Genomic DNA, 71777 nt, shown 5'->3' on the forward strand with positions numbered 1-71777 from the left:
ATCAGCCTCCCTGTGGGGGGCAACAAAGACAAGGAAAACACCGGAGTCCTTCATGCCTTTCCACCCTGTGAGTTCTCCCAGCAGTTCCTGGATTCCCCTGCCAAGGCACTGGCCAAATCTGAAGAAGATTACCTGGTCATGATCATTGTCCGTGGTGCGTCTTAAAGTCCATGTGTAACTTGTATTTAGTACTTTGACATGGTTCCTGTTTTGTGATGTGTAATGGGATACAGCATCGGATGAAATTTTCTTTTTAATTAGTTGTTTAGTTTTAGGTTTTTTCTTTTTTATATTTTTATAAACCTCTTTAAAAAATAGAAGTCAGGAGAGTTTAGCTATTATTTTAAGTGAAAGGACTCCCCTAAAGGTAGCAGGCAAGTGGTTTACTTTAGTTAGGAGTTTCCACTCTTACGTGTAACGGTTTTCCTCTTTTTCTGCGAATTTTTTTTCTTTTTTAATCTTGAACTTAAAAAAAATCCTCAAAGTTACAAAACCAGAAATTTGAAAAGTTAGAATTTGAAAAACAAAGAGCCCACTAGCTGTAAAAAGATAATACACACCTAAAAATGACTTTGGTAGGTCGGTAAATAATTCCTGTACCAGAAATATTATTTGTGTGGCTGAAATTTGAGCAGGGATCTCAGGAGTATAAGCTGGTAAAGCATACATAAAACGTTGCAATTACTTTAATCAGGTATTTGAGTATTTTTCTTAAATGGTGTGTTCCCAAGAGCTTGCTTTAACATATATGTTTTTACCATTAGTTTTTGAGTTCTGTATCCCATATATGCACTTTTGGTTTGTAGCTGTTCAGTAAAAATAGAGGAGTGTGTTACAAACCACGTTGTCTTTTGCTTACACTAGTATGCAGGAAGTGAGTAGGTGCTTTTAAAATCACAATTCTTTGGTCAGTTATTGGTGTGTGGTGGTGTTTTCACTGACTTTCAGAGGGGTATAGCAGGTACAGTTCTAATTGTTGCAAATTTCAAAACTTGTGTTTTTCATCAGAGGTGAGTTTTTTATTTTTGTATTCACCCAAATTTCTGACTTCAGTAATAGAAAGAAGAGTTGTCTGCAGGCTCATAAGTCATCCTTTTATTTCAGTGGGCATTAATCACCCATATCTGGATTGCAGAATTTTTTTTAAGTCATTGTGAAATACTTTTGACATACTCTAAAAATTTTGCTTGGATTTTTATTTTCATATTTAAACAGTGATGACTTCACATTATTGAAAGTATTTTGAGTATCTTTGAAATTTTGTGTTTATATTTTCGCTGGTGTCCAGCCACAGAGAATTGAAATAATCAGTTTAGGAAAACCGTTTTTTAGTGGTTTATTTTCTCAGAGACCTGAAATTAGTATAAAATAATTTAGCCCACCTCCACATTTTTTTCCAAAACTGAAGATTATCAATTTCTGATTCTTAACAAGAGCTTTTGCTGCTTAACATTAATTCATAGTTTCCTTGTCTTTTTAATTTTCCTCCTCCACCCCCAACCCCTAGTTTCTCACGTCATTTGTAAGTATATTTTCCCCTGTGGTTTAAATGTTGAGGACTTTAGCTAAAGCCCTTGATATTTAATTATGATTAGAAACTTGAGGACCTTTGGATCATGGTCATGTTTCTATGCTATGTAAGTGACTTACTGAAAGCCTGGCAGAACTCAACTGTTTTCTTTCTGTTATCAAAGCTGATAGTTTTAAAATAGCACCAATAATAACCCAAGAAAACGTCATGTAATTTTTAATTGTCCGTTATGACAGGTGTCTAATGCATGTTAGCATGAAAGCCTCATCACTGCTGTGTCATCCTTTTTAGTTTTCACTATGCATTTGTAAGTTTTCTTTGTAAGTTTGGAGACTTTTGTGTTTTTTGTTTTTAAACTGGAAAAACTAGCCATTTTGAGAGAAGGAAGATAATAGGCTATGAGCACAGAGGTCCTTGGTATGCCTGTAGGGAAAATACCTGAAGTCCTACAATGAACACTTTTGGTCCTTTTGCTTTTAAAAACTGCTTGACACGCTAATATGGAATAGACACCTGTTCAGAAACTTATGTCAGTGTGCAGTCTATGCATAAATAAATGGGGTCAAAGTACAATTTGTGGCTAGATACATTTTTTCCAGTTTAAATAGTCTCACTAACCATTAACTTTTGAATACCTTTTGATAAGATGGCTGGACAAATGATTTTACTCTTTTAGAGAGTGAAGTCCTTGATACCTAATTTTACTCTAATCCAAAGTGTATGTGGCTTTCTTTTTTTCTTTTTTAAGTTGATATGCCAGCTTATCGAAGAGTAGAGTACTGTGGGTTTTGCTCCATGTTTGTTTGATTCTTTATCTGACATCGTGGCTTTTGTTAGATCTGGGCAATTTGTGCTTCAGTGTTTTTGAAACAATGGCTTGATACCATTTCTAAATGTATGTATTATAACAAAATTATGTTTAGTTTGGTGCTTACCTACAGAGTGCCATCATTTGGATGAATCTTATTTGTGTTGCTCATTCTATTGTTCAGGTTTATAACATTGGTAAACTATCTACCTAAACTTAAGAGTGGAATGAAAGCATTTGTCTAAAACAATCTGGTTCTAATTCTCACTAGCCAGAATTTGTAATCTCAACATTGGATGTTCTTTGTGACAGCCAGTTGTTTCTTTTGCTTTTATTTTTTTTTTAATGTATTTGTTTAATTGATTTTTCTGGAACTCAAGTTCAAATGAATGGAATTTCTTAAGTATATCATTAAATGACTCATTAAGTATTACTGGTAAAAAAAGAACCATCAAGCTAATTTAGATTTTTAATCACAGTTTCAAAGTTTATGAAAAATTAACCATTCAGCTCCTAGCCAATTTATTTTTAGTGTTATTTTGTTGGTTGTTACTGGAATTCCTATAAAGAGTTTTCCATGAAAAAATTTAAATTCCTGGTTTGAGATGTCTGTTTTGACTGACCCGAGAGTAAGCAGAGTTTTCCCTTTAAGGATTACATCTTAAAACGTCCGTCCTTTGGCTGATATAAGCTTTTGTCACATTTTGAAGGTAATATGTTCTGGCCCTTAGCTCAGTTAGACCACTTGAGGTACAATAGCAAAAGTAAGGGGTGTGTTGCTTTCAGAGTCTAACACTTGTTTAGTTTATTTAAAAACTGTTTTATGAGCAGATGTTCACTGACAGTTTTGTTGTTGTTGTTTTGTCTTTTTTAATTTTTTTTTAATAGTTTCTTCAGACAGTGAAATTGCTCATTTCGCAGGTACAGCTTAAACTGCAGTTTGGGTCCATATAGGAACCATTCACCAAAAACTCTGTGGTAACAGAACTAGGAAATCCTCTTGAGAAGAGGGCCTTAATGACCTTTTTGTGAAAAAGTTTTTGGAGAGAATTTCGGGACATTTTTTTTCTATCTCTGCCACAGTATTTGGTTTGGAGATAGGAGTTAGGTATGAGAACAGGAAGAGAAATGGAGCTGACCCTGTTAACATTCTGGTTATAGTGATGTGCCTAAAGGGAGAAAATGATTTCAGGTGACCACAGTAAACTGTCTAGCTTAATGAAGTTTTATATGTATGATTTAAACAGTTGGAAAGTTAAAGTTCCACAGTGTTCTTTGGCTGTTTAGCGATTGTATGAGTGTTTTAAAGAAAATAACAGCTACTGTCTTTGGTAACATAAATGAAGGTGGATTTTTAAAAGGTTTTGTATCTTGACCCCTTTCTACAATAATGGAGTAGGTCTGTATTACTCCATATAAATTACAGAATGAAAATAGAGGGGGTATAAGTTTGACTAAACTCCACCTTTTTATAATTTCATTTTTTTTAACTTATATAGAATATATTGATTGTAAATTGATTATAAATTTGATTTTCTCTGAAATTTTTTTGACATGTTTTACTCAGTTACATGAGTACAAAAGGATATTTTCAGTCCTATAATCCTTAATTGCAGTCTTTAAAAAAAGAATTCACCCTATTGTTCTACTTGTTGTCTGTTCACAGTAAGTTCATTTCAAGGCTTGTGCCAGTGGGTATTATTGGTGCTTTTTGAAGTCAAGGTGGATTGTCCAGGAAGGTCTTGTTAATGTTATGTTCATCTATAATGGCATAGGGGAAATATATATATTTTTAATATTGTAAACATTTGTACTGAATAACCTTTTTTTCCCCCCCCCCGCAAGCAAAACTGGTGAACAACGGATGAAGACATGGAATTCAAAGCTCTAATGGACCTTTTTGAAGAGAAGTTGTGGCTTATGTGAAGTTTACATGGGCCTCTTGATGGAAGAAAGCTAATCTGTTTAGTATTTGTGCATTTTACTAAAATGGCAGCTTAAAGTTGTGTATCTGCTATTGTGATGCCAATGCCGGTGTTTTAAGTGGAAAAAAAAATGACCTTGCTTTGTGCTGTGTACACAAGATTTCTGGAAAAGAAAAACCCTTTTTATGGCTCACACAGCTTAAAAGTAGCTGTCACTCAAACGTGCGCTCACAGTTGAGCTGCTTTTGTTTTATTCTAAATAAATTGTTTCTTTTGAGGAAAATGTTTTTCTGCCTGGAAGTGAATTGACGGCAAACCTTTGACCCCTTTGTTTGCAGCTGAGGGGGTACTTGCTGCTGCTCAGATCTTGTATGTCTTGAGCAAGAAGCAGGGAGACCATCATTTTGACTATCACAGTGTGTCAATTCTGAAGGATCACTAGTGTTACTGTGACCCCCTTTGTTTGCAGTGAAGGGGATCATTTGCTTCTCAGTCCTCAACTTGATGAGGAAATGGTGCTGTTTGCTGGCACGCAAGAAGCCGGGGCAAGCACCGTAAGCCTCACCACAGTGCACAAGTCGGGGGCTTTGCTGGTTTGAAGAGCCGGAGTTGCTGAATTTTAAGTTTTGATTTATTTTGTCCACCCATCACGTTTGGCCTTAGTTTCATTTTTAATTTGAAGAAAAGTTTGAAATTGCTTTATCTTGCACTTAACATTTGCACCAAATTGCCAAAAGAAGGAGAAATGCTCCGCTTGCTTTTTAAATGTTAATGATGATGTTAATAAAGCCTTTCCTGACACACTTGAGGAGCTCCTCCATCTTCAGGGGCTTCTTACCAGAGTTATGCAGTGATGGGTTTAGTTCTGAATGGATGAAGAGTTCCTGAGAGCTAGCGTTTGTAATTAGAACCATTACTTGGTATCTGTGCCTTATTTCACCTGTGGTTCCACATGCCTTGGATGTGCATGCACCGTGACGGTTTCATAGGTACGAACGCACACTCAGGCCCAGTCACTTCGGTTGGTAGTACAGATTGTGAGGAAAAAATGGAGGCATCCTTAAGGAGGAAAAAGTGTTTGCCTTTAGTTCCTGCATTATCCTGTACAGGGGCTCCTGATGTTTGGAAGCTGTTTCCAGTACAGGAGAACAACTCCCCTGTTTGCCGCAGGAGACTTCGGTGCACAGTGACAACGCTGGAATTCAAGAGGAAGCCAGCAGTGCTGCACCATTGGCTTCAGACACCACTGTTGTTTGCCAGTTTTAAACTTAATAGTTGCAGACGAAGACCACCTTGAAATGCAGGCTTGTTGGGCTTGTTTTGAATTTTAACCTCGGATGGAAGAGCCCTAGTGCTGTCTGTCTCCATGCGGGATGATGATTACTTAGGCAACAGGTGATTATCAACAAAGGATGCCACGCTTATACTCTGCAAGGTGGTGTTCCAGTGGCAAACAGCTGTATAAACTCTTATGAACAGGTAAGAGGGTTTTTAGAGGTCAAAAGCATTATGATTTAACAGGGTGAGGGCTTTTAATGTTTGGGGATATATTTCTCTGATTTAGGCACTCTGCTGCTGTTACTAGCTTCCTCCCCTCCCCAAAGTGTTACATTAACAAAGTTGTAGACCAGAACTTTTGTTCTTGGTGTTTTGATATTTTTAAGTTTTAAAGTTTATCTTAACATTTGAAAAAATTCTTTTAAATGTGGGAGCCAAAGTGTTAAAATTCTGGTGATGAATTTGGACCTGTAAAAATCTGACGTTTTCTGTTAACTGTAGCCTTCACTGTTAATGGTGATTCAGTGGTGCTGGAAGAACTCAACTGGTGTAAAAATGTTGCTTATTACAAACACTGATCTCTAAACCTCCAATTTAAGAATATTTTAGTATATGTAGCAAGAAAGCGTATTATTGGACTGTGAGTGATAGATAATTTAGCCAAAATGGTTAATTTTTTTCTTTTTCCACCGGGAGATTTAATTATAACATTAGGTAGCTGCAGTAAACTTAGGAAGGTGAATGGGCAGTGTTGAGTAAAATCTCTTAACCATTTTCATTGTCCATTTAGTGCTACTAACCTGAGCCCTTCCAGCCCCTTCCTCTGTTATTAATCAAATGTGAGGCTTTGGCAGCTGAACACAAGCACAGCTTTTTAAATGTATAATATAATTTAGGTTTTCTTTGCTGTATTTTAAATGGGATCAAAAATTTTGAAGAGGATTTTTCTGTTTCATTAGATTCTTGTTTTTCATCTCTTTCCAAATGGGGAAAGTGAAGTACAGCAGTTTTCAGGTTCTCAGTATGTTGTTTTCAAGAATTTGTAAAACATCTGCTTATGAATTGACTGCCATTTAAAGCTTTGCTAAATGATCTGTCATGTACATTTCTTTAAGCTGTTTATTCCTGTTGGAAATGTTAATTTCCGGTGTATTTTCTTTCTCTGACTAGTCCATACTGAAAGCTCATTAAGTAGTTTTTCTAATTAGTTTAAAAAAAAAAGAAAATCACTGTGGCAATTTGAGGAAAATTTTATTATACTCGAAACATATTTCTACATGTTTGGTATCTCTTAAGATCTCAGGCTTTATCTCAAGAAGAAAAAATATTGCAGACAGGGCATTTGTTTGGCATTTGTTTATTGTATATGTGATGCAAAATGGAAAGGTACACTTTTTAAAAATATAAATTTATTTTAATTGGAGGTTAATTACTTTACAATATTGTATTGTTTTTGCCATACATCAACATGAATCCACCACAGGGTACACTGTTTTTTGAAACCACTCAATGAAATCATATTATTTCTACTTACACCATGAAGAAAAAAATATTAATTGGGTTGAGTGTTAGATCTAGAGTCCTTGTTTTATAAATTGGAAACTGCCCTTTTGGATTATATCTGTGGTTTCCCAGTGTCTTTTGTAGGATCTTGATTTAGGGTTCTGCTATAAAAGAAATAGTTCCAAGAACATCTCTGAGTTCATTTTGAAGGATCTAGTTGTATTAAAATTGAAAATGGGGATTACCCTGACTAGTAAAACAGCCTAGATTTTATAACTTGCCACTTCAGTAGCTTAAGTCACATTGTTGTTTACAAGTTGTTTATCTGAGGCAATAAATTTAATACTTATGGTTTGTACAGCATTTATTCTTTTTGCAGTAGGATATATGATTATGGCTTATCTGACCATCACCTCTATCTTCCATTCCACTTTGCTATTTTTAAGCTTTCCTGGTTAAGAGCCTTTTACTTAAAAACTTGAATTATAACCTAGTTACAAGTTTTAAACAGAGTTGACTAATTTTATAAATTTAAGCAGAGTAAACAAAATTTTTTCAAACCTCAGACAAGCTTGTTGCTGAGAAGCAACCAAGATTTTAATCTTGAGGTAAAATTATTTAACATGCTTCTGTTCCCAAATGCTATGTTATTAAGCATTCAGGTAGGATTCCTGTATAAATTAAATTCTGGCTGTATGTTAAGTAAGATTGACCATAGAGAAGAATGTATCAAATAGTCTCTACTCCTGTGATTGGAGAAACTAGATAGAAACAGGGAAATAGTTAAATATTGGGGCAAGTTCATTGTTGAAGACAACCATGGGAGAGATGTCACAGGCCAATATTTGATTAATTGACTTCTTACTGGCAATATGGGTATATGATTGAGTATGTGAACTTTTAAGCTGGGCTGATCATGAAAGAGTTTAAAAAATAATTTGTTAGAACCTAGAATGGTGGAGGGAGGTTGGAATTGAGATGTCAGTCTATCAAGCATGATTAATAATAATAGAGCAGCTTGTTGATATATGGGAAAGATTCAGGCTAAGTCTAGAAAACCAGTAATATGGTTGGGTCAGCAACAATAGGGAGTCCTGAAAGGCTGGTTTTAGGCAGGTGGGGAGTGAGGATGGATAGTTAGTTGAGGGATATGGATATAAAGCAGCAGTACTAATAGTCATTTTTATTAGATACTTGAGACCAAGCATTCTGCCAAGTCCTTGACAAACATTGTCTCATCTACTTTTCACCACAGACCATACTCTCACAGTGATACAGCAGGGTTCTAGCCAGGCTTTTGTTCTAGCTAGGGCTTTTGGTCACTGTACTGTCATAATTCACTATTTTCAGGAGACTGGGATGGGATTAAAGCTGCAAACCTGAGAAAATGTTTGGGTGGTGGATTTTATGAAGTTCTTGGGAAACATACAGGCCCTTTCTCCAACCCCAGAAATTGTGGGATTTGTTAGGACCAGCATGCATGGCCCAGGAGTCTTTGTTCTTTACAAGCTCTCCAGGTAATTCTGATGTAGTAGTCTGTTCAGTGGTCGTGGGTTGAGCAGCATTGGTTAGAGAGTAAGAGTGTTGAAGTGTAAACTTGGGGTAGTGTCACATTAAGGCATGAGAAAAGAAGATGATGCCAGAAAAGAGTCTCAGGTAGGAGAACGAGAATAGTATTCAGATTGTGAAGCTGAGAGGAGCTTCCAGAAGATAAGTTCAGAACTATTGAAAGGACAAGCAGAAGGAAGCAGCAGATGCCATGGAACTGAGCACTTAACATTGTCACAAGTAGTAGTTTTATTGTCATGTAATTATTTCCCCAAGATATTCAGTCTTAAGTGTTTAATTTTACCTTATAACTGTCTGTGAAGAAGGGCTGCTGTTTAGATTATGAAATGCTAAAGAGATACCAGGAAAGTTTTGTGGCTTAGCTAAGGGGTATATTGTCAGGAATTGATTGAGATATCCTTAAGTTTTCCGTTAATCTAAAAAATAATGTGATTGTAGTCTGTCTTAAAATTGAAAGTGATTTTGAGTGTGTATGTACACATGTAAGTAATTTCTGTGAATGAACCATTACTTTTGTCTACTAACTTCTGACTAGGTTACTGATAGGCTTGAGTGAGGTACAGTGGACTTATAGGTAAAATTGAGTGTATCTTTGGCTTGTAAATTGTTGAAAGATTTCCCATTTTGAATTATTGTTACTGGGTTTATCTTCAGTTGGTGTAGCTAATTATTTAATACTCCAAATATTCAGGTACTTATGCATCAAGCAGTATTCTAGATCTTGGGATTATATTGGTGAGGTCTTTATTTCTCATGGAGCTTATAACCAAAGAAAGTGAAGTGAAAGTCGCTCAGTCCTGTTAGACTCTTTGTGATCCCATGGACTGTACAGTTCATGGAATTCTCTAGGCCAGAATACTGGAGTGGGTAGCCTTACCCTTCTCCAAGGGATCTTCCCAACCCAGGGATCCAACCCAGGGATCCAACCCAGGTCTCCCGCATTACAGGCAGATGCTTTACCAGCTGAGCCACAAGGGAAGCCCAAGAATATAGAATATCCCTCCTCCAGCTGATCTTCCTGACCCAGGAATCCAACCGGGGTCTCCTGCGTTGCAGGTGGATTCTTTACCAAGTGAGCTATCAGGGAAGGGAGGTCATAAACTAAGTTGGAGCCTTATTGCCAAGGACCAAGGGTTTCGATTGTGTTCTAAAGCTGAATGCAGAGGTTTTAAGCAAGGGGGTCAAGTGATTTGGTCAAGATTTGGCTACATATCTCAGGAAAGGAACAAATGTCTTTCAGATTTCTTTCAGTTATTCCCAAGATCTAGAACAGTGCCTGGTATATAGTAGATACTAAACTATTTGAAGAATTAGTTAATTAGCTATACAAATTGAAGACAAAGGCAGTATAAGTAGTTCAAAATGGGAAATCTTTCAACCATTAACACATCAAAGATAATATTTCCTTCAAAGATAGATTAGCATTTCAAATTCTCTGCAAGACTGTGAATATATTCTTGCTTAGAGATAAGCATTGTTCTTTTATTTAAATATTATAATAGAGATTTTATTTCTTCAGTCTCACAATTGTTGGCCATCCTGAGGTCTTCCTCATATAACCTCATTTTCTCAGCATGTCAGTTTTCTTTCTGCTTTCAGCAAGTTGTCATGACAGTTTACACTGTAGTCACATATAATTTCTGCTGTAACTCCAAAAAAGAGGCTAAATGAAAAACCCATACATAACCTTTTATTGCATTAACGTTCAGAGTAGAACTATTATTACAGGTAAAATGAACACTCGAGGCACATATACATATATATTTTATTTCATGTTTTTAAGGAATTTTGGGAAAATTGTTCCATAAAATTTTTATTTTAGCATATAGAAACTGACTCTCAGTTTTGCCTTGCTCCCAAGATAATTGTATAGTTTATGTATATTCTTTTATAGAGAAACACTTCAATAAACTGCATTCTTTAGAATTCTTTTGTAGCAGAGGTCTCACACCTGGCAATGCATTAAAATCATGTGAAGAATTTTAATACCAGTAGCCAGGAGACTAGGTCCAGTGGGGTTCTGCCAAGGTGCTAGTGTTAAGTGCTCACCTGATTCTAATGTGTAGCCAAGGTTGAGAATCACTGCTTGAGAGTCAAATCATAAACATACTGACCAACACATGCACAATCAGCCTCTTAAAAATTGTTCAGACATCAAAACCAAAAACTTTCAGAGTGAATTTGGATTCAGTGCAGTGTGTATATTGTTTAGCCTTGTAGAATTTCTGCTGTTGAAAGTGCGATCCTCAGACCAGCAGTAATAGTATCACACAGAAGCTTGTTAAGAAATGTAGAACTGGAAGCCCTCACACAAACCTATTGAATGAACTCAGATTCCCCAAGTGATTCCTCTACTGGAAAGTTTGATAGGTACTTACTAATATGTAGATATATAAATGTTTAGGGTAGTAAAAGTTGGTGATTAGCATCTTATCCCTCATGCATAAGATTGTCAGATTCATGCTAAAGTAAAGGACATTTACTTTAAGGGTTAAAAAAATACATATTTTCATTAAAGTAGGTGCAAGTGTTCATAGATAGTGAACTCTAGTGACCAGAAAATTACCAGAGGTCTCTGTCACCAAGACATGGGAGGGTTATCTGTTGTCTATCCTAGTTGGTTTGCTTGCTGAGTCACTTCAGTTGTGTCCGACTCGGTGCGACCCTTTGGACTGCCGCCTGACTCTGTCCCTGGGATTCTCCAGGCAAGAATACTGGAGTGGGTTGCCCTGCCCTCCTCCAGGGGATCTTCTTGACCCAGGGATTGAACCCATGTCTCTTGCATTGGCACGTGGGGTTCTTTACCAGTAGTACCACCTGGGAAGCCCATCCTACTTAGTTGGGTCTTGCTTATTTTGTTACATTTAAATATGTTTTTTCTCACCCTCCCATTCTGTTCTAGTCCACTCTTTTCATTGTAAGATAGAGCATGTTCTTTTTTGATAGATACAGGTGAGAATATTTGAGACTGTACTGATAGGTGCCCCATAATTTAGGAGATTTGGTAGAGATGGATTCAGAGCTTTCTATGGAGAGCATAGATATGGACAGGATTGAGGAGTGGTTCCTGATTGCTTTTGTTGTTTAGTCATAGTACAAAAGTAACTTCATTAAGAAACTGATTTTCCACACATAGCAATAAGAGTCTAATTATGTTAAAGCTCACAGTGACAAGTAATAAAGATATATATTGAAGAGAATGGACCAATGTGAATGTTCAGAAAATACTGTGAATTGCATGGTATCAGTTTATTACAGAAATGCTTTTTTAATGCCTAAGTTTTTAAGGTAAAAGATTCTAAAGTACATTAACCAAGCAGCCATGTTGATACCGAATGAGAAATTGCAGCCAGATTATTCTCATGTCTCACAGTTTTTCAATTGGCATGTATGTTTTAGAGGGATTTTTCATCAAGCACAGCAATGTCAGCATCTTTAGAAAACTTCTTTAGGGTTCATTTATGATTTATAGGTTCCTCCTGAGACATGAGAATTGTTTATTTTACAATGGAAATTTACCTGTATCCTTTATTTCTCCCAACAAATTTTACTTATGAAGTTTACCCTCTGCAGTGTTAAAAATCTTACTGAAAATTCATTCCCCAAAAAGGATGAAATTCATCTGAACTTTAAGGTTTGGTGGTTGAAAATACTTTATGTGTGATACATGAGTGTTCTTTAATACATTAGCTTAAAGGTATTGTGAACCTTCAGAGACACCTTTTCTTTTATTTGCTGCTTTTTAAGTGTAGAAGTGTCTGAAGCCCTAATTTAAAAAAAAATTTAACACGTGGTGTTAGATCTACCCTCCTCTATTTTCTTTTAATAGCCAAGTTTAAAGGAGGGAGCATTTCAAGTATAGTAATTGGTTAAATGTCTTTTTTTCCTCCTGGGTTTCTTTTTAGGAACTACTGACAATCAAAAACCTATAGCCGACTTTGGGATATGGCTTTATTATTCAGCAACTAAAAGATGAGTACTAATTGGCAGACTTCTGGCATTGGCACTTGTCCTTCTGTTTCTATAGAAACTGGGTTGGAAGTCAGAGCTGCACAAAGGGAAAGGGTAAGTTTCTTTTAAACTCCATATTTATAAACCCATATCTTATTAACTGTGGCATGGTATCAGTTTTCACATAAGGATATATACGTTCATGAACTAGAACTCAAATATGAATTACTGATTTTTACTTGAGTGGAAACTGACATCAAGTCATTAAATGTAATAGGAGGGTTTAAATATGGATTTAATATTCTCATGACTCTGACTTCACATATCTTGAAGCAATGAACTCAGTATGATAATTCTCACATTTCAGCTATATCTAATTTCGGGGTGATAAAGTTGGTTTTTATCCTCTTAGATCACTCTGTTGTACTTTTCTGGTAAGTGAAAATTGGGGTATAATGCATACAGAGGACATTTTAAAAGTCTGCATGAATTACAAGTCTCTGGGACAGAGTCTGATTCTTTCCATTATAAAGCAGGTACTGTACTACTGACCAGTTTTTTTAGCCTGTCTCTTCTCTTAGCCAAACAGGATGAGATCGTCTGTTGGGCACATACATATGTTCTCATCCAGGCAGACACCCATTAATCGTAGAACCTAAGACACCTGCCACTTGGTGAGTCATCTTATTACTATGGCTTCAGAGGACTGTGCTGCATAGCTGGGGCATTTAGGCTTGAAATGGCTTAATCAAGTGTAGTCAAGTCCTCTGTTCTAGAGGTTGGTATATGTAAATAATTTATACTGAACTCTGACTAGCTTTGAGATATTGAAGGAAGGTTATGTTAGCTCTAACTCTTTAAAACTTATCTGTCATTTCCTTGGTCCTGAAATACTACTCTTAAAGGATAGATTTCTCTTTTCCTTGCTAAAAGAATGTTTATGTGTTGACACCAACCAAAGAAAGGAACATCTTGGCTTTATTTTGGCCCAGTTAGTCAGTTTTGTAAAAATAGTGTGAAAGTGAAAATTGGAATTTTTGGGGGTGTGTGTGTTTGTTTATGTCGTGTCTGACTCTTGCGACCCATGGACTATAGCCTGCCAGCCTTCTCTGTCCATGGGATTCTCCAAGCAAGAATACTGGGATGGCTTGCCATTCACTTCTCCAGGAGATCTTCCCAACCTAGGGATTGAACCCAGGTCTCCTGCATTGCAGGCAGACGCTTTACCATCTGAGCCACCAGGAAAGTTAATTCAGTTTTTGAAATTTCACTTCACAAGTCATTGATCAGTTAATGCCTGAAAGTGGATTTTCATTAAAAAGTGTATGCCTCTATTCCTTAAGTATTGCTGTGTATCCTATTTGTTTCTCTTTGCTTACTAGCCCTTGAATGATATAAAAGAAATTGAATTTGTGATTCTTGGTAAATGTGGCTTGAAGTATCCAGACATCCACGTGTGTTATTACTCCTTGGTAAGAGTGGCCAACTTGTCCTAGTTTTAAAACTGATAGTTTCGTCCCAGGAACTCCCTGATTTCCAGGCAAGCCAGACAGTTGGCTCTGTCTGGAGCCCCGTCTTATCCTCTGCATCTCTGAAACAGCCTCACTAGGTTGTTACTGATCATTGTTTTGGATAAAAGTAGATTTTTATGATGTGTTAGTCAGAATGTACAAGACAGTAAGTTCTTTTTAGGAAATGATTGTTTTTATTTGTCTCAGTGATCCTGGGTAAACAATGCCAGCTTCCCTCTCATAAAAATAAAACATGAATTTTAATCTGATTTATTTAAAAGATGATTCCAAGGCCTTTTTTTGTTTTTCATTTGTTTGTATATATGAAGACTATGGATAATAAACATGAGACATTTAGGTAGATGCTTGTGGTGCATGAGTAGCCAAATGAGGCAAATATATGGACATAAAGCCTCATACAAGCTTTTTCTGTCTTAAGCGAATCACTCAAGGTTTTTAAAAAGTATTAGGCTTTGGTTTTAAATTTAGGTCCTCAGGTTTGGAGTCTGTTTCTTTTAAAAATTACATCTAAATTCAAATATTAATACACTGTGCTTTTTTTTTTCCTCCTCATGGAAAAAGCTAATTTTACAATTAGGCAAGTTTATGTACTAAGGAGCTGAGTTTTTGCAGATAAACAGATAGCATCACATATGTTAATGTCCCTAGATTATTTGAAAAATACCACAGATTATTTCAGTCCATTTAAATATAATTATTTCTTTTATTAAGTTTTAAACTTATCATCAAAGAAGAAAAGCCAGGGGCTATGATCTAATCAACATTGTTAATTAGTATTCACAATTGGCTCCCTTAGGATTAGCTTTGTAACTTTAGACAAATAACTTGGTCTTAATTTGCTTTTGTTCCTTAGGTATAAGATAGGAATATTAATAATTATCCATCTTCCTCACAGGATTGACATGATGCTGATGAAGTAATAGGTGGGAAAGAACGTTTAAAACTTAAAAGTACTATAAGGTAGAGTTTTAGTACCAGAAACAGTATTTCATGAACAGCGTATATAGACAATTCCTTTTACATTAATGGTATGGCATTTCTTAGAGTTAGAACCGCTGGAAACGGTTATCTTAATAGTTTTAAATAATTCAGTAAGTGTAAAGAAAGTATTGAAATTTTGTGTTGAAAAGTTCCAACTGAACTTTTACATTCAGATTATCATGGCTCTACTAAATAAATATATATGTATTTATAGGTAATTCTTAAACTTTATAAACATTTCAACTAAAATTTTGTATTAAGGAATTATAAGTGGCCCATACTTAAGCATTACCTTCTTTGGTCAGGGTTGGTGAATATTGGAAGATTTTAAAATGTTCATTATTTTTTAATAACTACATTTTTCCTGTATTGTAACAGATGTTTTGTGGCTTTGTTTTGATTCTTAGATATTTTCCTCTTTTTCATTTCAACCTAGATATTAAAATGATGCCAATTTGAGTTAGAACAAATTTATTACAAGATAACTGCTTGCAATTAAATTAACTCCATAATCTTATATACTGCCAAGAAGCCAAGATTGTCTAAAGGAAAGTATAGGGTTTTCTGTTAGTTTGTGTTTGAGTTAGGACTCTACATACTGGGTGTTTAATTTCTTTGACCTTAGTTTTATTTATTTGTAAAATGGTCATCATAGTATTTTCTTCTAAGGGTTCTGAAGATTAAATATAAAATGTATCTGCCTCAGTGACTGGTATGTACTAGATGTTGATATAAGGTTATTCACCAGCCTACTTCTGCAAACACATGCGAAGTCTATTGTTTGTTTCCTCTTTGTCCCATGGGATATCTTTTTTTTTTCTTTTGGCTGCACCCCATAGCATGTGGGATCTTAGTTCCCAGATCAGAGATCAAATCTGTGCCTCCTGCATTGGAAGGCAGAGTTGTAACCACTGGACCACCAGGGACCCTACACCCAACCCCCCTCCCACTTGGGATATCTTGAGAAAGGTGTACTCTTTTGCTTTTCTTGAAACCCTGTATGTGTCTGAGATAATATTTCTAGATTATGGTTACTTAAAAATGTATTGACATCTTATAATATTGTTGTGTTCAAGGGCAGAAGTAAATAGGAACATTTTAAGTTAATTGTTAGTACAATGAGTACATTAGTTATGAAGTCTTTAGCTTTCTGTGGTCTGGGGATTCACCCTTTCTTGATCCACACCACCCAGATTTAGAGGGGCCTATTACCACTGAGTAGGATGAAGAACTGCTCAGTTGTGTTTGAGTCATGAAGCCTGGGTAAATCAGAATTCAACTTGAAGTTCGTTAGTTGGTTCTACTTTTACTGTTTTGTTATGTTTTTTGTTTTTGGCTGCACAGTGTACAGGATCTCAGTTCTCCAACCTGGGATTAAACCCAGGCCATGGTGATGAAAGCCCAGAATCCTAACCACTAGTTCACCAGGGAACTCTGTTTAGTTGGTTCTACTTACAATGTATAGTTTGCTTTCATTGGAGAAAAGAATCTAGTTGTCCTAGGTAGTCAGTCTTTTAGAGAACTATTTTTGCTCAAAAGGGAATCTGGGGCAGATTAGAGTGGTTCCTAGTAAGTCACTGATTTTTTAAATCTTGTGTTTTGATGTAGAAAGAAGAAAGGAAATTGGTGGCTACTCTTTCTGAAGAGTTTTTTGCTTGGTACAAGTATATTTTCATTTAATCCTCATAGTGAGGTAGGTTGGTGGTATCCTCATATTACAGAGGAGGAAATTGGGACTCAAGAGCAGTTGAGTCCCTAATTTTCATGAAGTTGCATAGTAACAAGTAGCAGAGCTTGGATTTATTATTATTCCTGTTTGTGTGAGGGGGTACTGTTTCTGACTATTTATATTGTCTTACATCTAAAATGTAAAAAGAATATTAGACATTAACATCTGTGTGTAAAACCTGTACATTTCAAACATGACCAACTACAGTTTTTAAGATAACCTAGACTTGAACTCAGATAAATTTGGTTCCAAAATTGGTTCTGGGCCTGTTAATCTTGCAGACTGATGCAGATTGACATATCGGCTCATACAGTGCTCTGTTAAAAGTCAGATGAGATTCCAGAGGAGAGAATGATTTCATGCTGTGAGAGGTTTTCCAGAAGCCTTTGGTGAGTTAGATTGTGAAGGATAAGTGAGACTATCCGGTGGACAATGGCAAGCCATTGGGGTTGCAACTGGTGGCACAAAGGTACATATAGAGAGTGGGAGAGTGCCACATTTTGGAGCTAAAACCAGGCTTTCATTTTGGATTTTTCTCTGTAGGGAATTAATATACTTTAAAGCAGAGAGGAGTGGAAAGATGGAATAATGATAGTAATAACAGAAGCTGAAGGAGATTCTAGAGAGACTGGTATTGCAGAGAACACTAGGATGGTTTTTAAGAAAACATCTTAGTTTGTCTCTCATTAAGAGCCACCTATTCAACTTTCATACAAAACTTGTTCTAAAGTTGTGTCTACATAGTGAGCTTGATCATTTCAGATAATTAAATATAGTGAAAAAGTAACATTGGATGGATAGAAATAGTATTCAGAGACAATCTTGAAATAAAGTTTTCTTGTTTGGGTTTTTAGCAGTTCTTATTTATGTCTTACTGCACAGCAAAACATGTTTATTATAGAAAATTTAAGAAACAAAATAATGAAAAGAAAACAAAGGTTATCTCTAGTTAAGAAGCAAACTGTTAAGTTGCTATTACTCTTTTCTTACCACCAGTTAGACGTTTTTCAGAATGCTAAAGCAAAAAAGGAATCTTAAAAAACTACGTGATTCACCTTCTCATTCTATAAATGAGGGTACTTCTCTTCTGTGCTTTTTCTTCCAGTGACTTTTAGTTTAGATTTTCTTTTAGGCTCTCACTTGACTGCAGTCTTCTCTCTTTGTCGTCACACTGTTTTTCCATCTTTCAGCCAATGGTACGAAGAAAAGGGAAACTGAAGAGAGGAGATAGCATGCTCCCGAGAAGTAGTAGGAGCCGGTGTATGTCTGGGTGTAATCATATAACCAGCCTATAAGGAAGGAAGGATTTCTATTAATGATGTGAATCGTGCCATTAGTAGTTCTCAGCCATGAACCATTGAAGGAAGGAGCCTCCTGTAATTAGTCTGTATTGTGACCCGTTAGAAAGTTAGTCAAGCTGCTTACCTGTCTTATTTTCTGTTGAAGCTGAATCAGTTCCATCTGAGTTAGTGGTTTAAACCTTGGCGAAAAAGTAATTGTGGACCCAGAGCCCATCTCCAGGGTTACAATGAAAGTTGGAGAAATTGGGAACACACACCATTTCATTTTACAATTATTCTTACAAAGAAAAAAAAAACTGAACTATTTTCCAAGGGAAAAAGTGAGAACTGATTATTATCTTTTTTTCTTCACTGAACAAACATTTGAGTTCTTTCTATGTTCCCAGCAATGTGCTAGGTGTTGATACCATAATGAGCCAAACTAGACATGGCCCCTGCACTCATAGTTTAGTGGGGCTTTAGGTATTACACCTGTAATAAGGGCTATGCAGGGATGGTTCAGGTGAGAACAAGTGAAAAGGAACTGACTTGGCCAAATGGGTTAAACAATGACAGTATTTCTCCCTGAAATCAAAGTGTTCTTTTAAAACAAGAATTGAAGGGTTCTCAGAATCATTTGGTTGATGGCACATACTCGAATCACCCTGGTAGCTCAGATGATAAAGAATCCACCTGCAATGCAGGAGACCCAGGTTTGATCCTTGGGTTAGGAAGATCTGGAGAAGGGCATGGCAACCCACTCCAGTATTCTTGCCAGGAGAATTCCCTGGACAGAGAGGCCTGGCGGGCTACAGTCCATTGGATCACAGAGTCAGAAACAACTGAGCGAAAAAGACTTTCACACGCTAGAACTTTAAGTGAAATGCCTTTTTTTTTTTTTAAGTGAGTTTGGGGGCAAGGAATGTTAGTACAAGGCACCAATATTTATACATTATTGCAAAAGTCATTCCTATGAAAAAGGCATAAGTCTCAAAATTATTATGAAAGGGCTTCCCAGGTGGTGCTAGTGATAAAGTACCTGGCTGCCAATGCTAGAGACACAAGAGATGCAGGTTCAATCCCTGAGGATCAGGAAGATCCCCTGGAGAAGAAAATGGCAACACATTCCAGTATTCTTGCCTGGAGAATCCCATGGACAGAGGATCCTGGTGGGCTACTGTCCATAGGGCCGCAAAGAGTCGGACATGACTGAAGTGACTTAACACATTGTTAGGAAAATAATTTTGACCTCAGATTCCCTAAAAAGGGCTTAGGACCTCTAGGGTTTCACAATCTTTTCTAGATTATTGTATGCATATTATGTTTGTAGATGCAAACTTATAATAATATGAGTTTTATAAGTATTTATATTTAAAATCCTAAAAAAACCTTAAGGCTATTCTGATCATTTATTCAAAAAATTTTGGCACCATATGCAAGCACAGTTCTGGGTACTAAGACTATATCTGGATAAAAATGGATGAAAATATCTGCCTGCATGGAGCTGACGTCATGTCTTTTGATTTTCACTTATATCTTGGAACGTGATTTCTCACTGGCTGGGTCTGATTAAAATAAAATTTTTATCTGATTGTGTATTTCTTTATCTCCTATCCTGTCCTCTGTTCTCTTAGTTGGCTCTGATAAATACTTTTAATTTTTGTTTCTTTGCATTATTAGCTTTTTGTTTCCTTTTCTAATTGTAATGAATAAATGGGATGTTTTATTTAAATTCAGCTAACTTTAAGTTGCTTCTACTTACTAACTCCTTGCTTGATCAGTGACCTCAATTAAATATTTCTTGGAGATAAGCATAATAGTGAAACCTACTCACATGTTTTTGTATTATGTTGATTGACCTTTAGATATCTAAGAAACAGGTGACCATTCTAATTAACTTTTCTAGAAATGCCTATAAAGGAGAAGCTAGATATCAGCAGCACCCCCTTTTATCCTTTGTCACCCCTCCCTTAGTCCTTTAGAGTGTATATACATAGCAGGGGTATTAGAAGTTATACTCTGGGAAAAGACTAGAAGTTCTTGGACAAGGAGGTAGCTAGTGCTGCTGAAGGGTCAGGAGGATAAAGCTAAAAATAGTGAAAATGAGTTGTTTTATAAATCCTAGAGGGACTTAAACAGTTTGAGAGAAAACTGCTTATAAAGCCATTCATTTCACACACATTTAAAGTCAGAATCTTGTTTCTGAAACATTAAAGATTAAGATATATTTAGTATATTTTCTTAGCAGGGCAGGGAATTATTTAGCATCCTATAGAACTCCTTCCATGCAAAAGTTTTATTTCCATGCAAAGATTGTTTTTTTTTTAATTACTACTTTTTTGCTGTATTATGTGGCTTACAGGATCTTAGCTCCCCAACAAAGGATTGAACCCAGGTCCCTGGCAGTGAGAGCATCAAGTCCTAACCACTGGACTGCCTGGGAATTCCCAGTGCAAAGTTTAATGAAACAGTTTGTTTTAAATCTATTTCTTCTGTTCATGCTTGAGAATTGAGAGATTTGCATATTTTAAAATTATTTCTCTAAGATCTAATTGCCATTCAGTAGGATATTAATGTACAGTTGAGTAGTTAGTTTTATGATGCTGTTTATAATAGCAAATAGGTGAAAAGTGAGATAGACGACTAAATTGTATTATTATTAATTAGTTGTCCTGTGAAAGTATTAGCTTCATAATCAAGGTAAATGTGGGGCTTCCCTGGTGACTCAGGGGTTAAAAGTCTGCCTGCCAACACAGGAGACATGGGTTTGATCCCCTGGAAAAGGAAACGGCAACCCACTTCAGTATTCTTGCCTGGGTGATTCCATGGACAGGAGGACCTGGTGGGCTATCATCCATGGGTTTGCAGAGTCAGATGCGAGTTAGGGACTAAACAACAACTAGCTAAGTTAAATTTATAGCTTCATTGTTCTAACCAAACGTCTCTCTTGTTGGAATAATTAGCTTTTCCCCACCACTGAAAGTAAAAAAAGACTCTCTAGGGAATTCCCTGGTGGTTCAGTTGGATTCCATGCTTCCCCTATAGAGTGCAAGGGAAATAAGATCTTGCATGCTGCCAGGCACAGTCAAAAACAAACAAACAAAAAGATGGTATATTTGGTTTGATTTTATTAGATCTTTGTACTTTTTTAATAATAGCATGAAGTAGCTGTATACAAATGTACTTTCAGCCCTAATGAGTTTCAGGGTTACTGTTGGTAGTTTGGAAACCACTGCATTCTAATCATTTTTAAAAGGAAATACACACATAAATTGACATTTAAGACTGGGTTTCTCTGTGGTCATAGCAAAAGCATTGTGAATGGCAGAGAATACCAGCTACAGTCTAGGAAAGCATGCATGGATCTGAGCCTCCACTCCACACTAGGGAATACTGTATGTAGTCAACATTCTGAGGAGTACTGGCTGCTGGTGCAGATTTCCTAAGCTGAAGTGCCCTCTAAGCATTTCCTTAATGTCTCCAGACTACCTGTGCCAGATACACTTAAGATGCATGTTAATTGTGCAAATTCATTGGCTCCTAAGCATCTTCCTCCTAGGCGGCACCCATTTGATTCTTACATACAATGAAGTTGGGGTCCAAATCCTTATAACTGTGTATGTAACCTTTGTTCTGGACAGAAATGTCAAATAATGTTTCCTGTGATAATTTAAAACAACTGGGGAGATAGGACTCAGCTTCCTTAAACAGTTTTGAAAACCAGTTTTCTTATAGGCAAAAAGGATTAGAATCTTTCAAGATTGGTGTTTAATATAGTATTCTAAATTCATTTTTTAAAATGTCATCATTTTAAAACTACTCTATCATTTTATGGGTTAAACCATACATGTTTAAAAATGACTGACATCTTGCCTAAAAAGTATTCATGTCTGTGATAGCTCAGAAGGTGATTTTTAGCTGCGTTTATAAATCCTTTACAGTAGGATTACTACTGTAAGTTTATTATTGGTCATTTTGTTAAGATTTAAAATACTCCTAAAAGGCCCTTAATTCCAAAGTTCCTTGATAGTAGTTCAAACTAGTTGAGAATTCTGTAAGTGATTTGCTGTTGTTGAACTAGAGCTCCTAGCTAGCTATTGGGCTGTAGCATAGTGCCAGATTTCTGAGGTACAGAGATAATGATCTTTTTACATTCCTGGGGTCCTGGCTATTAGCAGCCTTGTCTTTTTACTTTGGGTGTGCTGTACAAATATTTCCTATATGTGCCATGAGGGGAGAAAGTCTTGGGAAACATGGTTTAGCAGATATAAACCTCAGTGTCTTTTAAGATAGGAACTCCCTAAAGACCCTGTGATAGAAGTTTGCTGAAAGATTTACTGGTAGTGCTTTAATTATTGGCTCTGTGTTATAAATTTTATTAAGAGGATTTTGGTCTGTGTTAGGATGTTGAAACTTGATTTCTTGGCCTTGCAAGGGAAGGACTACCTCCTCCTCTTTTTTTTAAACCACAGTAGAGAGCTGTTTGGAATTTGTTTTTGATGTTTTTATAGGGATTCATTAATCTTAGGGATACTGAATCAAAGTAAAATTCTGTGAGGTTTGTTGTTTATGGGGAAAATAACCACTGGATAAATAAATGATTTAAATCATAAATCAAAATAAATGATTTATTTTCTTTTGCCTCTTCAGAGTATAATATATTCTTCAGGATTTAAGGGACAAGGAGCTTTGTTCTGCCTTCTTACTTGTCCCCCATACCCTTAATATCCAAAAGGGATTTATAGCAGACCAAAAGGTTGTTTGTGTATTTGTTTTCCAAATAAAATTTTAGGCCATAGAGAAATTTTCAACTGATAGGCTAAGATGACTGGTAAAACTGTAGAGCGCATGGTTGATAAAAGTTTGAGTGAGGACTGGGTGGAATATTTGTTTAACATTGTATCTGAAATAAGGATGGAATAGAGGTAGGAAATTATCTCATTTCATGAAGAGATGCACTTTTTTGCATTAATAGAGAGACAGGCTTAGATGGATCAATTTCCATTTTAGTCATTGTCTTCTCTTGTAAAACACAGATAAAATGTTGATGCAAAATTAACCAGTTTTGCTCTATGGTATTTCTGATGAATTGTGAGGTTGAAAAATGATAGCAAGAGGGAAAGAAACGTTCTAGACGAAGTTCTAGTGTTAAGTCCTGGCTATGATTTATGAAACAAACAAAAATAAATGAACAAACAAACATGTAAATGCAGAGATCAGAGTAGTGGTTATCATAGGCAAAGGGGCAGAGGGGAGGGCTAAATGGATAAGAGAGATCTCGACTGTATGGATGGAAAATAAAGTTTTGGTGGTGAAAACAAAAAACAGTTATCTATGACATTTTAAGTGAGTTTTCAGACATTATTGATTCAAATATAAAAATATTTTTAGCTTAATGTATGCATTTATCATTTGGGAAATGGAGGGGTAGGTGGAAGAAGGGAACTATACTCAATTTGTCTTATAGGCAGCTAATATGGGCCATTGGTGTTTTTATTTTTAAATGAAACTGAACAGTCCATAGCATTTTGAGCTCACATGTCAAATCCCTAGGGTACAAGATTAGGAATTTCACATAAGTAATGTATATCTGTCTTGTATTGATATATTGCCCAAAGCACTATTTTTGTACTTATATTGCTAACAGAGGTCTATTGGAAATGTATATTATGTTTTAAAAATATTAATATTTTTTATTTTTTCACAATCTTTCAAGCTTCCATCTTGGTGTTAGTGTATAGTTCTGGATGGCATCTATCAGCAAAAAAAACAGAATTTGGGTTTGGATGAACAGTGACGCTTGACCTACACTTGGGTCAGCTGACCCATTCTGAAGCAGGTCATGTTGTTAACTAAAATTGAATTTGTTGCTCAGTAGTGACAAGAATAGGGAGGGCTGTGAGGTGGAGTGGGCAGAGTGATCCCTTGTGGGGAGTGTGTGTGTGTGTGTGTGTGTGTATTAAGTTTAGAACTACTGATTTATTTCAATCCCTGTGAGGTGGAGTGGGCAGAGTGATCCCTTGTGGGGAGTGTGTGTGTGTGTTGTGTGTGTGTATTAGTTTAGATATTTTATTTCAATCCTGTGAGGTGGAGTGGGCAGAGTGATCCCTTGTGGGGAGTGTGTGTGTGTGTGTGTGTGTGTGTGGTGTGTGTGTGTATTAATTTTAGAACTACTGATTTATTTCAATCCCTGTCAGTTTTAGTCAAGATCTGATAAAGAATTTTGTTGCTACTGTAGTTATTAACAATTATGTGTTACAAAAAGTGTATATATAATTTTCTTACTTCTTTAAACATTCTTTTTTCTTAAAACATTTTTTTTTTTAAGAAAATAGGTTCCTTGGGTGTCCTATGCTTCCCCCCCCCTCACCTTTCCTTGAGTTATTAAAATATGCTGTATAGGACTAACTTGTTTTTCTTTTTCATTTCCATACAGGAAGGAGAAAATTATTGTTCATGTACCATTTTTAACTAGTCTTTTGACTGAGGATTATTGTGAAACATTTTACTCTTTGCTCGATTGCTCACTTGTAATGCCTGTAATTTTTATAGGAATTTCAACTTTTCTAATTTGATAGTAACAAATCTAGGTAAGTATAAAATGAGGATCTCATACAGTTCAGAAGATCTGAGTTTGGTTTAGAAAAATATTTTGTAACCAGTAAGCCTTTCAATTTAGTTAAAGCTAAAGACAATAATATAACTGTCCATATCAGTTGAGAGATAAATGGATCTGCAAATCACTATTTCTGATGTTCTTAAGTAGTTGCTGCTGGAAGTTAGGGACAAATATAACAGCCTTTGTAAAATCCTCTTTGTCATTTCACAGAACAGTGACTTACAGGAGCAAGGACTATCCTGAAATCTCCCTTCAACAGGATGCCTAGCACAACTTTGTAGTCAATGAGAGATCATGATACAGAGAAGGAAACTTAACTGAATTATATATCAATTATCATAATCTTGTTTAAGATACTCTGAGCAACTCCCAGACTAAAAATCTATACTTAAGCTTTTAGCAACAGCCTTATCACTTCCTTTAACATTTTTTGTGGAACTTATAAAATTTATGATTGCCTGCATAGTATTCTGAAAGTTAGCAGGTAAAAATTCTACCATGAGCTCTGTCTTTATCCTTAGATATGGTGCTAGGATATTGTGGATATTGGGTAACAAAAGGCTTGTAACTTTTCTTTTGACTCACAATAAGAAATGTATTTATATCACATATATATTTTCTATTACATAGGTGTGTGTGCTTGGTGAAATAAATTTCACAATAAAGTGATGCACTCTGTTTTCTGATCTGCTCTGTGGTCCTTTTTTATTTAAAAAAATTTTTTTTAAAAGACCAACAAATTAGTTTTGAAACCTACACGTACATCTATAGCTTTTTCCTTGTAAGTAATACTCCTCACAAAGCTTGTGTTGTCTTCTCATACATTGAACTGTTAAACATTTTAAATGTATACAAAAATGTGTATCTCTAAACATGTAGTTTTATTACTTGCCATTATCATTTGAATAATATATTCTGTGCCATGGTATTTGTTACCTCCGATGTTTTTGGCTTAACAGAACTTAGAAAGTTCCAAAGTGTCTTTGGCACAGTGAGCGAAGAAGGGTTAAGATTGAAAAAATTCATCAGCAAACTGTATTTGAACTCTATTTTCCTCTATTTCACTGACCTGGATACAAGACATAGAGTAACTCTTCTTGAAGCCTCTAGTGTTTCGTCTTTTTTTTTTTTACCACTCCCTGTTATCTAATAATTCTGGGCTATAAAATTCTCGCCTATTTTCCAGTTATGAAGTATTGGCCAAGTTTGACCTCATGGGAAGAGGTGTGTTCATAAATTCAAATCAGGACTTAGTTGTATATTTGTGTACATTTTTTCTTTAGATAGATATACTGAAATTTAACCTCAGATTAGTGGTACATTTTTTTTTACCTTCATTAATAATTTCTTAAGTTTTTATATTTTTTCTTTTGATGTTTGCTTTTCTCGGTCTCAAGTTTATAGAAGTGCAAATCTTATGTCATTATAAAACATATTAAAAAAATGTGGAGCAAGATCCCACTCCTTTTCTGTCTTACTTCAGGACTGAGGGAAGCAAAAGTAATTTTTAGATTGGATTCCTTATTGTGGATGATTAGAAATGCTGTAGTAATTTGTAATTCTGCATACTATAATTCTTTTACTAATGTCTTATATAGTATATTCTATATACTGTAATTCTTACAGGTTCTCAATAGTTGAGAACCTATAGCATAAGATACTAAGGCTTAAGTCTGTTTCCTAAAAATATTTGTGTGTGAGTGGTTAGTCTTTTAATAGTCTTATGTTCCAGTAGGTAAAAAGTGAATGTAAAACAATACTTCGGTCTTAAAGTTTATTTAAAAACAGAACTCCCCTAAGTTTTACTGTGCTTACACTTAATGTGTCTCCAGTGGCCGCACATGTCCTCTGCACAGGTTCTGGCATTTAGTCTTAAGGCACGTCTGAAGAGCAAAGGGATCAAGCCTGCAGTTTTCAAGCTATGTAATGACTGATGTTTAGATAAAAGGTGCTATTAGTTTTTGTTTGTTTTTTTGTTTGTAAGCATCATATGCCTTTGGGCATCTGATAACACTCTGGATTGTCTTTCCAGAGAAGTAGATACATACACAGTCCCTGCTACAAGACTGAAATCTGCTTAGTGCACATCTGGTGAATTAACCCTCAGATTCTCCTGGTTTCATAATGGAGTTGTGCGAGTTGGTATATGAACAACAGAGATGATCATCAGTTTCTTTTAACTATCTAATATTGTCATTCCATGTTACCATTAATCATGGATCAACATTTTGGTTCATTGTGATTGAAGTTTACTAAGGCTGAGCCGTTACCTGCTAAAGGTGGTCCAGAAAGGACAGCCATCCCAGCAAAGAAACTTGCAAGTCCCAAAAAGCTGTGTACTGTAGAATTCCCAGACAGATCAACCTGTAGGGATTAGAATCCAGTGTTAACCATATTCAGGGTGGTATTCTGCAGAGACTTTTACCTACAGAGGGATAAAATACTGTATATGTTGTCTCAAGCTATGAACAGTTGGCTTCTGAGATGGTTTGGATGGCATTCTACCCTGATATGAACCATTGGTTTTTATTTCTTTTTAAAAATCTTTTAGTTAGTTAGTTCAGGGATATTTTTCCCCCTGAGTCTCACTGCTCTTTTCTGTTAGGAAATGATATTTACAGTTGGAGCTGATAGTAGTATTCTTCAGTCCACCTATGGCTGAGTACCAACCACTGGTTTATAAGAAATCAGATATCACAGGAAGTTGATTTAAGTGTTAGAAACTTTTAATTTTTGCTTAAGCCTCGTAATACTCTTCACCACTTATGCTAAGATTCATACCAGGCCCGGAGATTCCTGGGGATTATGTTCCAGCGCACTGGGAACCTAGTTCTAAGGACCCATGGGGTTCCAAGAAAAACTGAGTATTTCTACAACTCCATTCCATTCAGCTCTAGAATTTTATGTCCATTTGGCATAAAGATGGAGAGGAGTTAAAAGCACAATATCCCTGTTAAAATATACAGAACTTCTCTCAACAAGAGAGAGGTCATCACTTGTCAGGGAGCCCCTTTTTCTTTTAAGGAACTCTTCCCAGATGTATCCTAGAACCAAAGAAATTTGTGGAGCTGAAGTAAAGAATCGAAGCCTAACCTGGGAGACTGATAAAGTAGAATCCTTCTGTTCCCTATTTTGCTTTTGCTTCTTTCCTGTTCCACATGACTAGTCCTCTCATCATCCCTCTTTTCAAGATAAGATGAATAGCTGGATAGGATGTAGCTACAAGGTTTCTGAGGCCTTGGGTATATTGTTTTTGTTTTTAGTTATGAAAGTAATACAAAGTATGTTTTCTCTTTGGGGGAGATGATTCTTCATACTTTTACTAAATGGTGTAAGAACATTAACAAGTGTGTCTACTCACCAGTACAGGAAGTATCAATGCCAGGTAACCACCGGAAAAGACAGCAAAGGAGATGGTATAGGTCATAAGTAATGGAAATGTGGTGGCTAAAGGAGCAAGCAGGTTAGTGACGCCACAGAGGATGAGGTAAGACTTGTGGTAATGATACTTCTTGATCCAGTTTTGATCAGCAACCCATCCAGAGATAATCTGACTGACTGTTTCAGTGATACCTGGAACAGTATTGAAAAGGTCTTATGAAATCCCAATTGCATTTTTCTAGCCCTTTTGAAAAATGTAAATGCATTAGACATCTTTTCCTATGTTGTAAGGCTTCATTCACCCTATGGCTAGGGCATATGAGAAAAAAAAAATGGTTTGATTTGTATCGGTTCAGTTGCTCAGCTCAGTCATGTCTGACTCTGCGACCCCGTGGACTGCAGTAGGCCAGGCCTCCCTGTCCATCACCAACTTCTAGAGTGTACTCAAACTCATGTCCATTGAGTCGGTGATGCCATCCAACCATCTCCCGCTCTGTTGTCCCCTTCTCCTCCTGCCTTCAGTCTTTCCCAGCATCAGGGTCTTTTCCAATGAGTCAGTTCTTCACATCAGGTAGCCAAAGTATTGGAGTTTCAGCTTCAGTCCTTCCAGTGAATATTCAGGGCTGATTTCCTTTGTATCAGTAGATTCTATCATTTTTGTACCTAAACATTTAATAAAATACTGAAAAAACCCCTCCAGATTTGGGTGGAGGAGTTATCAATTGTTTATTCTGATTGTGTTTGGAAACCTTATACCACCAAACTGGGAATACCAGATTATAGAAGACCCTGGGCTCAGTAGGCCTCCCTTGAAGAGGTCCTACAGGTGAGGAAGTGAGATTTCTTGAGGATTAGTAGACCCACAGGTCAGTGTCTTAGGGAAGTCAAATGGTGGATGACTGGAGTATAAATAATAAAGTCTTACATTGGAAAAAATAATAGATGTTGAGACACTTTCTTAAAATTGCATATGAGGTTTTGGTAATTAAGTCCTCCAAAGGTTATTATGGTTAACTTGAAAACATGTAGGAAGTCTGGAAATGGGAAATCATGTTTTTTTGTTTTTTGTTTTTTTGGGAAATCATGTTTTGAATGTTGGCGCTGTGGTGTAACTTGAATAAAATTTAAGAATAACATTTTTTACTGAGTTTCATGGTAATAGAACCTTCTTATCCTTTATCCTATTATATGTAATGTACCAGTTAAATACTGAAAGAGATTTTCACCAAGAGAAGCTTGAGCTGCAGTTGTGTTTTACTTAAAATTCTTCCTGTGGTTCAAATGCAAATTGCTCCACAAAAAGGTATTTAAAATGCATACTACCATCTCCATATCTGTTTTTACAGGTTTTTCCTAGAATGCATATTGAAACTATTATATTCTGGCCTTGTTGTAAAGTCGTGTGTGTGTGTGTAAGTTGCTTCAGTCATGTCCAACTCTTTGTGACCCTGTGCACCATAGCCTGCCACACTCAGCTGTCCATGGGTTTCTCCAGGCAAGAATAGTGGACTGGGTTGCTTTGCCTTCCTCCAGGGGATCTTCCAAACCCAAGTCTTCTGTTCTCCTGCATTCACAGACAGGTTCTTCACTACCATTAGCACCACCTGGGAAGCCCTGTAAAGCCCTAATCTGATCTAAATTGATACTACCAGATATTTCAGTGGAAAACATCAGTTTAGCTATGTATCTTTTTCTTGCGCACACAAGTTTTATTTGACCAAAGCAGTTGGAAATGGGGTGCTGTCAGTTTTGCAAGGGCTTGGTAAAAGTCTTTTCCAGAAACTAGCAAGAGAGAAGTTAATGTTGTGCTACTGAGAATTTCCAGGTAGCGCAAAGCAGTTCTGTTTCCTTCATTTTCACTTTTTTAGATTCCCTGTTTTGTCAGCTGAAAGAATCCATATTTTCTGGATCAAGCATTCTGTTTCCATTTATTTTTATAAATACTCAACTAAAATGATTGGTTTTATTTTTCATTCTAGTTCAATTGAAATGTTAGCCAATCCATTAATGACTAGCCTAAATACACATACTTGTCTTATCCCTTTACTATGAGTTAAAGGGGGAAAATTGTCAGCTACAAATATTGCTAAAACATTATTGAATGCTAATGATAGTTCAGGTACTATTTTAAACTCTACATGCATTACTTGTTTAATCCTAGTAACCTTACGAGAGTAGATACTATTATTCGTATATTGCGGATAAGGAAATCAAGAGACCAGAGGCGGCAAGTAACTTGCCCAAGGTCATAACGGTCATACACTGCAAAAGCTTGAACCTGGAAAATCTAGGTCTAGAACCAGTTCTTTCAACCACTGCACTGTGCTGTCTACGTCAGATTTTTTTGCTTCCTAAAATGACTGTTTCCACTACGATCCAGCTTTGTAAGGTTCAGTATCTAGCAAATACTTAGCTACTGACCTATGAAAATAAAACTTGGTTTGGGATCCACTGTCTTGTAGGGAGAGCCTGTGTGCAGGATGCAGTGACAGATCTGTGGACAGGAAAGCTTGCTGCTCCCATCAGCTTCAAAAGACTTGCTTTGCTGGCCCTCCCAAAACTCCTTTTTAAAAATATTATTTTTCTTCAACTTAAAATGTAACCAATTTTTGTAGAATATATTTTTCCTTTTGAGGGTAAGGCAGAAGTAGGCTTTCTTACCAGCTACAGAAACAAGGTAGGAGGCATCCATGATGTTTATCCCCAGTGTTTTGGCTCTGGCTACCAGGTGAAAGGTAGGGATGAAATATGCCAGCTGACTGAGAAGAAAAGACCACGTAAATATGTAGAAAAAAGGATTCTTAAAGAGAGAAAAGTCAAAGAGTTTTTGTTTACAGCTCCGCGAAGTATCCTTTTTCTGATAAGTTTCCTCATTAGTTTTTTGGAAAAGTCCATTTCTGTTTTGTTCATTGTTGGACTCTTTGCTTTGATTTTGTGAGACAGTTAAACTTACACCTGGTCGTCGTTCCTTGTGCATAATACTGTCCCTGATGGCCAGCTCTTGTATCTCATTGCAGCATGATGTTTCTGTTCCACATGCTGCCTCTGGACCACTTGGAGACAAACTACTTTCATCTTTAATATCAGAATTGCTCTTGCTTTTGATATAAATGGGTCGCAAGAGCATACTAGAAGGAACCAGATGCAATGTGATAGCTCCAAGTAATATAAGGGCACCTAAACAGGAGAGAAAAATTGAGAATCTAAAATTACCTCTTTGATTTCACAATACTCTGTATCCTTAGACTCAGAAGAGGCCCCACAACTAAATATTCATAGTACAATAATTCCTGAAAGCACTGCTTTGTCTTTGAATTTAGCTGAAAGTATTTAAATCCATTGACTTAACTGTTAGCCATACACACTGCTGTATCTTTGTGAAAACAGGGAGACCTTTGGAGATAGCCAGAAAGCCATACCAAAAGTGGCATGGGAGGAGTTATTTGTACTAAAGGAAAAAAATGTTTTGGTGTGTTGGTTGGGGTGAAGAGGGGGAGTCATATTTCAAATGTTAGAAAATTACAATGTGTTTTAAATCCTGATTTGAGGCATTAGATTTAGGTACAGAAAATACCAAATTGGGCAATGGGAATTATTTGGAAACTGCTTTAGAAGAGGAGATAGCCGTTTCATCTCATGATGTTTTAGATTCCTTGAAAGAAGACAGATACCAGTGTTGCCCTTGAAACTGAGTAGTTGCTTGAACTTCAGCATGTCCTGACCAAAGCTGTGACTTGTGTGTGTTGCTTCTAGAGATAGAATTGGCTGTAGGTTCTACTATCTTGCTATCTTGTCTTAGGGATTTGTCAACTGGTGCTGTTCACTATATTAGTGATTTTTAAAATCAGGAATAGAAAAGGGAAAGTTCAACAAAATTGCGCTGTAGGTAGGAATAGTCATATATGTATATTTACAGATACATAGATTTTTTTCACCAATAACTTGAGGTTATTTTAAACCAATTGTTTTATCTCAGGTATGAGAAAAATTATAGAGTGAATGATTTTTATTCATTCATGAAAATTTATAGTTGACAGTATATAAATATTATTAAGGAACATAATCCTCTTTTTGCCCAGTTCTATCCTTTTTAGTGAATCTGATGGAGGAATCTTTATTTTTTTAATGCAGATGTTTTTCTTAAAAAATGTGAAAAGAGAAGCTTTGTTTGAGGCAGGGATTCTTGCTTCCCTGGAGTACTGCTATCCCTGCAAAGGTGTGCTCCCCCAGCCACACAAATTGCCTTCCATCCCCTTAGACTTGAACTCTGAGTTGCCTGTGTAGGCTGGGAAGGCCTTGAGGTAATTCAGAGTCTCTTTTGCTATCTGTTCTCCAGGGAAGAATCATGCTTACCTCCTCTCTAGTCATCAAAGGGGGAGGGCTCAACATTAAATCTTGCAGAATTGATTCTGCAGGTTCAGGACTCACCTGTCCAGTCATACAGATCTATCAGGACTTTCGTAAAGGGTGCTAACAGAAATGTCAGTCCCATCCCTGAACGGGCAATAGCTGTAGAAAGAGCTAATCGTTTTTTGAAGTATTTGGTAGTGACCACAGCAGCAACTTGGTACAAGAAAGCAGAGCCCAAACCTAAAAGAAAAACATAATGTTAATAGCTAGGAGTCACTTTCACATTAAGTGGCTTGGTACTGGATGAGATATTCGCCTGAACCTGAGGTAATATAAGTTGGCCTTTTGAACTCACAGTAAAAGGAGAGTTTCCTGGTTCCCTTTTTTTTTTTTTCAAGTCTTATTCTCACAGTGGACTCACCAGGTAAAAATCCCATAGTCACACAAAGAAAGGGAATGCTTGTAGCCCAGCTGCTGATCAGATATCCACCAGCAACAAGGAAAGCCCCAAGACTGGAGGCAGTTTTCTCTCCAGTTATATCACAAATAACAGCAACTAGGGGACCTTGGGAAAAGAAACAAATACGAGTTAAATTTGCCCCAGCATCCCTTCTCTTCTGGTGTACAGTTTAAATGGGCAACTGAGGGAAAATGAAAGGACTTTACTTTTGTGTATCCTTCAAAAGGGTGTCTCTTGGGTTTCTTAATATTCCTAGTTCCATACTATTTTGCTTTTTTAGAAGAAGAGTTTTTGTTGTTTTTTGTTTGTTTTGAAGAAAAGATGTAAATAAGCAGGTTTGGAATGGAAGCTTACTGAAAAGGTATTATAAAACCTCTGCAAGAAAAGATTGTGTCCAGTGACCTAAAACTAGAACAAAGTTCAGTTATTTATCTACACTGTGATGAGTATGCTTAGATGATCAGGTCAGAGCTTTATGGTCTGACTTCCCAGTTGAGAGACTGACTCACTGAACCTATGATGATAAATTTATTCTTCAACTTTATTTGTTTGAACCCCAATTTTTCCAGTTTTGCCAAGTTAAGTGGAGGTGAACACTGTAAGTCCTTACTTTTCTCAGCTTTACATATTGATAAATGAACCTGAGTTTTAGTAATGCTTCTGTCTTGAGTGACTGACCGATGAATCTTCTTGAAATTGCCCTTTGTGTTCCTTCTTGGAAAACAAGCTTATCGTCGACTTTATACCTGCAAAAAAACGAAGTGATGACATGATAGATCCAATCCAACCAGTTTGCTCTGAGGTGCCTTCAAACTCTTCTTGAAAAACCACAAAGAAAATTGCAAAAGTCTTGGTCATCCCCATCACAAATACATTTACCTAAATCAAAGCAGAGCAGAGTCCAAGTCAGGTGGTGAGTAAGCCATTACAGAGGAGGTTAGGACTGCTGGCAGCTGTGATTCTGGCTCACCTGTATTTTACAGGTTTGTTTGCCAGTTCCTTTTTGTAACGTTGTATTTTATAGGATGGTTGTCCCATTAGAGTGTCTAATCACTTTACATGAAAGCATCTGATTTAATCCTCATTACGGCGCATGGAATAGGTATGTTAATATTGTATTAGAAATTCAGGGAACTTCCTTCCATGCTCCTAATGCAGGGAGGTCTAGGTTTGGTCCCTGGTCAGAAAACTAGATTCCACATGCCACAGTTAAGAGTTAGCATGCCGCAACTAAAGATCCTCTGTGCTGCATTGAAGATCCTGTGTGTTGCAACAAAGATCCAGCACAGCCAGATAGATAGGAAGAAATACAGGAAGTTAAGGTTTAGAGAGCTTATTGACCAACCACTGTACCATTCTGTTAACAATAGCATCTGTTAAAAACAGCTAATTCTAGTTACCTCTGTGAGAGAGATGTGTTGGTCCAAATAACCCAAGAGTTTGCTTTAACTCTGCTTTTGAGCTGAATATGCCGGGACAGCAAGGGTTAATGAGGGTGTATGGTCCCCTTATGTTTGGGTCATGTGCCCCACTCTTCAGTCCCACCTTACCCTCCTTGCCCGCACCATCCTTCTCCTGTCCACTAGGGGGAGCACCCTCTTTGAGGTCAGGTTTTCTTTCAGTGCAGTACTCGCATTTGTTTCTTGGAATTCTGATTAGAAGTGGGGCAGTGAGGAGCAAGGTGCTGAGGGGAACTGGAAGGGAGGCTCAGCCAGTCTCTAGTCAAAAAGCCCAGAAACCACGCCTACTCATTCTGTCTACAGGGACTTCCTAGTGGCCCCTTTCTTTTCCTTTGTTCAGTGGCCTTGTTTGAAGGCTACTTTCTCTGCTTTGAAGTTGGCCATGCTTTGTGGAGAGCTTCCCTGGTGGCTCAGACGGTAAAGCGTCTGCCTACAATGTGGGAGACCTGGGTTCAATCCCTGGGTCAGGAAGATCTGGAGCAGGAAATGGTAACCCACTCCAGTACTCTTGCCTGGAAAATCACATGGATGAAGGAACCTGGTAGGCTACAGTCCATGGGGTTGCAAAGGGTCAGACACGACTGAGCGACTTCACTTTCTATGCTTTGTGGAAGGACCACAGGTCCTGGGTTACTTATCACTGATTCTTTCTCTTTGCTTCTGCACTCATCTCAATTTATAGTGAGATAGACATAGACAGTCATTCACTATGATTGACTGTCCATGGCATTTTCCAGGCAAGAATATTGTAGTGGGTTGCTATTTCCTTCTCCAGGGAATCTTCGGATCCAGGAATCAAAGCCTGGTGTCCTGCATTGCAGACAGATTCCTGCACTGTAGGCGGATCCTTTACTGACTGAGCTATGAGGGAAGTCATGTTGGAGTTGTGAATACTGTGTTCTGCCTGCAGTCAGCCTGCCTCTGCTGGAATCTTGGCTCTGCTTTGTACTAGGGGTGTGACCTTGGGTGAACTACGAAAGTTACACTTCCTCTCTTGTAAAGTGGAGATAAAGGACTAGTTCATAGTTCATAGTTCCATCTAGTTCATAGGACTGTGAAGACAGAAAATTCTGGTAAATAATAACCTATTAACTATGTTTTTATCATTTTGTGTAACCATTCTACTTTCCCAAGAGCTTGAGACTCATATTACTGTCTGTGATATCTTTCTAACTCAGGTTAACTTACCCAGAAGTAAATTCATCTTTCTCTTACCCCATGCCTGTTTTCCTTTTCATTTCTCTTGATTGGTACCATCTACTGACTCATCCAAATCAGAGACCTGCCTCCATTTAGAAACTTCCTTTCCTCAGCTTCTACCTGCTAAATAAAGTAACCAAGACGTTCTGCTCCATCCTCACCAACAGGCTCTTCAGATTAATAATATTTCTTGTCTGGAGTGAGGGACTAGGAATCAGTGGTGGCTCAAAGGCTTCAAAAGAAGAGATGGTGAGGAGGAAGTCCTTTAATGTATTCTTCCCATTCTGACTTGATAGAAACTATAAGACTTTACTTATTTAGAGTGAACAATGCTATGGACACCAGGGCTATATATTAAAAAATGAAAAGGTATTTTATCAAGCACTTTGTAATCATAATGTTCCTCAAAGGTACCTCTATCAGGAAATGAGGTTAGAGAATATGCATGAACTTTGACACAGACTTGTTTCTTCTGGTTCAAAATACAGAGTGGTGATTGCATCCTCTAATGAGCAAGGAGCAATACAATGGGTCCTCATTCTATAAAATTACCCTTCCTCTTCTGTGGTCATGGACTCCGTGCTGGCATCTGCAGGATGCTGGCTTCTAGGTTCTTAGCCACCTGAATTTGGCGAACTACTGGTCCCCAAAAAAGAACCTTTTGTCTCTGGTCTTTCCTTGATGTCTCAGCATAGCAGCAGTAAGTAGATGTGACTTGTCTCTACTCCCTGGGACTGTACCTTCCACTGTGTATATCAAGAAGACCAAGAAACAGCCTTTGTATCTACTGTGCCTCCCTCCCTTAACTTGTAACCTTCCAACTTTGTTCCTATTTGACTTAGATAGTACAAATCTATCTAGATTTTCAGGCTAGATCCCAAGGTCTAGATATTCCATTAGTTAACTGAAGTCTGTAGTCTACTATTTCATCTCATGTTTTGGACTAAGGTTGATGGGTTTCAGTCCTGTTCCAGAGTCCACATCAGACATTATAAATGGTCTTCCCCCAAAATAAAAGCCCCTAGAAATTCTGCAGCCCTCTTATTTCCTTTTTACCATTAAAAGCATGCCTTTCCCCCACCCCCACTCCCATAGTAAGAACTCCCTCACCAGACCATTCTAAGAATATTGTCTTGGGAAAGGAGGGCTGGATCACAGTGGCTCCTTTTTAATGCAGAACACAGGCTTTGTCAGAGATTATTGTTTAATAACAATAGAGTTTTGCCCAGAGAACGCACTGGTCATAGCAAACACCCTCTTCCAGCAACACAAGAGAAGATTCTACACATGGACATCACCAGATGGTCAATACTGAAATCATTTTGATATATTCTTGGCAGCCAAAGATGGAGAAGCTCTACACAGTCAGCAAAAACAAGACTGGGAGCTGACTGTGGCTCAGATCACGAACTCCTTATTGCCAAATTTGGGCTTAAATTGAAGAAAGTAGGGAAAACCACTAGACCATTCAGGTATGACCTAAATCAAATCCCTTATAATTATACAGTGAAAGTGAGAAATAGATTCAAGGGATTAGATCTGATAGAGTGCCTGAAGAACTATGGACAGAGGTTTGTGACATTGTACAAGAGGGAGGGATAGAGACCATCCCCAAGAAGAAACAAAAAGGCAAAATGGGTGTCTGAGGAGGCCTTAAAAATAGCTGAGAAGAGAAGCTAAAGGCAAAGGAGGAAAAGAAAGATATACCCATTTGAATGCAGAGTTCCAAAGACTAGCAAGGAGAGAGAAGAAAGCCTTCCTCACTGATCAGTGCAAAGAAATAGAGGAAAACAAAAGAATGGGAAAGACCAGAAATCACTTCAAGAAAATTAGAGATACCAAGGGAACATTTCATGCAAATAAATGTTTCATGAGCACAATAAAGGACAGAAATGGTATGGACCAAACATAAATAGAAAGAAGAGGTGGCAAGAATACACAGAAGAACTGTACAAAAAGGATCTTCATGACTGAGATAAACACAATGATGTGATCACTCACCTAGAGCCAGACATCCTGGAATACAAAGCCAAGTGGACTTTAGGAAGCATCACTACGAACAAAGGTATTGGAGGTGATGGAATTCCAGGTGAGCTATTTCAAATCCTAAAAGACAATGCTGTGAAAGTGTTGCACTCAATATGCCAGCAAATCTGGAAAACTCAGCACTGGCCACAGGACTGGAAAAGGTCAGTTTCATTCCAATCCAAAGGAAAGGCAATGCCAAAGAATGTTCAAACTACCACACAATTGCATTCATCTCACAGGCTAGCAAAGTAATACTCAAAATTCTCCAAGTCAGGCTTCAAAAGTACATAAACCATGAACTTCAAGATGTTCAAGCTGGATTTACAAAAGGAACCAGAGATCAAATTGCCAACATCTGCTGGATCATCAAAAAAGCAAGAGTTTCAGAAAACCATCTACTCCTGCTTTATTGACTACACCAAAGCCTTTGTGTGGATTACAACAATCTGGAAAATTCCTCACAAGATGGGAATACCAGACCACCTGACCTGCCTCCTGAGAAATCTGTATGCAGGTCAAGAAGCAACAGTTAGAACGGCACATGGCACAACAGACTGGTTACAAATTGGGAAAGGAGTACTTCAAGGCTGTATATTGTCACCATGCTTATTTAACTTCTATGCAGAGTACATCATGAGATACACTGGACTGGATGAAGCACAAGCTGCAATCAAAATTGCCAGGAGAAATATCATTAACCTCAGATATGCCGATGACACCACCCATTTATGGCAGAAAGCGAAGAAAAACTAAAGAGCCTCTTGATGAAAGTAAAAGAGAGTGAAAAATCTGGCTTAAAACTCAACATTCAGAAAACCGAGATCTGGTCCCATCACTTCATGACAAACAACAGATGGGGAAACAATGGAAACAGTGAGAGACTTTATTTTGGGGGGCTCAAAAATAACTGCAGATGGTAACTGCAGCCATGAAATTAAAAGATGTTTGCTCCTTGGAAGAAAAACTATGACCAACCTAGACAGCATATTAACAAGCCAGAGATGTTACTTTGCCAACAAAGGTCCGACTAGTCAAAGCTATGGTTTTTCCAGTAGTCATATATGGATGTGAGAGTTGGACTATAAAGAAAGCTGAGCACCAAAGAATTGATATGCTTTTGAACTGTGGTGTTGGAAAAGACTCTTTAGAGTTCCTCGGACTGCAAGGAGATCGAACCAGTCAATCCTAAAGGAAATCAGTCCTGATGTTGAAGATGCAGCTCCAGTACTTTGGCCACCTGATGTGAAGAACTGACTCATTTGAAAAGACCCTGATGCTGGGAAAGATTTGAGGGCGGGAGGAGAAGGAGATGACAGAGGATGACATGATGATTGATGGCATCACTGACTCGATGGACATGAATTTGAGTAAGCTCTGGGAGTTGGTGATGGACAGGAAAGTCTCGCATGGTGCAGTCCATGGGGTCGCAAAGAGTTTAACACAACTGAAAAAAACTACGTTATACTGCTCCAGGTTCCTCTCTAGTATCACCTTAGCTCTTGACCTTCACAAACTTCTTTCATCAAAGATTAGTCTGTTAGGTTATCTCTGCTTCCTCTCATCTCACTCCAGTGCATGCCTCTTATCAATGTTATTAGAGACTTCATTGTTGCGAAACCAATAGGTCATATCATTTCTATCATATCTGGCCGCTCTGCACCATCTGCTTCTGTACATTTCTACCTTAGTTTTTGGGGTGCTAACTGCTAACTGCTTCTCAGTTTCCTCTGAGCCATCCTCTGCCCATCCCCTAGGCCTCACTTTCCCCAGGGTTCTTGCCCAGCTGCGCAGGAGCTACTCCATGTTCAAGGTCAGGAGGGGCGGCCTTGAGGAGATACCCCTCATCCAAGGTAAGGAGCAGTGGCTGCTCTCTGCTGGAGCAGCCGTGAAGAGATACCCCACGTCCAAGGTAAGAGAAACCCAAGAAAGATGGTAGGTGTTGCGAGAGAGCATCACAGGGCAGACACACTGAAACCATAATCACAGAAAACTAGTCAATCTAATCACACAGACGACAGCCTTGACTAACTCAATGAAACTAAGCCATGCCGTGTGGGGCCACCCAAGACGGGCAGGTCACGGTGGAGAGGTCTGACAGAATGTGGTCCACTGGAGAAGGGAATGGCAAACCACTTAAGTATTCTTGCCTTGAGAACCCCATGAACAGATGAAAAGGCAAAATGACAGGATACTGAAAGAGGGACTCCCCAAGTCGGTAAGTGCCCAATATACTACTGGAGATCAGTGGAGAAATAACTCCAGAAAGAATGAAGGGATGGAGCCAAAGCAAAAATAATGCCCAGTTGTGGATGTAACTGGTGATAGAAGCAAGGTGCAATGCTGTAAAGAGCAATATTGCATAGGAACCTGGAATGTTAGGTCCATGAATCCAGGCAAATTGGAAGTGGTCAAACAGGAGATGGCAAGAGTGAACGTCGACATTCTAGGATTTAGCGAACTAAAATGGACTGGAATGGGTGAATTTAACTCCAATGACCATTGTATCTACCACTATGGGCAGGAGTCCCTTAGAAGAAATGGAGTAGCCATCATGGTCAACAAAAGAGTCTGAAATGCAGTACTTGGATGTGATCTGAAAAATGAGAGAATGATCTCTGTTCATTTCCAAGGCAAACCATTCAATATTATGGTAATCCAAGCCTATGCCCCAACCAGTGATGCTGAAGGAGCTGAAGCTGAACGGTTCTATGAAGACCTACAAGACCTTTTAGAACTTACACTCCAAAAAGTCCTTTTCATTATAGGGGACTGGAATGCAAAAGTAGGAAGTCAAGAAACACCTGGAGTAACAGGCAAATTTGGCCTTGGAGTATGGAATGCAGCAAGGCAAAGGCTAATAGAGTTTTGCCAAGAGAATGCACTGGTCATATCAAACACCCTCTTCCAACAACACAAGAGAAGACTCTACACATGGACATCACAGATGGTCAACACTGAAATCAGATTGATTATACTCTCTGCAGCCAAAGATGGAGAAGCTCTATACAGTCAGCAAAAACAAGACTGGGAGCTGACTGTGGCTTTGATCATGAACTCCTTATTGCCAAATTCAGACTTAAATTGAAGAAAGTGGAGAAAACCACTAGACCATTCAGGTATGACCTAAATCAAATCCCTTACGATTATACAGTGGAAGTGAGAAATAGATTTAAGGGACTAGATCTGATAGAGTGCCTGATGAACTATGGATGGAAGTTCATGACATTGTACAGGAGACTGGGACCAAGACCATCCCCATGGAAAGCAAATGCAAAAAAGCAAAATGGCTGTCTGAGGGGGCCTTACAAATATCTGTGAAAAGAAGAGAAGCAAAAAGCAAAGGAGCAAAGGAAAGATATAAGAATCTGAATGCAGGGTTCCAAAGAATAGCAAGGAGAGATAAGAAAGACTTCCTCAGCAATCAATGCAAGGAAATAGAGGAAAACAACAGAATGGGAAAGACTAGAGATCTCTTCAAGAAAATTAGAGATACGAAGGGAACATTTCATACAAAGATGGGCTCAATAAAGGCAGAAATGGTCTGGACCTAACAGAAGCAGAAGATATTAAGAAGAGGTGGCAAGAATACACAGAAGAACTGTACAAAAAAGATCTTCACGACCCGGATAATCACAATGGTGTGATCACTCACCTAGAGCCAGACATCCTGGAATGTGAAGTCAAGTGGGCCTTAGAAAGCATCACAAGAACAAAGCTAGTGGAGGTGATGGAATTCCAGTTGAGCTATTTCAAAGCCCGAAAGATGATGCTGTGAAAGTGCTTCACTCAATATGCCAGCAAATTTGGAAAACTCAGCAGTGGCCACAGGACTGGAAAAGGTCAGTTTTCATTCCAATCCCAAAGAAAGGCAATGCCAAAGAATGCTGAAAACTATCACACAATTGCACTCATCTCACATGCTAGTAAAGATTACTGAAAAAATTCTCCAAGCCAGGCTTCAGCAATATGTGAACCGTGAACTTCCAGATGTTCAAGCTGGTTTTAGAAAAAGCAGAGGAACCAGAGATCAAATTGCCAACATCCACTGGATCATGGAAAAAGCAAGAGAGTTCCAGAAATACATCTATTTCTGCTTTACTGACTATGCCAAAGCCTTTGACTGTGTGGATCACAATAAACTGTGGGAAATTCTGAAAGAGATGGAAATACCAGACCACGTGACCTACCTCTTGAGAAACCTATATGCAGGTCAGGAAGCAACAGTTAGAACTTGACATGGAACAGACTGGTTCCAAATAGGAAAAGGAGTACATCAAGGCTGTATATCATCACCCTGCTTATTTAACTTATATGCAGAGTACATCATGAGAAATGCTGGGCTGGAAGAAGCACAAACTGGAATCAAGATTGCCAGGAGAAATATCAATAACCTCAGATATGCAGATGACACCACCCTTATGGCAGAAAGTGAAGAACTAAAAAGCCTCTTGATGAAAGTGAATGAGGAGAGTGAAAAAGTTGGCTTAAGTCTCAACATTCAGAAAACGAAGATCATGGCATCTGGTCCCATCACTTCATGGGAAATAGATGGGGAAACAGTGGAAACAGTGTCAGATTTTATTTTGGGGGGCTCCAAAATCACTGCAGATGGTGACTGCAGCCATGAAATTTAAAGATGCTTACTCCTTGGAAGGAAAGTTATGACCAACCTAGATAGCATATTGGAAAGCAGAGACATTACTTTGACAACAGAGGTCCGTCTAATCAAGGCTATGGTTTTTCCAGTGGTCATGTGTGGCTGTGAGAGTTGGACTGTGAAGAAAACTGAGTGCCGAAAAATTGATGCTTTTGAACTGTGGTGTTGGAGAAGACTCTTGAGAGTCCCTTAGAGTGCAAGGAGATCCAACCAGTCCATTCTGAAGGAGATCAGCCCTGGGATTTCTTTGGAAGGAATGATGCTAAAGCCGAAACTCCAGTACTTTGGCCACCTCATGTGAAGAGTTGACTCATTGGAAAAGACTCTGATGCTGGGAGGGATTAGGGGCAGGAGGAGAAGGGGATGACAGAGAATGAGATGGCTGGATGACATCACCAACTCGATGGACATGAGTTTGAGTGAACTCCGGGAGTTGGTGATGGACAGGGAGGCCTGGCATGCTGTGATTCATGGGGTCACAGGGAGTCAGACACGACTGAGCGACTGAACTGATCTGAACTGAACTGTACTCTGCGGTGACTTGAATACTCTGACTTATAGTTGAAATCCCTGTGTCTGCTGCTAACTCACAAGTCTCAGTATGCAGATCCTTGGCTGCAGATACACGTGTACTATACTGAACACATACATGACTGGTTATGTCACAAGTCTCCCAGACTCAGTGCCCAGTGTTAAGCCCTTCAAGCCTTCTTTAGGTTTTGTCCCCTTCACATGTCCAATTCAGTGAAGGGCATACATTATCCTCTGTGTTGTCCAAGCCAGCATCCTAGGACTCCATGATTCCCTGTCTCCCTGATATTCAGTTACTCTACAGTCTTAACAATATCTCTTCAATATTGCTCAGATCTGTATTTTTTCTTAAAAGTCCTCCAAAGTCCCTGCCCATCTCTCCAACTTCATATTTATCACCTTGTTTATTCATGAATGTGTCCATCAGTCCATCCATCCACCCATCTTCCAGCAGGTATTTATTGAGTGTGTTCTGTGTTTTGGCTGCTGATCAGGGAACTTGGCTTATAGTGGTGAGTAAACAGACCCAGCAAATGGCCCTGTGCTCATAGAACATTCAGTCCAGAGAGACAGGCTGAATACAGAAAACATTCATGCAGATTATGCAGTTAGAAAGTATGGTAAGTCAGAATGAGACCTTTAAAAAAAAAAAAAGTAGGGAGCTCCTGAAGGATATGTTATTTCCTGGGTTTTTCACTCACCTTTTCAGGAGCTCATCTGTTCTAGAAAAGCAGACTTATACAGGCACGAAAGCATCATCATCCAAGTACCCACCTTACTACTGTGGCTGATTGGCCTGAGTTAATTATTAACATTTTGCGGACCCAAAATGTTTTATGTGTGTGCTTAAGAGTAGCACCACACCCCAAAAAGTGTGCGTGCTCAGTCACTTCAATTATGTCCAACTCTTTGTGACCCTATGGACTGTAGCCTGCCACGCCATGCTCTGTCTCTGGGATTCTCCAGGCAAGAACACTGGAATGGATTGCCATGCCCTGCTTCAGGGGATCATCCCAACCCAGCGATCAAACCCACGTCTCCTGTGTCTCCTGCATTGCAGGCAGATTCTTTATCCACTGAGCCACCAGAGAAGCCCATAAAAAGTGAGAGATTGCTTACTAATCTCATTATTAGACAACTGTTCTTAGCAGCCACTAAATTTGATAACTTCCTATCCTCAGAGCATAATGCAGGAAAAAGTGGGAGAACTCAAGGTCCTCACCAATAACGCCGGTTCTGCAAAGCCTGGGATGTGAGGAGGTGGCCCAGCCACAGGAAGGCTCTCAGATTTAGTGTGTCCTTGTTTTCCTTTTTAGTAACACTTCTGGGAGGAAGGAAAAGAGATTCCGTGTTTTTTAGTAATGAAGCTAATGTTTAACAAATAGTCCTTAGGTTATGAGTTTTGTATTATGTAAATCCTGGCTGAGGACCTCTGCCCTCCTCCTTTCCCATTCTCTGTCATGATGGAGGAGGTGTGGTCCTTCTATACTGTGGGCTGCAGGTTAGTTAGAAGTCACCAGGACCTGCACTCCCCTTCTTGGAAGCTTCTTACTGTAGGACTGGGCTGAGGAGGAAGATCAGGAGGGAAGGATATCTTTGTTGAGGACATCTTACTTGGGAACACTTAAGAGGCATCCTGGAACTGGTGCCACACTCAGGGTTTAAGGTATAGCAGTGAAGGTATCATCAATCCCATCAGGATGACCATGCCGGTTCAGATCACCACAGTCTCACAAGCTTCTGGGAGGATGAGGGAAAGAAGTTAATTAAAAAAGAGTTGGATCTGCTTATGAATGAAGGGAAAAAATCAGGCTCCAGTTTCAGGATTCACAACCCTGTCTTCCTTTCCAGACATGTCAGAAATATACATTGGGCCTAACTCTGGCATAAGTTATGGTTGGTGGGATGGATGGGTTGGGAAGTGGACACCAGGCAGAACAGAAGAAAGGTCCCAGCCTCCTAGGAGAGAAGGAAGTTGCTTGCAGCAGTTACATGTTTACTTGACTGAGCTGGGGAATCCCCTCCCTGCCCACCCTGGCAGAAGCAAATTTTAGCAGTTTCTAGTGCTATTTCCAGAGAAGGCAATGGCACCCCACTCCAGTACTCTTGCCTGGAAAATCCCATGGATGGAGGAGCCTGGTGGGCTGCAGTCCATGGGGTCGCTAAGAGTCGGACACAACTGAGTGACTTCACTTTCACTTTTCACTTTTATGCATTGGAGAAGGAAATGGCAACCCACTCCAGTGTTCTTGCCTGGGGAATCCCAGTGATGGGGGAGCCTGGTGGGCTGCTGTCTATGGGGTTGCACAGAGTCGGACATGACTGAAGCGACTTAGCAGCTGCAGCAGCAGCAGCAGCAGCAGCAGTGCTATTTCTCGGATGGCTAAATGTGATTGTCCCCAAATCCTAACTGCCATGCAGCCAGGGCAAAGCTGCTAGTGGTGGCTGGAGCATTCTGTAGGGTTAAGGAATGCTGAGGAGGACTAGGAGACAGGATGGCAGTGTTTCTGGTTTCACTCAAGGAGAACATTTTCAACTTGAAGTTTCATTGGCAGTTCCTGGCCTCACTTGGATCCCCTTTCCATTCAAATGTCAAGGGGCTCATGCATGATCTTCTTGTTAGGCTGCTCTGAGCCTTTCCCCAGAAAACTTTCTTTCAGGCAGTGGGGAAGGAGAAAGTAAATTACCAGGAAGAAATGAAATACGACCATCCATCCCCAACCTCCATCCAGGGTTTTCTTGTAAGGTTGAAACTTCCTCTTCAGCATGATGCTTCGTTTGTTTTAAATGCAGAAGATCCCTGTGACAAATCCAAGACAGACGTTGGCTTAGTTGAGAAACTGATCTGAACTTTAAACTTTATTATATTTTTCTGTGGTATAAAACTACTTATGCCAGGCTTCCCTGGTGGCTCAGTGGTGAAGAATCTGCCTGCCAATGCAGGAGACATGGGCTTGATTCCTGGTTCGGGAGGATCCCGCATGCCATGGAGCAACCAAGTCCGTGCACCACAACTACTGAGCTGGTACTCTAGAACTCGAACCTGCAACCACTGAAGCCTGTCCACCCTAGAGCCCATGCCCCACAACAAGAGAAGCCACTGCAAGGAGAAGCTTATGTGCTGCAACTAGAGTGTAACCCCCCACTTGGAGCAATTAGAGAAAGTCCACACGCAGCAATGAAGACCCAGCACACCAAAAATATATTTAAAAATTTTAAAAATCACTTGTAATTTTTTTCAGCCCACCTCTTTAAGAATAGATGATTTCTTGTCAGCAAATTGGCACTTGCCTGTCAACTAGAAATTGGCATTTTCCAAGAGCCTTTGCCAGCGACTGAACAGCAACAAGGGCATTTGCCATCTGCTTCTGGAGCTTGAACCCTGTGCTACTGTAGCTGTTAGCCTTCAACACCCCCTGAAGGAATTCAAGGTGGAGTGAGGCCTCTATGCTCCAGGGAATCTGGTGGAGCAGGTCTTTAGATAGATATTTTTAGGAACTGATTTTATGATCCCAATCCTTAACATCTCTTCAGATCTAGAAGATCACTAAATCCCATCTTGATGACTTCAGGTTCTTGTGACTAGCAGAAAACTTTTTGTAAAGTAAGCACTTGATTGCATTGAACTCCCCTCTTCACCAAAATCATATATGGACCTTCACTGACCGCCTCTTTGGAGCAGTCTCAGAGCTAGCTGAGGTGCCGTCTCCCAGGCTGCTGTCCTCATTTTGCCCCAGATAAAACTTGCAACTCTCAAGTTGTACATCTTTTTAGTCAACACTTCTGATGTCTAAAGGTATTTATAGGCTCTCTGATCTCAACCTCACAAATACAAGCAAGGCTTTGTACCATTTGGAGAATATTTGTGGAGGTCTGCTGCCTGACTTCCCCTGGAATTCCAGAGTGCTGACAGTTCTCTTGCAGTATGTCCTTACTTAACATAAGACTGCCCAACTAGACTCCCCTTAATCCTTGTTTATTCCATAATCACGAACCAGGCAGAACCATGGGAAAAAATAGAAAAAGGTAACAAAAGGCTGTGATATGAAGGACATCAAAACCACCACAGAAATCTCTCTTACACCAGTGTGCTGCTGCTGCTGCTGCTAAGTCGCTTCAGTCGTGTCCGACTCTGCAACCCCATAGATGCAGCCCACCAGGCTCTGCCGTCCCTGGGATTCTCCAGGCAAGAACACTGGTGTGGGTTGCCATTTCCTTCTCCAGTGCATGAAAGTGGAAAGTGAGAATGGCCTCTAAAATATGACCAGTTCACTTCAGGCAGGAACTGCAAAGGAGTTGACTGCAAAGCCTGACCTCATTGATTGCTGGGTGGTCACTCCTCACACTGTCCTCCCCCCAGGTCTGAAGTCAAATCCTAGGGCAAAATTGTGTACCACCCTCTGGTACTCTGGGTAATAAGCTCTTAAAGTTAGAAAAATTTTCAAAGGAATGGGGAACTTCAGGTTTGGATATTCCCTTTCACAGCAGTTGCTGAAATGAAAATATTCTTAGGAACTAAATAGACATGACAACCAGAGAAGGCAGTGGCACCGCACTCCAGTACTCTTGCCTGGAAAAATCCCATGGGCGGAAGAGCCTGGTAGGCTGCAGTCCATGGGGTCTCTAAGAGTCGGACACGACTGAGCGACTTCACTTTCACTTTTCACTTTCATGCACTGGAGAAGGAAATGGCAACCCACTCCACTGTTCTTACCTGGAGAATCCCAGGGACGGAGGAGTCTGGTGGGCTGCCGTCTATGGAGTCGCACAGAGTCAGACACGACTGAAGTGACTTATCAGCTTAGCAGCAGACATGACAACAAAGGGCAATGACTTCCCTGAGTGGATTCCAGGCCTGTAAAAAGTTGGAAAGGACTTTGGGAACTGAGTTGGGGAAATTTGAATAAGGACTGTATAGTAGACCAGGTTAGATCTCTTGGTGATTGTGGTCTCGTGGTTCTGTCAGAGAATGTGCTTGTTCTTAGGAGATGTGTGCTAAAATGCTCAGGAGTGAAATGTCATGTCTTCTACCTTCACACAAGTGGTTCAATGAAATAAATACATAAAAAGAGAAATAGCAAAAGGAAAATGTAAATATTCTGAGAGAGGGAGTAGCAGTCTTTATTTGCCACTGGCAGATAGGCAGGCAGTCTGTTTCTTCCTGGAAAGGAGAATCTGCCGGCAGAGTGTGGGGCACAACTGTCTGGTGAGCAGGCTGTGCGGGGAGAGATGCTGGTCATTCAAAACATTATAAAGAACAAACTCCAACACACAACCCCATTTTCATCCTACCTTTGATGTGGCGTTCAGCAAGGGAATCCACAGACTTGAAGCAATCTGGGAAGAAAAGTTATACGGTTTTCTAGAATGTTGCTCTTTTTCTAAAGCATTTCATTCTGCTGCCCTGTGAAAACAAGCAAGCATTGTAAGAGCTCAGGGCTAGAGCCAACTTAGACACTCCTGCTGATGGACTTTACTTCCTGAGGGGAGGAGGAGAGACTGGGATTTGACATTATACTAGGCCCTTCCCTCCACCCACCCTGACCCAGAAGATAGACTTGTTCACCATGATCTCAAAAACAAGCACCAGAGTAAACCAAGTAGAAAATCCTTTGGATAACTATTGTTAAACTAGGAGGCCAACACACTGAGGTGGCTCTAATGCCAAGTCAGCCTATGAAAGCAAACCAGAAATTGAAACAGGGCTACAAAATAGAAACCTAAAGATGACCAGTCACAGTCAACCAGGAATTAGGCTTTGACCCATCAATAACTTCCTTACTTTGCTTCTGCCTTCTCTCTGTAAAAACCTCTCCCTGAGCTCCAGTCAGTGGAGCACTCCCAATATCTAGTTACTGCGCAGTTTGAACTGATTTTCGTTCAAATAAATAGTTCTGGTATCAGAAGAGGGAGCAAAGGAAGGAGACCCTGAGGAGCCCAAGGTCGATACCCAGTGAGCCCACTGGGCTCACTGCTGTCTCATTGCCTCTGGAGGTGGGGGTTGGCCCTTCCTCCATCCCAGTTCTGCAGCTTTTGCTTCATGAACCATCAGGCCTTATTTGAGCATTACTTTTTCCAGACTGCATTCAGAAACTGGCTGGAGTTGCCCTGGGTCCAGGGTTGGGTTGGACTGAAACTGGGCTGGTCCTGTGTGAGGCCTCAGGTGAATAAAATTTTAAGGGTGACAAATAGGCTAAACTTACCAAAGATAATCTTGTATTACAGTGGCCACAGTGGAAAGCTTTTAACCTAGATAAGTTTATCCACTTATGAGGTGCTCTAGACTAAAAGGGGCTCAGCCAAGCACTTTAAGAGTAGAAGGAAAATTATTTTTTCTCCCCTACAATTTTGTTGCTAGAAGCGTACCCCTTCCAGGGCCCAAGAGTGGACTCTTGTCTAACACTTAGAAATTAATAGTCTAAGGAGACACATGTGCTGACAAAGTAAGAGACTATTGGGAAGGGGCACTTGGGCAGAGAGCTGCAGGATAAGGAAACAAGGAGAGCTCCTTTGCCACATGGCTTATAGTCTTAGGTTTTATGGTGATGGGGTTAGTTCCTGGGTTGTCTCTGGCTAACACCTTTGACTCAAGATCCTTCCTGGTGGCACTTTCATTGTTCAGCCAAGATGGATTCCAGCCAGGATTCTGGGAGGTTGGTAGGACATATGGACTGGGGTCTTCTCTCACCTTTTGATGTTTCTCAAATATTTCTGGTTGTTGGTAGCTTGTTCTGCATTCCTTACCAGGATTTCTTATTTAAGCTAACTCATGCAAATGATTACTGTGGTGCCAGGATAGGGCAGGCGGTTTCAGTCAGTGGTTCCCCAAGTTTCTAGTGGCCAGGATGAGACCTGCTGGGACACCCCACTTGCTTGAGAGCCTGCTGATGAGATCCTGGGAAAACTGGCAGAAGCCCCAAAAGGGTGAGAATTCTTACCAAAGTCAGTTCTGGACCACCACCTATGGTGCAGTTTTACAGAGTTCCTTCCATTCTAGATTCAGAGTGGCAGGAGAAAAAAAAATTAGATCTTTGAATGGTGGCTTATGAATTTTCATTTACATCCGCATTGATGATTGGATTCTTCCCCTCCCCAGTGTGAGAAACACACCAACCCAAACTCAGACTTGGAGACAGAAGGTGAGTGGGAAGCAAAGCTTTAATGATGGTCTTGCAAGATTGGGTGTCTGGTGGGTAGGCACATCCAGAGTCATTACAATGAGCAATTTGTCCCTAGCACATAAGTCCCTCCCCCAGTTCCTCATTAGATAAGTACTATGGAGTAAGCAATCTTCCCAGACATCATGTAGCTTTATCTCCTTCCACTTTATGGGCTGGCCCCTTGACATCTTGTTTTTCCTTTTTCGAGCACCTATTCCTTCTCACATGTATGGATGTGAGAGCTGGACCATAAGGAAAGCCGAGCACCAAAGAATTGACACTTTTGAACTGTGGTGTTGGAGAAGACTCTTCAGAGTCCCTTGGACTCCAAGGAAAACAAACCAGTCAATCCTAAAGGAAATTAGTCCTGAATATTTATTGGAAGGACTGATGCTGAAGCTGGAGCTCCAATAGTTTGGCCACCTGATGCAAAGAGCTGACTCATTGGAAAAGACTGTGCTGCTGGGAAGGATTGAAGGCAGGAGGAGAAGGGGCAACAGAGGATGAGATGGGTGGATGGCATCACCAACTCGGTGGACATGAGTTTGAGCAAGCTGCAGGAGTTGGTGATAGACAGGGAAGCCTGGGGTGCTGCAGTCCATGGGGTGGCATGATGTTTTGAATTCACCAATAGGATAAACAAGTGCAAAAATACTAGGCATCCTGCCCTCCCTTTGCCTGCACTTTTCAGTTTTGTAACCCAGCTCTTGGCTATTACATCAGCAAGCTGTCACTCAAAGCTAGCTATTCTTGAAAATGGTCCATTTTTAAGTTTTTATTTCTTACACCCAGGGACTGCTACTTCTTTCTCATTTATCTTGTTTTGTGTTGAGACCTTAACTTGGCTTTCTGCCCATCAGAGCATGCAGGTTGGCAGCTCTGTATCCGTGCAGGCAGCTCAGCTGTCATGTTGGAGGCCCCCAAAATATGGCTGGACGGGAATGTGGGTGGCACCCTGTTTATAGCTAGTATCCACTGTCGCCCTCTCTCAGGGGTATTGTCTAAGTCTGTATTTGGCCATCTTTGGGAGTGGCTCTGGATCTTGCGGATGAGGGAGTAATATCTTTTTCATCTTCTTTGGGAATGCCTCTTGCATCCGTGATTAAGCCATGGTTTTGGTTTTGATTCATTTGATATGGATACCTTTGGTTTAAAAGTAAAAGAAAGTTTTGTTTGGTATTGCCAGGAATATTTACTGTTTGCCCCAACTGAAATGTGTTAGTAAGATATTTCAAAGGATTTTTTAGTGAGCTCCATGGTTAGAAGTTGGACACATTGGAAGCTGATATTCAGAGTATGATAGGAACATTTTTTAGGCCTTCTTCCCTAAGCTGAAGGGAAACTGTGTACCCAGAGAAAAAGAAAAACATTCTGAAGCCACTCTGGAAGGATTTACTAAACCATTCAAAAGAGGCACAGCCCTAAATCTGGAACAGAGGAATCTTTTAATTTTCATTTTAGTTGAGAATCTCCCTGACATGAAGAAGCAAATTGAAGATAATATAGTTGGATGGGTGGGTCCTTTGGGCCTCTTTATATCATTTAGCTTGCAACCCAGTTCTTTGAGGAATTGAGAAGGACTACAAATCGTTCTTAAAAATCAAGTCTTGACAAGAACAGAAATGTAGCTCTAGAAATAATGAAAAGCCCACCTATCCTTTTTACCAATCTCGAAACCTCCCCATTCAGTTCAAAAGGCTTGCAGATGTTATAAAACATCTGGATTTAAGGAATCAGGGTCCTTCTTGGTGGAACTTAACATCTTTCTTCTGTGCCTTACAGCTTGGAGATGTAAGTATTCTAGATCTCAAGAGACATTTATTTGAAATGTAGATCTCAGGAAGGTGATTTTTATTAGAAGGACAAAAACTGTGTAGGGCAGTTTGGAAACTAGGAAAAAGTTATACTAAGTTAAATTTTGGATATTCGTTGACTATCTAGATCATTTCCAAATAAGATAAAATACTGAAACCTTAATTATTGAGCACAGATTTACCTACTTTTGATTTTGTATTTACTTTGGCTTCTTATCACAGAGGAACTAAAGATCACTGGTGTCTCCTGCACTGGTCGGTGGATTCTTTACCACTGAGCCCCAGACCCTTATTTCAAAGATATTTGGGTTTATTGGCAAACATGTTTTATGCCACGTTGAAAATTTTACTATGAGGAAAAATATATTTCTTGAAATTGTGAAATGTATTTATAAATGTGCCAATCCACAGAATGCTAGTGTAACAGACAATCTACAATTGCTTACTTCTTTTTAGTTTCTACTAGAAAGTAAGGATTCTAAGGTTATAAATGCTAATCATTATATGTAATTAAAAACCACTTAGAAATACAAGGGTGAAAGGAAACAACTGTGTGTGTAAAGTAAGAAGGAAGGTAAAATGTGTCTGGAGGGTAAGGAAAGGTATGGAAGGACTTTATTAAAAAGTCTTTTTGTCATTTACAGAGACTTATTTACTGATGCTTTCACAGAAGTCCCTCTTTGTCTTGAGAGATTCATGGAAAGATCTAGAATACAGGTTTCTGATAAGTTTAAGATCATAAAAGTGAACTGGGTAAGAATTTTCAAAGTTAAGGAAAAAGACAGGATTCAATATCAATAAGAATTAATAACATGATTAAATGAACTGATGATAATTTTAAACAACTTTTTCTTTGAAATACTGCTAATTCATTAATGTTTTGTTTTCCAGATTTAACAAAACCTTGTTCCCTCTTAAACTACTTATGACTTCAGGCAATTTGGTAAAGTGTACCTTGGTAAACAAAAGTGAAACATTCACTTTTTTCCCCTACCTGATCCCTCCAGAATTTAGAAATTTGTTACATATTCTTATTTTCATGGCAATACTGTGATTTACATAAGCCCAATAAGAATATGTCCTTATAACAGGACACAGTTGAAAGCATTGTATATTACCAAGGCTTTGATTAGAATGTCATGTTTGAGAATATACATAAAATCAGATATGACCAGACAGTTTTAAGGAACTAAGGTTGAATTTATGGATGCAATAAAGCTCCTAAAGAAAAACTGACCTGGCATCTTGTTTACAGGGTTCCTAGAAACTTTACCAGTTAAGTAAGAATGGTCACTTCCTGGCAGGCCCAGGAACCTCAGGATATCTTGGGAACCTCAAGAAGAGAAGATTTCACCCAAATCTGTAGGTATTCCAGATACAGTCTGAAATGACAAATTCTTGATTTGGCTTCTTAATCTGGAGAGCCTTAAAAGTTCAATCTAAGATTCCTTATTAAAAGTTCTAGCCAAAAAAAAAAAAAGTTCTAGAATAAGAGCTTTTTAAAAGAAACTGTATGGTCAATTACTATTCTTACTGCACCTCTGAAAATAATCAGGCCAAGTTTAATGAGACTAGACTTATTTTGCAAACAAGTTAGTCTTACTATGATGGGAGTGATTGCAAAAAAATTAAATTTCAATTGAAAAGTATAATAGAATCTTGTGGGTATCACATTCTAGTCCTATTCATTGTTTTTGAGCTTTTGTTAAATACCTGTAAACTAAGCTGAATCCTGAATTGTTCTAGTTTTCTAGTTTTGTTCTAGTTTTCTCAAATATCTAGTTATTCTCCAAACTAAGATTTCCAATTTTCTCCCACCCTTCTGATTTGAAATCACTAAGAACAAAGGTTTCCCTTGAACCTCCTTAGAAGGTACCACACCAAGTCAGCAGTAAAACTTCAGAGCCTTAAACCTTGGGTCCATATCTCCCAATTAAAAAGGGCTCCTCTGGACTCCAAGAACTGTGCACTAACTGGAGACCTAAAATTAAAATTGGCTTACGGAAGTTCCTCCCCAGAAGCATATAGCATCTTGAGGTGGACAGCTCTCCCAAGATCATGGATCAAGATCTTCATCTCCTATTTGAAACCATTATTCATTTTGCCTTTTCACTACTTTCTTTCTCTCTGTTAATGCCTGGGAAGACAATGCTCCTCTGGCAGCTCACTGAATCTTGCTAAAGCCATACCTACACAACAAAAGTCCCTAGGCTTTTGGTAAGATGATTTGAGACAGTAGAATTGCTTCAGATTACTTGTTGGCTAAACCAGGAAGAGTCTGTGCCATGGCAAACCTCCCGCTATACCTGGATCAACACCTCTGGTACTGTAAGGAATACAAGAAGTTGATAAGTCACTTGGCTAAAGCAGAAGGAGGCCACTAGAAACTTAAGGTGGCTCTAGTGCTGTGTGGCCTACACAAACAAACCCAAACCTAAACCTGTAAATGCTTAAAGATTCTGAAACTAAAACCTAGAGACAGGCAATCACACACAGCTGAAACTCCAATACTTTGGCCACCTGATGCAAAGACCTGACTCATTAGAAAAGACTCTGATGCTGGGAAAGATTGAAGGCAGGAGGAGAAGGGAACAACAGAGGAAGAGATGGTTGGATGGCATCACCGATTCGATGGACATGAGTTTGAGCAAACTCTGGGAATTGGTAATGGACAGGAAAGCCTGGTATGCTGCAGTCCATGTGGTCACAAACAGTTGAACATGACTGAGTGTCTGAACTGAACTGAACTAGGCTTTAAGCTGTAGCCAATCAATAATTGCCTTGCTTTGCTTCTGCTCCTACTTAAGTGACAAAGCAAAACAAGATATAGCAAGCATACATTTGTTCCCAAGCATGTAAGCTGTTGTTTTTTGAAATACAAGCCTCTCCCTAAACTCCTGATGATAGACTGCTCCTAACCTCTTCAGGTTTGTCCGTGCCCACTTCAAATATTTTTTTGCCCAAAAAAACTCTTTATCACTTTAAATATGCTTCGATTTATCTTTTAACTCTATGCTCAAGGCAGGGGGTGGGGCCCCAGAGTTGGGAAATAGTCTCTTCTTTTTTTTTGCAAAGATAATTATCAGAGTTATTTGGCAAGAACTTAAGAGCAACACATAGAGAATAACAGTTTGTTATTGTTCAGTCGCTCAGTTGTGCCGGACTCTTTGTGACCCCATGGACTGCAGCACGCCAGGCTTCCCTGTCCATCACCATCTCCTGGAGTTTGCTCAAACTCATGTCCATTTTGTCGGTGATGCCATCCAACCATCTCATCCTCTGTTGTCCCCTTCTCCTTCTTCCTTCAACCTTTCCCAGCATCAGGATCTTTTCCAATGAGTCAGTTCTTCACATCAGGTGGCCAAAGTATTGGAGCTTCAGCTTCAGCATCAGTCCTTCTAATGAATATTCAGGGTTGATTTCCTGTAATTGACTGATTTGATCTTGCAGTCCAAGGGACTCTCAAGAGTATGACCATGCTTCCTGAGAATTGTTAACGACAAGAAAAATGCTCCTACTTAAGTGACAAAGCAAAACAGATATAGCAAGCATACATTTGTTCCCAAGCATGTAAGCTGTTGTTTTTTGAAATACAAGTAATACAGTAAAATAATATAAACTATCACTTGCTGGTGGGATGAATGACTACCTTTCTTGTATGTTCGCATTGTCTAAAGAATACCTAAAAAAATCCCTAAAGAATGTCTAAAGAAAATACTGCATGTACAAATAATACATTTAAACTTGGAAATTAAGTCAACATGGTATTTTTGAAGAAAATCAAGCAGAAGAATGAACAAGGCCCATGAATTCTTTAAGAGAAACAGATTTGGAAGACTGCCAGGATGCAGGGAATGAGAAAGAAGTCTAGGCTAATTCCAAGGTCCCAAGCTGGGACAGATACAAAACAAAGAAACAAGGGGAGAGTTGAGTTCTGTTTTGGACCTAAGGAGTTTGAGAAACCTGTAAAGTCCAGTAGATGTGTATGCTCAGTTGTGTCTGACTCTTGTGACACTATCGACTGTAGCCCACTAGGTCCTCTGTCCATGGAATTTACCAGGCAAGAATAGTGGAGTGAGCTGACATTTCCTTCTCGGAGAGATATAATTTCTGGGCTACAAATGGCAACCTGCAGCCTCTCTGTGTGTGCTTCTGTGAAATGACTGAAGATTCTGGTTAGTACTTTGAAGTTCGAAGCCCTGTTTTAATTACTTTTCTATACTTGATTACCTTAACTCCAAACACCTCCTATGAAAGGTATATACTTATAATTTTAATGCAACTTGTTTTTTTCCCATTGCATTTTGGAAATGGTAAAGGCTGAGTCTCCTAGAAAATAACTGGGATAATTCAGTTTTCTTATCCCATTTCCTTCCTCTGCTCCACCCTCCACATCAAAAAGAAAAAAAAAGTAAATAGGAAATTGCCTTTCATCTCCCCAGCACCAACATTCCAGGTTTTAAATCAGAGCGTGTTTTAGGCCGATGTGTGTTTTTCTTGTTTTATCTGGAAAATCTGCACATATTTATGCATGTTCCTTTTTAAAAAGTAAGGGGCTTCTCAGGCTTTTAAAAAGCAGAGCTTTTGTGGTTTGAGAAGATGCCCTCTAAGTGGGCAGTTATGTGTGGTTGGTAGCATGGATCATACTCTAAAAATAACTTTTAGTAAATATCTGTAAGATTTTTTTGTGGGGGAGAGTTAGGAACTTGTTACTCTTTAAAGCAGGGCTGTCTATGATTCTGATAATAGGATGACAAGAGGCTTTTGTATTGATAGCTCTGATACTGAGGGCGGGGTCCGATTTAAAATGCAGCAGAACAGTGAGTCATTTACTGAAGCTAGGAAAGCTGCAGATATGCTGTAAGAGATGAACCCCTTGAAACATATCTTTCATACAGAAAACTCTGAGGTACAGTGGGAAATGCAAACTTGGTTAGAATCTCAACCTTACCATTATTTAAGTCTGCAGACTCTGGGCAAGTTACCCTTTCTGACTCTGTTTCCAGCCGTGTAAAATGTGGCTAATATTATTTGAAAATTTGTTGTGAGGACTCTATATAAAAGTAACTGCACTTAAATGACCTGCTATTGGTATACTTAGTTCATTAAATATGGTTCTTATTAATCATGTGGGGCTTAATATCAAGAGCAGAATTCTTAAGCCACCGTTGGAATATTGGTTAAATTCTGACATCTGTACCCAATTGATTTAATAAAGCTTTTAGGATCTTGAACTAAGCATAAATAATTCCCTCAACCTCTGACTTTCTAATTCTTGGCCTTAAAGTTACTCAGCAAGAATGCAGCATGATTTTCCTGTCACCACTGTTAATCCACTGACAAACATATCCCATGAATACTTTTTGGCACTTGGGGACCTAGAGTGTTAATACAGAACTACCGAGATTTTATTTTTAGCTGAATTTTCCTGTCCTCACTCTTTGTGCAGAAGAGTTAAGATTTGGGGAGAGTTCCCACCATTTCTTAAATTATAAGAGTAGGCCACTGGGCTTAATTTAAACTAGCACTTTTTATTTATAGGTGCTTGGTATTTCTGAATATTATCCTGGAGATTTTTTTATACTGTCAGATATTAAACTGCTAGAGTGCAACAGAAGCTGCATTCAAATTCAACAAAATGAAGACTTTTTAATCTGCTTGTGCACTGTTCTGTTGTTGAGAATGATAAAGGCTGAAAAAGAAGATAGCATGTATTTCGAACAGTAGATTTTCTTCTGGCCAATCATACCTATTTCTGCAGTGATCGGGCTGTTAAAAACAAGGCTCTGTTTAGGTCTTCTGCCCATTTCAACACGTACATGCTATTAGGTGTTAAGATGGATAGCTGGTGAGTAGTTGCTGTATAGCACAAGGAGCCCCGTCTGGCTGTGATGACCTGGAGGGATGGGGTGAGGAAAGGGAAGGGAGGCTCTGGAGGGAAGGAATTTATTTATAATTATGAATGATTTGCCTTGTTGTATGGGAGAAACCAAGACAAGTAAGACTCGGAGTTGAAATCTTAGGTACAAATGGTGACTGCTAATCCCTTAACTATACAAATGCAAATTGGGACAAATGAGTACTTACCATATGGGCTTTTTTGACAACTATTTATGAAACTTTTATTCTTCCATGAAATATTAGAAAAGTGTATCAAGTTAACAAAAAAATTTTCTACTGCCATCTTTATTAGGACTATATTGAAAAATTAGGAAAACTATATTCAGGAAAAATTCTTTGCAGATTTGATATTTTGTTACATTATATTTTATACTTACTTAGTGCTGCTCATTTTTTAATCCTTGAGTAAAAATTTTTTCCCTATATAGGTTTTATCCTTTGTTAAATTCCTAAATGTATTATTTTTATTGTTATTGTAAATGTTTTATTTTCTAGTTTGAGATACAGAAAAATCCTTTTCACTTTTATAAGTTGATCTTCCTCTTGGAATTGTGCTGAATTATTTATTCATGTGGTATTTTTATTCATTTTTAATTAAAACTTTTATTGTGGTAAAATACATAAAACATAAAATTTACTATTATAATCATTTTTTAAATCATAATCATCCTTAAGCGTACAGTTCAGTGGTATTAAATAATTTATATTGTTGCTGCCATCACCCCATCCATCTCTAGAACTCTTTTCATCTTGTGAAACAAAAATTGTGTACCCATTAAACTGTAACTCCCCATTTTTCCCCTCTCACCCTAGCAACCACCATTCTACTTCCTGTCTGTATGAATTTTTCTGCTCTTGGTAGCACCCCATATAGATGGAATCATACAGTATTTGTCTTTTTGTGACTGGCTTATTTCACTTATCATAATGTCCTCCAGAGTCCTCCATACTATAGCATGTGTCAAAACTTCCTTCGTTTTTAAAGGCTGAATAATATTCCATGGTATGTATATACCATGTTTTGCTTATCCATTCACCCATCAATAAGACATTTGAGTTGCTTCTACCTTTTTGCTAGGAAAACCCATATATGGTTGTTAATGAGAATTAAATGTGTTCCTGGCATTTAGTAAATACTTATGGTATCTGCTATTATGTTTTTATTATGGGGTAACAGTAAGCTTGACTTGGTTTACATATCCATAGATGCTTCTGTGAGAATCTATGTATTTCAGGAGCTTCTGAAAGAACAATTTGGAGTAGTTACCCTTTTAAAGAAAAATTACAATTTGATAATTAAAAAAATGAACATTTGTTAAGAGTTTAAAGAATTCAGAAAAGATCCAAGCTTTCCTCCAACCAGGTTTATTAAACTTAACAAAATTCTATATACAAGGTGACCTAAACCTGCTGCTTCAAAACATGATCCTTTCCTAACTAAATCCACAGAGTGTCAAAAAGCAACCTACTCTGAAATTAACAGAAAAGTGCCCAATGCATATTACACGACTGGTTTAATAGTTCTAAGAGCTAATTCACATAAGGTGCGACCGAGTCCCTGTGACAGGCTGCAAGAGAGCTGCTATGCAGGAGCACTGACACGAGATGTCAAGAAGCCATTTTGTGCACTGCCACTGTGATGCCATCGTGTTTCTGGATCATGATGTTCCTGAAAGGCAATGTGGAAGATACTCAGTAAAGTGCTACAAGTGGGTGGCAATGCAAGATTAAAGAGGCTGTTTGATTTAGGATACAACTAAAAAAGTAATACTTATTTTTCTATATATGAAAGCAGTATCTAAACACAATAAAACATTTGGGAAATATAGGAAAGTATAAAATATAAATGTGAAATTAATCTTATAATCCTATCCTTCAAAGTGAAAGTAAAGACGCTCAGTCGTATCCGACTCTTAGCGACCCCATGGACTGCAGCCTACCAGGCTCCTCTGTCCATGGGATTCTCCAGGCAAGAGTACTGGAGTGGGTTGCCATTGCCATCCCTCAAGTTCAGCTCAGTCGTGTCCAACTCTTTGCGACCCCATGAATCAGCACGCCAGGCCTCCCTGTCTATCACCAACTCTCAGAGTTCACTCAGACTCGCGTCCATCGAGTCAGTGATGCCATCCAGCCATCTCATCCTCTGTCGTCCCCTTCTTCTCCTGCCCCCAATCCCTCCCAGCATCAAAGTCTTTTCTAATGAGTCAACTCTTCACATGAGGTGGCCAAAGTACTGGAGCTTCAGCTTTAGCATCATTCCTTCCAAAGAAATCCCAGGGTTGATCTCCTTCAGAATGGACTGGTTGGATCTCCTTGCAGTCCAAGGGACTCTCAAGAGTCTTCTCCAATACCACAGTTCAAAAGCATCAATTCTTCGGCGCTCAGCCTTCTTCACAGTCTAACTCTCACATCCATACACGACCACTGGAAAAACCATAGCCTTGACTAGATGGATCTTATCCCTCAAAGACAACCACTATTAATATTTTCCTTTTTTTAATCTGCATGTATACTATATATACATTTTCTCCCATTTTATTGATATAAAACTGTGATCATAATGTGCATAGTTTTGTATTCTGCTTTTTTCACTAATACTCAGAGGACCCTCACTTGGAATGTCTTTGCTACTGCTGCTGCTAAGTCGCTTCAGTCATGTCCGACTCTGTGTGACCCCATAGACGGCAGCCCACCAGGCTCTGGTGTCCCTGGGATTCTCCAGGCAAGAACACTGGAGTGGGTTGTCATTTCCTTCTCCAATGCATGAAAGTGAAAAGTGAAAGTGAAGTCACTCAGTCGTGTCCAACTCTTAGCGACCCCACGGACTGCAGCCTACCAGGCTCCTCCATCCATGGGATTTTCCAGGCAAGAGTACTGGAGTGGGGTGCCACTGCCTTCTCCATGGAATGTCTTTAGTACTTCTATTATTACAGACATTGTTTCTGTTGTTGAGTCTTCCTCTGTGTTATTTATTGCTTTCTTTTACTGATAGTTCATGACAACTCTTACTCTTCATTTAAATGTCGTTGTGGTCTGAAAGCACAGACCAACCCATCTGGTCCTGTCGTCCGAAGGGTGGAACCTCCCTCCAAGTACTTGGAATGAGGAATCACTGATGAACACAGGGCAAGCCCCGGTCATGTTTCTGAGGCATTTTCCTGAATAAATAGGAAAGGAAGGGATCTGTTGCCATCTCCTCACCCATTATCTGATTCTAAACACACCACAGGAATATCAGTGGGGTCCGAGGTTAGCTTAGCTGCTTGCTGGGCTAGAACAGATATCACTCCAGCATGCTCATCTGACAGGGTTCCGCGGCCTGGAAGACAGAGATGATATCATGTTGCCTGACTGTCCAAAAATGAGTACAGAGGTACCATAGAACTGAACTGAATTATTCACAAAAAGAGGGTTCTCACAGTCTCTTAGGTTATGTGGTGACAAAATCATTCTGCCCTGATACTCAGCTGGTTACATTAGCGAGAAAGCCAACAACAGCTTTTAACTCAGTAAGGTCATAACTACTCAATTTTCGAGGTCATTCCCATCACTGTCTCTAAACACCTTCTCAAGCATATGAGTAAGCTATAATTCAAGTCAATCTGAAAGCAAACTGAAACCAAGAAGAAATTCAGAGGTGAGACTGACAAAAAGCAGCCAGTAAGGGCCAGAGACTTGTTGACACTAATTAATTCCTCATGGGAAATCTGATTTCCTTTTACTGAGCTCAACCTCAAAGGATATAAAGATTTTTACTCAGTTCAGCTGTAGATCACTCTGACAGCATATATAAATATTCTGTGAGCAGTTATTTCCACTAGAATAAGCTGATTGTTTTCAAAGAGCAACAGAATTGACTTTTTACTAATATTTGTTTTAGCCTGTAGATAATAACTAAATCTTGGGTGCCAGGTCCAAAAAGTAATTACTAAGTTTATAATATCTTCTGTATATAAAGGCAACACAAGCCCCTCTGCTTGAAACTAAGTCAGGTCATAGATATGCCTCTACGGCAGGGATGATGGATTTATTGTTGTTATGTAAAACATTAACTAACTTCCCTGATGGCTCAGGCGGTAAAGCGTCTGCCTACAATGCTGGAGACCTGGCTTCAATCCCTGGGTCGGGAAGATCTGGAGAAGGGAAGGCAACCCACTCCAGTATTCTTGCCTCCATCCCCCCTACCCCCCAAAAAGGCATTAATTGGACATACAGTGAAATCTTTTGGGCCTTGAAGGTTTCTTGAAGGAATATATTTAGTTTTAGATTTCTGCACTTGAATTTCAGCCTTTCCATTTGTGAGCGTGGCAACAAACCTCAAAAAAATCTGCCCTTTTCCCTCCAACCAACTGGTTTGTGTGCAAAATCTAACTGGGTGACACAGACTACTACTTTCAATTACTCTCCCAGCAACAATTCTGAGCTTTAAAAAGCCCTATAGTACAGAGGAGTAAAGAGCAAGATGTCCTGGGTTTACTTGTTCTGACATGACTTAGCTGAAGCCTTCCATTGTCTACCTTTCTGGATTTATTTTCTCATGTGTAACTGTTACCATTTATTGAGCATTATGTCTGAACTCTGTGTTGAGTGTTTTATATATATAATCTTATAGTACTGTGATTAAAAGACTATGGAGCCAGATTCAAATCCTAGCTCAACCATTTACTAACTGTGTGACCTTAGGCAAGTTTACTCAACCTCTGTGCCTCAGTTTCTTTACCTCATAGGGTTGTCATGAGGATTAAATGACTTAGTATATGTAAAGCACTTATAGTACCTGGTACACAGTAAGAGCTCATGGATGCAATTCCGTAATATTTATTATTAAAAAACAACTCAGTAAAGAAACTGAGCCTCTGAGATGTTCTTTTTGGTCCCAGTTCACACTACTAGTAAACAGAAGAGCAAGGGGTTGAACCTACGTGTGTCCAACTCTACATCCCACATTTTTATTGCCTACTCACTTACTGTTAAGTGAAGTTGAACTGAAAAATAACACCATCACACATTTAGCAGGGTTACTGTGAAAATTAGAGATAATGTATACAGAGCTTAGCAGCCCCAACATATGGTATCTAGTCAATAAATAGTAACTACTGTCATTATCTGAAGTCCTTTCTGGACCCAGTTTAAAATTATTCAAATACTACTACAGTAGAAGCAACTGTGCAGTGCCAGAACTGCAAGGAACATTTCTACTTTTATAAATGTCAACTGAGAAGTTTCAGTTTTCTAATCTTGTTATTTGGAGATGACATCTACTCTCATAAAAGTCCCCAGAAAGTGTCAGGATAACAGGAAATAAAAACTAGAGAACAATAGCACGCTAGGCTCTCAGTCAACATCAAGTGCTATGCAGTCTACCAAAAGGGATGATGTGAGATACTTACAACCTAGATTGAGTCCTTGTGAATCTGTGCACAGGACTCCAACAATGGATGGATTCTTCATTCTAATTCCAGGAACACAGGAAAAAGGAAGAAAATGATGTGGGAAAATGACATTAATTATAACACAAAGAGGCTTTCTATGTACCAGACATTAAATTAGTGTTACTCAATCTTTTTTCACTTATCATCCACTCCTATCTCAAGAAAAATTCAATTACAACTATTTTAAATTGAATAGTTAAACCAATTTTTCTCTCATGAGCGAAAAGACTGGCACGGCACTGTTGAGCTCTGGAGGGCCAGGAACGCTGCAATACCTGGGATCTAGTTGCCTTTGTTAAAAATCCATACTTTAGCATACCTACTCACTTGGAACAACTGCTGAGAAACTCTTAAGTAACAATGGGTTGCCTCACGCTGAGGAAGTGGGAAGCTGAGCGGTACTGATGGGAAGGAGGTGTTCCCCTGTACGCTGTCTTATATTTTTCCAATTTTGGATTTTACGTAGATATTACTCATTCGAAAAATTTAAGGGATGCCTTTCATTTCCTTAGGCGACAAGTAACTGGTTACACCCGGAAGGAAATAAGCATGTGTGTTTACGTTTATAAAGGCAGGGCTCGGCACAGGTGGTACATCTTTCCCCCGAAAGAACCGGGTTCCTAAAACTGTCGAAGAGCGACCCCGTCCAGACAATTTCAGCACGACAGAGGGGTTGGGGCTCGGACCGCGGAGACCGGCTGGGGAGGGAGTGTGCGGAGCCCCGGCGCAATTTAATTCCGGGTCACCTCGCACCCCCACCGGAGGCCCCGGGACAGAGCGTTTCCTAGACGTCCAGCCGGCGCTCGCAGCTCGCACTCTGTCCCGTTCAACTTCTCCAGCCACGACCCCAGGACGGGCCGACAAGGATACTACTCACGTGTCCTCCAAGTGTTGCTCTAAGGTAGCCTCCATCTCGTCGCGGGTCGCCTCCTTCTTCGCCACTGGTGTCAGGTGACTCTCGGGAGGTCACATGACGTGAGCGCGCCGTGAGCAAGGACGGCGCCTCCAAAGGGACAAATTTCGCGGCGCGTCCTCCGCGTTATGTCCAGGATGACATCATTACGCGCCCGCCGCGGCGTATTGGCAGGGGTTCTGTTTCCCGCGCGGCGACTGGCGACTGGCGACTGGACGGTGTGGAATGTTCCCTGAGGAGGAAAGTCTGCAGTCCCACCGATTCCGAGAAGTCGGGCGAGATCTAGTTGCAGTTTTACAATAAATAACCTGCCCTGTTCCGCGGGGTCTCATCCAGGCGGTGGGGCAGGGACAGACAAGAGCGACACAGGATCCCAATGAAGGATCCCCAGGCTTGTAGGAGAAAAGACTGAACACAGACTAGAGGACGAGATGGAACAAGGCTAATGGAGGTTTCGGGAAACGGTCGGGATTTTAAGGAAAAGGTTGGTTCTTCCCCTTTGGCAAGGGAAAGAACCTGGCACTTGTGATAAAGACTGGATAGGACTACTTAAGAATAACCTTTTTAAAAAAGTTAATTAGCCCACCCATAGTCTCTGTCCAAAGATGAATATTAATCCCTTGGAGAATATTCTTCAAGCAATTATCTTTGCAAGTAAATGCTTTTATGTTGTATCTTTTTAAAGCTAAATCGACACACATACTGGGTATACTATTCTGCTGCTGATCTTTTGCACAGTATTTAGCATAAATGTCTTTCCATGTCAGTAAGTGGCTTCCCAGGTAGCTCAGTGGTAAAGAATCTGTCTGCTAGTGTAGGACACGTGAGTTCGATCCCTGGGTTAGGAAGATTCTCTGTGAAGGAGTCTTTTGGGCCTAGAAAAGAAAACAACAGTCTCAAAGGCCCTTGCAGAATCATCTAACTTCGGAGAAAACAAAACAGAACTTTAGGTCCCACCCTGATACTCCAGGCCGGTTGCATCTATCTGGGACTTATCACCTCCTGTCCAGAAACCTTCCACCCCCTACACCTGCCCAGAAGACTTACCACCCCTGCCCAACTACAAATGCCATCTCAACTAAAGAATACCCAAAACATCCCGCCTGATTAACATTTCCCTTATCACTTCCACAAAGTGAAAGTGAAGTCGCTCAGTCGTGTCCGACTCTTTGCCACCCCATGGACTATAGTACTGGAGTGGATTGCCATTTCCTTCTCCAGGGGATCTTCCTGATCCAGGGATCGAACCTGGGTCTCCCACATTGTAGGCAGACACTTTACCGTCTGAGCCACACTATAAACCCTATTGCTTCCACAAACCTCCCTATAAATATGGAGCCTCCTTGATCCCTCTCGGCGCTCAGCCTGGTCGTTAGGCCGACTGTTACCCCTCCTTGCCTGAATTAAGGTAACCTACTTCTGTCGAGGTCGTCTTTCTTCTTTCTGCCTCAGCCCAAACTACACCTTACATTCTTGGTGCGGAAACCCGGGAAGGGGAGAGGCACTCGGCTCACTCTCTCTCCCTCTCCCTCCCTCTCCCTCCCTCTCATTGTTTTCCCTTTTCCTGGAATCTGGGAGGGTGAACATCCTCCGAGCTCACTTTTCTGCCGGGGCTCAAGTTCCCCTTGGGGACGCCTAGTGCCTTTGTGAGCGGTGCAAGCCTTGGGCTAAGGCTTTATTGGTGCTTTGCCTACCCCCAGGCCTCGGCTCTACCCTCTCTCCCTCTCTCTCTCTGACGACCTCAGGAATAGGGAACTCTTGCCATTCAACTGCTCTACTGCAACACTCCACTCAAGCCGGCCCCTAGATTAAGGTAAGATCCAGATGGTGTTCTAGAGGCACTCTAGAACTCAATCCTCTCTGAGTCCCAGGACCCCTGGCCCAGGGCCACTCTGTAGGCGATGGTGGGGGACGCTCCACCTTGACACAGAGCTCTCTTCTCATAACTCCTATTGGACTTGAGCTCTCAATAGGAGCCTCTGCTTGCCTTTCAATTATGGGGTCTGGCCAATCTGTCCCAAAAGATTCCCCTCTGACCTGTGTTCTCAAAACTCTCAAACCACTCTCACTCACTGAACTCAAAGCTAACGGTTTAAAACAACTCTGTACACAGATTTGGCCTCAATACCAATTAGACAATGAAGACTGCTGGCCTGAAGTCGGCACATTTGACTTTAACATTCTTCAAAATCTCACCGACTTCCTTAAATAGAATGGCAAATGGTCAGAGGTCCCCTATGCCCAAGCCTTTTGGGCCATTCGGATCAGCCCTCCCTATGCAAGGCCTGCTCCACCCACAAGGTCCTTCTATGCATCTTGCCTCCCAAGCAAAAGGGCTCTTCCTCAACTAACTGCAGACCACGACCTTCTGACCTTCCGCACCCCCGGAGTTCGACCCCGCGGACGAGCCCCCTCCCTACCCGCCGCCCCGCCAACCCTCTCCTTCCCCTTCATCCAACTCACCTACTGGCGTGGAAACCTCTCCTGACTTCCGCTCGACCCTGCTACCCCATCTCACTGACTCCCCTCCCCTCTTCCTCCCCACCCCCACATGGTCCCATACCCAACACGTTTCCCCTGAGAGAGGTGGCAGGACCAAAGGGCCCCACCCGAGTCCACGTGCCATTTTCATTGTCAGATATGAGCCAGATAGAAGAAAAGTTAGGATTATTTTCCGAAAATCCTACCAGATACAGAAAAAAAATTCCTGAGACTCTCCCAGGCCTATAACCTCACATGGAGTGACATATATTATATCCTAAATGCCACTCTCACCCCTGACAAAAAAGACCGTATCTGGCAAGTGGCAAAAGCCCATGCTGATCATTTACACAACCAAGACTGGGATAGCTCAGTTGCTGATGAGGCAGTGCCTCAGTTAGATCCCCACTGGACCTACCAGCCCAGTAACCCAGGTATCAAGAGACTCAATCATATGATTACCTGCATTCTAGAAGGAATGCAAAAAAAATATTCATATCCATGTCAGTTATGATAAAGTCAGAGAAATCACCCAAGGGGCAGACGAAAATCCAGCCTTATTCTTGGCATGCCTCACAGGCATAGTCCGGAAGTATACCAGCCTAGATATCATCACCCCTGCTGGGTTACTCTACCTTCACGTTCAGTTCATCAGCCAGTCCGCCCCTGACATCAGACGCAAGATTCGACAACTAGAAAAGGGCCCCGAGACCCCCCAAAGAGACCTAGAAGTAGCTTTCAAGGTGTTCAGTAATAAAGAGGATGAGGCTAAGAGAAAAAAAGAACGTGAGAGAAAAGCTAAATATGCCTTTTTGGCGGCCGCAGTTAAGAAAAGAGATCAGCCTGGCCCGTCATCCCAGAACAGGGCTTAAGACCACCACCACCACCACCCTGGACCCTGCTTCCGATGCAACCAGTCAGGACACTGGGCAAAGGCATGACCAAACCCACGGCCCCCGACAAAAGCATGCCCAACCTGTGGCCAGTGGGGACACTGGAAGATGGACTGTCCCCAGGGATGCCCTGGCAGCCCTGGGGAGGTCCCCACCTCCCAGACCTGGAGAGTGGAATGCCCACAGGGACGCCCTGGCGCCTCTGGGGAAACCCCCACTTCTCCCCAGAACCCCAGCCCAACCCTACAAGAATTGTTACAATGATGGCCCGGGTTCCAACCCCCCTGTGTCCTGAACAGGAGCTCGGAACTTAGGGTAGACGAGGTAGTGGCCGGAAAAAAGACCTCCTTTATAGTAGACACTGGAGCCGCTTTCTCTCTCTTAACTTCCTACTCTGGCCCAACTCAGGACTCAGAACTCACAATCAAGGGGGTCTCTGGGGTTCCCCTAAGGCCAAAAATCAGCCCTCCATTATTCTGTCAATTTGGAAAATCGAGCCTTATACACTCATTCCTCATAATGCCTCAGTGCCTGATGGCACTCCTAGGGAGAGATTTGTTATCCAAATTGGGGGTCTTTATTACCATAACCCCCCTCAATACAGTCTATATTCTGCATGCAGATGGCACCTGGATGGTCCCTATCCCTCACCCGTGACCTCCCCTTGGATCTACCAGCCCTAGACCCCCAAGTCTGGGACACTGATCACTCATCCATAGCCAAACATCATCCCCCAGTCAACATTACCCTAAAAGACCCCTCAACTATAATCACCCAACAACAGTACTCTCTCACCCCGGAGGCCCACAAGAGACTTAAGCCTATCATAGACCGCCTTCTTCAAGCCTCTATCCTAATTCCTACCCATTCACCACACAACACCCCTATTCTGGCAGTAAGGAAGGGACCCAACTCTTGGAGACTGGTCCAGGATCTGCAAAAAGTCAATGAGGCCATCAGATCGACATTCCCAGTAGTCTCTGACTCTTACACCCTTCTGTCTACCATACCCCCGACTGCAACCCACTTCCTGATATTAGATCTTAAAGATGCCTTTTTCATCATCCCTCTCCACCCCCCCCAACCCCTTTTCGCCTTCACCTGGCAAGACCCCAAGACTCACATTTCCCAACAACTAACATGGACAGTTGTCCCCCAGGGGTTCAGAGACAGCCCCCACTTTTTTGGACAGGCTTTACAAAAGGACCTACAGACACTCAACCTAGCTCGAGTCATCTCCTCCAATATGTAGATGACCTTCTCCTTTGTAGCCCAACCCAAAATCTCTGCCTCCAACATACTGCAAAACTCCTTGGGGCCCTGGGATCCTGGGGTTATTGGGTATCCTAATCTAAGGCCCAAGTAGCCCAGACAAACGTCACCTACCTGGGGCTCTCCATATCCCATCAACAAAGAACTATTCCCCCAGACAGAATCCAGGCCTTAATTAACTGTCCAGTTCCAAAAACAAAAAGGGAACTCCTGTCAATCCTCGGCCTTCTAAACTTTTTCCATATCTGGATCCCTAATTTCTTCCTCATTGCAAAGCCACTCTATGAGGCAACTAAAGGATGTCTGGATGAGCCCCTCTTTAACCCCTCCTCGCTGGCCAATCCTCTTCGCCAGTTCGCCCAGAGCCTCCTTCGAGTGCCAACTCTCCACCTGCCAGATCACACCAGACCATTCTTTCTCTTTCCTTATTCCAACCAAGGACACACCCTGGGACTTCTATGTCAGTGGGCCGGAGAGACCTGGGCTCCCATAGCCTATCTATCAAAACAGCTTCACATGGTGACCAAGGGGTGGCCTCCCTGCATACAGGCCATGGCTGCGATCACAGCCCTCGTACCTGAAGCAAATCAACTCTCTAGACATGCCCCTTTAATGGTCTGTTCTCCACACACCTTCCGAGACTTACTATCACATCGGGCTTTCCTCTCCCTTCCTCCTTCCAGGGTACAGGTCCTACATGCCTTTCTCCTTGGCCCTCAGCTCTCATTCTCCCCCTGCTCTCCCCTTAACCCCGCCAGCTTATTACACACATCCTCTACGACAGACTCCCTCCTACACAGCTGCAGCCTAACAGTAGATCTTACCCAAAACCCCTTCCAACATTTAACAGATCAGCCCGTCCTAGACCCAGACACCCCACACTGGTTTGTTGATGGCAGCTCTCAAAAATCCCCACCCTTCCCATCATCCAGGGGGACCTTTGTCACAATCATGGAATCCAGACAATTGAAGCTTCACCTCTGCCACCTCACACCACCTCCCAACAGGCAGAACTTATAGCTCTCACCAGAGCTTTAACTCTGGCTAAAAATCTAAGGGTTAACATCCACACAGACTCCAAATATGCCTATAACATACTTCACTCAAACATCCTAATATGGAGAGAAAGACGTTTCCTAACCCAAAAGGGACCCCCCATTATTAATTCAGACCTGATCCACAAACTTCTAGAAGCAGCACTCTTACCAAACAAAGCCACAATCCTCCACTGTAGGGGACATCAAAAGGGAAGTCTCATATCAGCCTACAGCAATGCTGCAGACCAGAAGGCAAAGGAGATAGCCCTGTCCCATCCCTCCCTCCAGTCCCCTGTCATCTTAGCCCTGACTCCATCCGACCCTCCCACCACCAGAGAAATCCTCTCTTATCTATACTCACTCTTCCATCCCTCATCCAAGACACTCCAGCAGTTCCTCCGTAACCACTTCCCCATATCCACTGCTGACCAACAATATTTAGATAACCTTACCTGCTCCTGTCAAACATGTCAATGCATTAATCCCAATTCCAACCTAAACCGACATCCTTTCCAACCCATCAAATGCGAGGCAGCCTCCCAGCACAGGATTGGCAGATAGGCTTTACTCATATGCCTCCAGTTCAGAGAGTCAGATACCTCCTGGTCCTTGTGGACACCTTTTCGGGATGGGGAGAAGCATTTCCCACTACAGACAAAAGAGCCCACACCGTGGCCCAAATCCTCCTCAGAGAAATTATCCCCAGGTTTGGTCTGCCTTCATCCCTACAGTCTGACAAGGGCCTGGAATTTACATCCAAGGTCACCCAACAGCTTGTCCAATTCTTACAGATACCCTGGAAATTTCACATTCCATATCATCCCCAGTCCTCAGGAAAGGTAGAAAGGATGAATAGAATAAAGAATCCCTTACCACACTAACCCTCGAAGTACATCTGGGTTGGACTAAACTTTTGCCAATTGTTCTCCTCAGAATATGAGCTTTGCCCAGAAAGCCCCTGGGGCTGAGCCCCTTTGAGGTGACGTATAGAAGGCCCATGGAGAAGGCAATGGCAACCCACTCCAGTACTCTTGCCTGGAAAATCACATGGATGGAGGAGCCTGGTGGGCTGCAGTCCATGGGGTCGCTAAGAGTCGGACAAGACTGAGCGACTTCACTTTCACTTTTCACTGTCTTGCATTGGAGAAGGAAATGGCAACCCACTCCAGTATTCTTGCCTGGAGAATCTCAGGGACGGGGGAGCCTGGCGGGCTGCCGTCTATGGGGTTGCACAGAGTCGGACACGACTGAAGCGACTTAGCAGCAGCAGCAGCAGCATGGAAGGCCCATGCTCCCTCCTGGACTCCCCCCTGAACCTCCTCCCATACCAAGCTTCTTACACTTCCCTCTGCTGGGAGAACACCGCAATGCCCTCTGGAAATAAGTCAACCACAACTTGCCCGCCCCTGACCCCCAAGCCTCCCTGCCCCCTTTACAAATTGGGGACATGGTCTATCTGTCAGATAATCCCCAGGGTGACCTAACCCCAAAGTGCCAGGGACCATTCGAAATCATCCTCCTTACCCCAACTGCAGCTAAACTCGAGAAGGTCACCTCCTGGGTATACCTCTCTCCCCTAAAACGGGTCACCTCCGACCCTGCGCTGCCCTCCTTAACTGACCCCTGTCAGGTCTCCCTCACAGGACCCACCTCCTTAAAATTCACCCGCGACAACCTCTGTCAACAGTCCAAGAAGACACTGAATGACCTGGACTCTCTTCAACCTACAACTGTTCCTGACCCAACTACTACAAGACCTCTGGACCAGCGCCCTGACAGGAACCTCCTTCAAAGACCTGACCACACTGGTGTCTCAACTGTGGCTCCAGGGAACCTTCTACAATCTGACTCCAGACAAAACTGATTTCTTTACTCTCATTCTCTACATCATTCTACATCCTAATGAACACTGTTCCTCCTCAGATGCAACCAACCACCAACTTGGGGCCTTTTTCCCCTCGCCCTGATTGGCCTCTCCCTGTCTCTCTAACTATAATAGCACTCTTAATCTTAATCCTTGCTATAGGCCTAGTAACTGTCTCCCCTCAGGACTGGCCACCTATCCTTCGTCTTTCTGTGGGTATCGCCTGCGTTACTAGCT

The 71777-nt window shown here is 40.3% G+C and overlaps 3 protein-coding genes across 8 annotated transcripts in view; 1 reads left to right on the forward strand and 2 right to left on the reverse strand.

Moving 5' to 3' along the window:
• RBM15 (RNA binding motif protein 15) overlaps window positions 1–4551 on the forward strand; it is a 9105-nt gene extending 4554 nt beyond the window's left edge. Inside the window, exons 1-2 of the mRNA XM_013962552.2 lie at window positions 1–154; window positions 4185–4551. The exon at window positions 1–154 is cut by the window's left edge and continues 4554 nt beyond it. Coding sequence (XP_013818006.2) covers window positions 1–154; window positions 4185–4207 — 177 coding nt within the window. The 3' untranslated portion in view covers window positions 4208–4551. The remainder of the gene's footprint in view (window positions 155–4184) is intronic.
• SLC16A4 (solute carrier family 16 member 4) lies at window positions 17649–48251 on the reverse strand. Of its 6 annotated transcripts, XM_013962551.2 has the most exons (10): window positions 48066–48251; window positions 45461–45573; window positions 33644–33776; window positions 32859–33002; window positions 32516–32677; window positions 31041–31264; window positions 30749–30842; window positions 28068–28279; window positions 26977–27070; window positions 17649–18096 (listed from the first exon to the last, which is right to left on the reverse strand). In XM_013962551.2, the coding sequence occupies exons 2-10, from the start codon at window positions 45539–45541 to the stop codon at window positions 17936–17938; spliced, it is 1305 nt and encodes a 434-aa protein (XP_013818005.1). In that variant the 5' UTR covers window positions 45542–45573; window positions 48066–48251; the 3' UTR covers window positions 17649–17935. The 6 variants fall into 6 exon arrangements, with proteins under 6 accessions (XP_013818005.1, XP_005677983.1, XP_013818002.1 ...); XM_005677926.3 differs by having other exon boundaries at window positions 30749–31264; XM_013962548.2 differs by lacking the exon at window positions 48066–48251 and adding an exon at window positions 44388–44513 and having other exon boundaries at window positions 30749–31264; window positions 45461–45500.
• LAMTOR5 (late endosomal/lysosomal adaptor, MAPK and MTOR activator 5) lies at window positions 58991–64088 on the reverse strand. The gene is made up of 4 exons (XM_005677925.3): window positions 63958–64088; window positions 63039–63100; window positions 60850–60967; window positions 58991–59317 (listed from the first exon to the last, which is right to left on the reverse strand). The coding sequence occupies exons 1-4, from the start codon at window positions 63990–63992 to the stop codon at window positions 59257–59259; spliced, it is 276 nt and encodes a 91-aa protein (XP_005677982.3). The 5' UTR covers window positions 63993–64088; the 3' UTR covers window positions 58991–59256.

This window comes from Capra hircus, chromosome 3 (genome assembly GCF_001704415.2).
Source record: "Capra hircus breed San Clemente chromosome 3, ASM170441v1, whole genome shotgun sequence".
NCBI lineage: Eukaryota > Metazoa > Chordata > Mammalia > Artiodactyla > Bovidae > Capra > Capra hircus.

Excerpts from the sequence above, each read along its gene's own strand:
- SLC16A4 (XM_005677926.3), bottom strand. The coding sequence starts at position 45,541 with ATGCTGAAGAGGAAGTTTCAACCTTACAAGAAAACCCTGGATGGAGGT. Across the intron at positions 28,280-30,748 it reads CTACCTTGTTTCTGTAGCTG|GTATCACTGAAACAGTCAGT; the intron begins GTAAGAAAGCCT and ends ATACTGTTCCAG. Across the intron at positions 18,097-26,976 it reads TTCTGGACCACCTTTAGCAG|GCTGGTTATATGATTACACC; the intron begins GTAACGGCTCAG and ends CCTTCCTTATAG.
- LAMTOR5 (XM_005677925.3), bottom strand. The coding sequence starts at position 63,992 with ATGGAGGCTACCTTAGAGCAACACTTGGAGGACAC. Across the intron at positions 63,101-63,957 it reads GAGCAACACTTGGAGGACAC|AATGAAGAATCCATCCATTG; the intron begins GTGAGTAGTATC and ends TCCTGGAATTAG. Across the intron at positions 60,968-63,038 it reads ACAAGGACTCAATCTAGGTT|GCCGCGGAACCCTGTCAGAT; the intron begins GTAAGTATCTCA and ends TCTGTCTTCCAG.